This window comes from Nicotiana sylvestris, chromosome 1, assembly GCF_000393655.2.
Source record: "Nicotiana sylvestris chromosome 1, ASM39365v2, whole genome shotgun sequence".
In the NCBI taxonomy this organism is placed as follows: Eukaryota; Viridiplantae; Streptophyta; class Magnoliopsida; order Solanales; family Solanaceae; genus Nicotiana; species Nicotiana sylvestris.
In genome coordinates this window covers 63,797,586-63,869,674 of record NC_091057.1, presented here as the reverse complement: position 1 = coordinate 63,869,674, position 72,089 = coordinate 63,797,586, and the positions used below count along the sequence as shown (strand labels likewise).

Sequence of the window (72,089 nt, the reverse complement as noted above, 5' to 3'; positions counted from 1 at the left end):
CCCACTTATTCTTTTCCCCGGCCGCAAAAGAACTTTTTCTCTTTGGTTGCTTGTTATCCAGTCAGGGACTCCGTAATGAAACACTTGTGCCCGAAATAGGCTCGGAGACACCTGTTCGAGTAAGTGCCTCCTGAAGCAGCCTCGCTGCATCAGTAAGATCAACCAAAATGTCCTCCTCGGGGATAATAACTGAGCCCGTAGGTTAACCTAATTTCAAGAAAAAAAATAGAAGAAATTAGTCAAGTTCTTCACCTGAAAAATTGAAATAAGGTGAGTATGAATTACCATGATTTTTGGCCTTCCACCCGTACTTAAGGGACAATTCTTTCCACAAATGAATTTCGGGCGTCGTAACGTCCAAAATCTTCTGAACCCACCGGTTCAGGCCTTACACCGCTGGTGGGGTTGCTGAAACATACAAAGGATGAAGAGTCAATGCAGGCATAGAAGAATATTTAGCAAAGGAAAATATACTGAATAAAGGTCTTACGAGTACGATTCCAAGCGGTCGGAAAGGATAATGTCGTTGATAGAATGATATTCTTGGTGGCAATTGCAACGAACCGTTCCGTCCACCCACGGTCGCTATCGTCCATGCTCATCAACAGAGCATGGTGGCTACGTTTGCAAAGGTTTATCATGCCCCCCTCCCTCGAAAAATCTTGGGGGAGTAAAGATTCATCATACGAGCTAATAGTAGCTCTTCTCCAATTTCCTGGCACAAGCGTCGATGGTAGGCAACCGTCCTCCACACTGAAGGACTTACCTGTGCCAAGCATATTTGGTAGCGAAGGCAAAACTCCTCAATCATGGAATCAAGCTCTCCGCTCAAAGAAAATGCACCCAAATTAAAGGGATACGTGTAAAAATATGTAAAACTTTCCCTGGGAAGAGTCACTCGCTCTGATAGATCAAGAGCAATGATGTCCAACTCATGGAAGTGGCAGTCTTCCGTCATAGTAGGAATACGGGAAGGGCGAATTGAAGAAGGATACTTACTGACAACCCATAAACGAGGGTTAGCAGTAGGGAATTTCTCTTCAAAGTCTTTTGTGGTATTAAGACTTCAGGGGATGATGGAACCTACCGTTGGAGGAGCAGAATCCTTAGTCTTGTTATTTTTCTTTGAAGAGCTAATGCGTTTGGAAGAAGAAGCCATTGAATAAGAAGAAGGAGAAGGGTTTTGGTTCGAAGAGAATTAGAGAAAAGAATAAAAGTTTGAGAAATTATGAAGTACATAGGAGAAAGGCGATGCGTATAAGTAAAATTTTTGCAGCTAAATTCATGGCCATAATTACCTCGATAATCGGCAAAGGTTGTGCTGAAGCGTGGGATGACGCGTGTTCGGGGCATTAAATGTAGAGAGACGTGTGTTTAATCAACTGTCAGTAGCCTGCAAAGAGAATTATAGTAATCCACGCCAAAAAGAGTATTTCTACCAACTTTTCGGTAACACAAGATTATGTCACTAGAAAGCAGGGGGACTATCTGTATAGGGAAAAATATGTTATGACACGTGGTCACTTAAAGAAAGGAAACGTAGAACCTAAGACAGAGATGGTCACCTAACCCAACTATTTCGCTCGTCACCGGTAGAGAATGTTCATAAAGGTGTATTAAATGCTTTGCGTCTGGTAGCATTTAATAGAGAACATTCTGCAGTATTAGGAACGACAGCCCGTTACAAGGAATTTGGCATTTATTTCACCGTTATACCTTCATCAATGGCCCTCATAATTGACATTAAAGGAGGACACGATCCTAGGACCTCCTCCCCAAGATAACTATAAATAGAGAGTTCAGTTATCATTGTAAAGGACACGAATTTTCTGGCAACTTATACTGCATTCTATACAAAGCTTTATATCATTTACTTTCTTGCTTTTTGATCACATCATTGTTGTGACCGGAAGTCTTGCTCCCGAAATCGTCATTTCCGCTATGTTATCCACATTTTGAGGCTAAGTATCGCATTATTTTTTGATTGTTTTATTATTTCTGGATTAAATTAGTTCACTTGTCAAGAAACTACATACAAATTTAACTGTACCGTTTTACGGAAAAATAATAGACTAGCATAGCAAAGAAATAGTTAGTAATTTAAGCTTTATATCATTTATTATTTCTTTTTTCCATACTACAGGCCCGTGACTGCCAACCACCAATTTGTCTTCGATAACCCAATCAAGATAGCAGCCTACTCCAGATTCTCTTTTTAATATGATAGTAAAAAAATAAGTGCTTAAAATTTTCATTAATAAGTCCACAGAAAATCAAGTTTGAGGCACTTAGAATACCAAACTTTTGCAACCTATGCACTGTGGGGCAAACCTTTCTTGAACAACTAGTTAAAGAATAAACCTGAACTTAGGATGAAAGTTGGGATTCAAAGTGATACGTTTCCAAGGAGCTATAAGATGTTGAGTACAAGCAATTGATACAACTTATTTATAGAAAACTTTTACTACTTTGCAAGCTTGTAGGCCTGTTTAATATATAGACCATACTACATATAGAACTATACTGCAAAATAAAGTTCCTGGTTTCTAATATTTTTCTAATTATCCAAGCTGCATTCTTAGGTATTGGACATGCTTCTGGTCTTTGATGCTTTATATAGTAGCTATGTACCGAAAACGGGACTTTTTGGCAAGGTTAAGGTTAGATCCAAAGTGTTACAAATGAATAAAATGCTCAATTTTGAATAGTAAGACAAAATTGTTCCATTTTGCGCAATACAAGAGTAAATTTGATAATTTTATAATAGAAAGTATTAAACATGCGAAAAATTATAGCTCTTTTTAATTTTCTTTTGCCATACATCTTATCCTATACTAGAAGAATGGCATAATTCGAATATTATAAGACAAAAAATATTTTCAAATATGTAAATGATAATGTGAATTTTAAAAAGTCTGCTTAAAATTTTTTAGAAGTTGCAACTCTCAATTTCTTTTACCTTTTAAGTAGTATAGGTGAGGTATATTTTAAGCTCATGAAACTTACCGATTGATAAATTAATGAAGAAAAGTGCATATTTTTGAGTATATTTGGATATTAATTCTTGTGTGAGTCGCGGGAGACTACGTGGTTTTTTAAGTGAAATATGCTCATTATGTGTTTCTTATGTGTAGGAACGGGTTTGGATGATAAATGATCAAAGATGATAATTTGACACAAAAAGGAAGAGATGGAAAGAATTAGGAGCTCGTCTAATCTCGTGCGTGAAACAAAAACCGATGCAAAAAAGGAGAAAACTGAAGGCACAAAACAGCGAAGTGAAGCAAAGGCACAGATCGTTTCGTGAACTGGAAAATTGCAAAACCTGAGTTTGCATCCACGGGCGCGTGATGCGCTAAGGCAGACGCAGATTCCAGCTCTCCTATCCGAGATTGGATTGTATTGGACGGCCCTCCACCCTACCTTGGTCATATAAATACATCCTAAAACGTAACTTTATAGGAGGAGACACTACTTTAGGGTTACACAACATCTTTGGAGGCAAGAATACACTAGGAGCAAGAAGGAAGATTAAACCACCAGTTTTTTCTTTCTTCTTCATGTTTTCTATTGTTGGTTATGAATTTTAGTATTGTATTTTCATATACTACTATGAGTAACTAATTTATTATATAGAACCTTTGGGAGGATGAATTCTTGTTATGTATGAATATAAATTAGCCTTTGAATTTCTTTACTTGTTCAACTACGTGCTTATTTCTGTTGATTGAATGACCATCAATTGATTGTGCCTATTTATTTATTGCTTGGGAAAGAGTATATATTTAGGTAGTTGTTGAACAACATTACTCCTAACGTATATGAGGAATCAATATGGCAGGTTTAAAAGTGGATTTAGGAATAACAAAGCCTTGGCATGGTCATAGTGAGCGGTAAATTGTGCCACCTAGCATAGTTCGGAAGAATATGTCTAGTAAATTGTTATAGTTTCTCAGGAGAGAATTACGATACCTGAAGTGCTCACGATTAGTGGAGAATAATTAGGCAAAATTATAGAAGATGTAGCGGAAAGAATTCCGACAATTGGGAAAATCATAACTCTACACATCCTTAATCTTGTCTCCAACCTTTAGTATCTTTAGTTGTTAAATTTATTATTTTTGTGTTAGTTAATTAGGTAGACATAAGAAACCTAACTTAAGAATTGTTCAAGCTTGTCTTCTTGGTGATAGTGAACAGTTGTAGCTAAATCTTAGTTCTCTGTGGGATTCGACTCCGGACTCTTAGACCGAATTATATTTGCAACGACCGCTTATCCTTTTAAGGACTACTATTGGGCGTGATCAGATTTTGGCGTCGTTGTCGGGGAACTAACGGTGTAGATGTAGGTGTACATATTGCTAGGTTTCAAGTTTAAACTTTTATTTTGTTTTCTAGTATTTGATTTTTTTTATTTTTGTTTTGCTTGTTGATTTGAAAAACATGGCATCTTAGAATTATGAGAGTTTTAATGTTGGTACTTCTACTTTATCCGATATTGGATTGTCTTGGATGGTCCTACACCCTACCTAGGTCATATAAATACATCCTAAAACGTAACTTTGTAGGAGAAAACACTACTTTTGGGTTACACAATATCTTTGGAGGCAAGAATATACTAAGAGCAAGGAAGAAGATTCAACCACGAATTTTTTCTTTCTTCTTCACGTTTTCTATTGTTGGTTATGAATTTTAGCATTGTATTTTCATATACTACTATGAGTAGCTAATTTATTATTTAGGGTTGTGATGGAACCTTTTGTAGGATGAATTCTTGTTAAGTATGAATATAATTTAGCCATTGAATTTCTTTACTTGTTCAACTATGTACTTATTTTTGTTGATTGAATGGCCATCAATTGATTGTGCCTATTTATTTTATATTGCTTGGGAAAGGGTATATATTTAGGTAGTTGTTGAACAACGTCACGCCTAACGTATATGAGGAATCAATATGGTAGGTTTAAAGGTCGGTTTAGGAATAACAAAGCTTTGATATGGTCATAGTGAGCGGTAAGATTGTGCCACCTAGCGTAGTTCGGAAGAATATGTCAAATAAATTATTGTAGTTTCTCATGAGAGAATTATGACACCTGAAGTGCTCACGATTAGTGGAGAATAATTAGGAAAAATTATAGGAGACGTAGCGGGAAGGATTCCGACAATTGAGAAAATCATAACTCTAGACCTCCTTAATCTTGTCTCCAACCTTTAGTATCTTTAGTTGTTAATTTATTATTTTTGTGTTAGTTAATTATATATACATAAGAATCTTAATATTTATAACTTAAGAATTGTTCAAGCTTGTCTTCTTGGTGATAGTGAACAGTTGTAGCTAAACTTTAGTTCTCTGTAGGATTCGACTTCGGACTCTTAGACCGAATTATATTTGCAGCGATCACTTATCCTTTTTAGGACTAGAGTTGAGCGTGAACAAATTTTGGCGCCGTTGTCGGGAAACTAATGATGTAGCTGTAGGTGTACATATTGTTAGGTTTCAAATTTGAACTTTTATTTTATTTTTTAGTAATTATTTTTTAATTTTTGTTTTACTTGTTGATTTGAGAAACATGACATCTTGGAATTATGAGAGTTTTGATGTTGGTACTTCTACTTTTGATCCTACTTAAGCATATTGTGGACGAAATCACCCATGGTAAACTTATCAAAATATTTCCGAGAGCGAGTTATGTGCGCCAACTCAATCTTATGTTTGGAATGTGTGTGATATGTGTCACACCTCCTATTTTCCTACACCCCGGAAAGGGTATAAGAGAGTTTTTTTCAACTTAAAGTGACAATCGAAATGGGATTCATTTATTATTAAAAATTCAGAGTCGCCACTTGGGATAATTTATGGTGTCCCAAGTCACCAGTTCAAATCCCGAATCGAGGAAAAGATTGACTCTGTTTTACAGTCCGCGAACACAGAAATCCGGGTAAGGAATTATGTTAACCCGGGAGAAGGTGTTAGGCATTCCCGAGTTCCGTGGTTCTAGCACGGTCGCTCAACTGTTATAATTGGCCTATTATCTGATTTTAATACATGTTTTAGCTTATGGTTCAATTTTAACTTATTAACCGCTCTTATTCATTTTTAGGAAAATTGCAACGTCATTTAAAATATGTCTTGAACCACGTCACATAAATGCACCCGCGGTCCACGACACATTTTATTTAACGTTGTTGGGATTTGGATTTGGGTCACATGAAATGCACACCCGATTTTAGGAAGGTAATTTCAAATTACGCGCCTAAAGCAACTATGCATTTTTCAACTTTGTGAGGGCCATAGAAAATTCACTAAATAGCATGCCTCGAATTCTAAGGATTTAAAATTAATTAAATGAGTGCCATGAGTTTTGATGTTTTATTGTGGATGGAGTGGTATAAATTGATAAGTACAAAAGGCCTAAAGAAATGGGTTAGCTACATGTATATCACTGGAGCCTTTTGTTATAACATACTACAATTCCAAAAGGTAGAGTTGGCATTTATATGAAAATAACAAAAGACAGGTGCCAACTTTGAGTTCATCTCCATATCATCTTCAAAAGACCGACTTTCGTTTTCAAATTCTAGAAAGAAACTAACAAAATTTTATAACAAAATAATGAATCTTAAATGACCATATGAGCACAAAAAAAACCATGCTGAGAACTATTCGGATGAACCAGAATGAACAAAACAAACATGGACATACAAAAATGTATTTTAAACTTGATTATAACAAAGAACACTTAAAGTAATTAATTAATTTAACACTATGCTAAAGAGAAAGTTGTAGTATCACCACTATAACTTCTACAGTACCATTTTGAAGCAGAGGAAGTTGAATCTTCATATGGTTAATTTAAGAAAATATGCAGCCAATAACATAAACTGATGATAAGATCTTTCCACTAACGCAATCTATTTTTTTACATCTTAATGTTGACAAATTGTTCAACTTCACATACTTCTTTAAATTTCAAAATATGAATATGGTGCTACATGAGCTTGAAATCTAAATGTAAACAAAACAATACCTGCTGGTTACAAGTCATGAGCCAAGAAAAATAAAAATAAAAGAAAAATAAAAGAAAAAAATACAAAAAAAAAACGAGACAGAGTCATGAACATACTAAAATAACGTTAACATTTGCAAATCTCAATTCGCTCAATCAAAGAAACATCATTCATGCGAACAGATTAAATATGAAAGAAATTTTATCAAAAGAACTAAATCAATTTGCTTCTGCTTCAATAAAAATGCTCCGACATTTTTTAACTCAAGAGCTTGAATTACATACCTACAAGAGAGTGAATTCAAATGAATAAATCTGAAAGTTGTAGAGTCAATATAGCAGCAACAACAAAATCTCTATCAACTCTTCTTCAAACCCAAGATTCAAGGCCCGAAATATTGAAAGAAAAATTTAATAAAAATTCAACCTAAATTTCTCTCCTCCCCCTCTCTTCTTTTTTTTTTCTTCTTTCTTCTCAAATTTTCTCTTTTATTTATAGCAAAATTTTGAAATTTTTCAGATTTTTTATAAAAAAATATTTTATTATTTTTTAATTAAAAGAAATCCCACTTACAAATTGCTTTTATTTTTTTTATAAAAAGAAATCCCACCTTTCTTTACTTTTATTTTTTAAATTCCAACTTTAATTACTTTTATCTTATTTAAAATCCCACTTTTTTACTTTTTAAAAGAGAATTTCACTTATTTAACTTTTCTTAAAAAAACAATCCACTTTCTTTTGCTTTTCTTTTAAAAATGCTACTTTCTTTTACTTTAAATTTTTTTTAATTTTCAGATACCTTTATATTTATTTTTTAATTCCAACTTTCTTTTACTTTTTTTTTAAAAATTTCCACAAAACTTTACTTTTATTTTTTTAATTTTCTACTTTCTTTTACTTTTTAAAAGAGAATTCCACCTACTTTTACTTTTATTTTTTTTTATTCAATACTTCCCTTTTTCTTATTTTTTAAATCACTCTTGAAAATTAAAAAAAATTAATATTTTTTCGGATTTTTTTTATTATTTTAAAATAAAAATAAAAATAAAATAATATTAATATTAACAATTCACCTTTTAAATTTTTTATTTTTACCCTATAATAAAAAGTGTAACAAAGCTAAAAAGTGTAGGTTAAAACCCCTAAAATATTTACATAGAAGAAGTGATAAAAAATTAAATATTATCAAAAATTAGGTGCTCACAACTGCTCCTCTTTGTTTGGAAACATGAAGAGTTTTCAAACAAAGATAAGGTGAGCCATGTGACTAATTTTTGAACATATTTTTATTCAAAAGGGAAGAAATAAGGATAAGAGAAAAGAGAAAGGGTGCAACCGAGTCTTGGTTTTGGACAGCCTACAAATCCCGGGTTATAGTGGAATCAGGTTGCGTGTAGTTCAAGAAGTTTTGGTAGCTGGTACTACCGAAGAGCTGTGATTTTGTTGTTATTGTTGTTGTTTCTGCTTACTGAACTCCTTATTACACCCTGACAAAATAAAAGAAGCCAGACTAAACTATGATATACGAATTACAAGAATCCTATCTATATCTTGAACTTGCAGTTTCTGCTGCCCTGCTGACTTGTACTCTCTGAGTGAGATTCCTTTGTTGCTGACTTGAATTGCATTCTGAGATGCTTTCCCTTTGTTCTTCAAGTGGGCTCCTGATTGTTGTCTTCCTTTGAACCTTGCTGCTTCCCTTCGTTCTCCAGGTGGGCTCCTGATTACCAACACTTGCGCTGCTTTTCCTCGAAACTTGAACTGCTTCCCTTCATTTTTCAGGTGGTTTCCTGATTGCTGAACTCCTTTAAACCTTGCTGCTTCCCTTCGTTCTCCAGGTGGGCTCCTGATTGCCAATACTTGCACTGCTTTTCCTCGAAACTTGAACTACTTCCCTTCGTTCTTCAGGTGGGCTCCTGATTACCAACACTTGACTTGTTGCTTCCCTTCGTTCTTCAGGTGGGCTCCTGATTACCAATACTTGAACTGTATTCCCTTGCTCTCTAGGTGAGCGCCTGATTGCCAAAACTTGAATTGTATTCTCTTGCTCTCCAGGTGGGCGCCTGATTGCCAAAACTTGAATTGTATTCCCTTGCTCTCCAAATGGGCGCCTGATTGCCAAAAATGGAATTGTATTCTCTTGCTCTCCAGGTGGGCTCCTGACTGCTAAAACTCGAATGTATTCCCTTGTTCTCCAGGTGGGCTCCTGACTGTTGAAACTTGAAATGTATTCTCTTGTTCTCCAAGTAGGTTCCTGATTGCTGAACTAGAAATGTATTCCCTTGCTCTCCAGGTGGGCTCCTGACTGCTAAAACTCGAATGTATTCCCTTGTTCTCCAGGTGGGCTCCTGACTGCTGAAATTTCAACTGTCTTTCCTTGTTCTCCAGGTGGATGCCTGATTTCTGAAACTTGGTCCATCTTCTTCTTGAAACTGCTTTTCTTTGACTTGTTCTCCCTCGTTCCTCCAGGTGGGCGTCTGATTACCAATACTTGTGTCAATCTTACTTGAAACCTTATTTGTTTTCCCTTGTTCTCCAGGTGGGCTCCTGATTGCCGAAACTCGAACTGTTATTCCTTGTTCTCCAGGTGGACGCCTGATTGTTGATACTTCAAATGTTGTTCCTTGTTCTCCAGGTGGACGCCTGATTGCTAGTACTTGGTCACGCTCTTATCAATGATATCCGTGTTGTTCTCCCTATTCTTTAGATGGGCACCTGACTTCAACAAAAATAGACAAAACAAAAGAAAATTTTCTGCCCTAGTTTGGTAGTTGGGCGCATCTGTGAGTTTAAACTGAATCACATCACCAAATATTACTAAGAATTTAAAAGTTAGGTCTCATTATTCAGGGGGTCCTGACAACTCTTAACTAAACGACGATTTTAAATCTAAGCTATATCTTGTTATCTAAGGAGGTCTTAAACTACTCCCCATTATCCAGGAGGGTCCTGACAATTCTTAATTAAACGACAATTTTAGAGCTAAATTATATCTACTGAAGGGTATGTCTTATGCTAAATCTTGTTATCCAAACCAATTTTAAACTACGTCTCATTATCCAGGCGGGCCCTAATAACTCTTAAATCAAGTCTTATCTAAAGAGTGACAATTCTACGGCTAAATTATATTACCCTACAACAAGAACTTATGTTAAACCTTGTTATCTAATGGAGATCTTAAAGTTAGGTCACATTATCCAGGAGGGTCCTGAAAACTCCTAATTGAATCATATCTTAAACATGCAAACTTTAAAACCATCTTATTCCTTGGGATACATTTATGCTAGATTTTACTACTCATAATTGTTTTAAATTTTAAACTAGGTCCTATTTTCCAGGAGGGTCCTGACAACTTCTAACTAAATTCTATCTCCAGAATGAAAATTTTGAAACCAACTTATATTCTTTTGGGTTACATTTATGCCAGATCTTGCTACTCAGTCGTGTATTTTGAATTTTAAACTAAGTCCCATTTTTCAGGAGGGTCCTGAGAATTCTGCAATCAAACCTGCATGGTACTTGTCTTCCTTACAGGGTGTTTCCTGAAACAAATGTCATCTTTGCCCCTGTTTCAAATCAAAGAAAATCTTGTCAGTTTAAACGTGGCGGTTAGTTGTGGCATTCTTGCTGGGGGTGGTTTTCTCTTTGCTAGGCTCTGCTTCATTTCGACTACCTTGAACATGGTCGAAGGATTGTTTTGACCTTCTGACTGATCCTTAACTGTAGGATCCCCAACTGTTGTTCTCCATTTCTGACCTTTCTGTCTGAACTCGTATATCTCCCACGACATTACTGAACCATTCCACAGATTTAACTTTTGCTTACACCATATGTCCCAATTTTCATCATATCATCTCTGGCATGTTCTAGCCGCATTTTGCTTTGTGCAATTTCGAAACTGGTAGTAAGCTTTGAAATTCCTTCTTCTTTGTTGAAACAAGGCTAAGCTTGGAAAAGCTTTAGAGGAGTAAAATTAACAGCAATGAAATGCAACGATTTTGAGAATTAAGAATAAAGAAGAAAATCCAAATTTGGATGACTGTTGGAGAGAGAAAAAGAAACTTATCTGAGTGGACTAACTGGCACCAATAATCATGGTATGCATTTTGGATTAATCAACCCAGTCTATTTAACTAATCACTTTTCCAATTGTTTTACTTTGTGCTCCAAGATCTCTGCAACCCGATGTTTACTTTCCGCCAGCTTACAGACCTTGTTCGGCTTGCAGTGCCCTGAAGGGTTTTCACCGATAAACATCTCTCATTTGTTCATTCCTCAATTCCTTGTCGCCTTATGGTGCCCGTGAAGGTTTTCACCAATAAGACTCTCATTTTTACTTTCTCTCAGCTTTCGTCGCCTCATGGTGCCCACGAGGGTTTTCACCAATAAGACTCTCTCGTTTTTTGATTTCTCTTGCTTAAACCAGAGTGTTACCCCTGATATGAATCCTCTTTACTTTCTTGACTTTGCATCTCTTGAAGACTGATCGGGAGGTCTTTCTTTGGACGGCAATATGGGCTCTTTGGATATGTTTGGAAAGAAAAGGGTATCAAAAGGCTCAAAACAACTTAAATGGGTCAAAATTACAACTTTTGGGAATCTGATCTCTTACCACAATCACAACTTCTGCCCCAGTTTCTTGCTTGGTGATTTTTAATTTTTATTTTGATATGATATGACCGAGTCGTGAAGCTGCCTACGTATCCTTAATAGGAATCAGGTCAAACGTAGTTCACACCTGAATTTCCTTGTTGTTATACTTTTCACTTCTTTTCTTTTCCCTTTTTCTTTTCTTTCTTTTTCTTTCTTTTTCGTGATTGATTCCAAAAGAGGGGTATGAAAGAAATAAATAAGGCTTAGAAAGGGGAAACAAAGGGTAAAGTGTTTAGATAGCAGAACAAATTTCCTTCGTCATTTCAATCTTCGAAATAATGCCAAATACAAACAATCAACAATTATAACAAAGAAATCATACATAATATCTTTTTACTGCATCAAAATTGATAGTCATGTCTATGCATTTTCCTTCGATATCTGTTAAACATAAAGCACCATTGGACAATACTCTGGTTACAATGAATGGCCCTTGCCAATTCGGGGCGAACTTGCCTTTTGCCCCAACCTGATGTGGAAGGATGCGTTTCAGCACTTGCTGGCCCACTTCAAACTTCCAGGGACGCACCTTTTTATTGTATGCTCTTTCCATTCTCTTTTGATACAACTGGCCATGACACACAGCTGCCAATCGTTTTTCATCAATCAAGCTCAACTGCTCCCAACGGGTTTTGATCCACTCATCATTATCAATCTCAGCCTCAGCGACAATCCGAAGGGGCGGGATTTCAACTTCCGTAGGTATCACTGCTTCTGTTCCATATACCAACAAATAAGGGGTTGCACCTACTGAAGCACGGACAGTAGTGCGATAACCTAGCAACGCAAATGGTAATTTTTCATGCCATTGCCTGGAACCTTCTACCATTTTCCGAAGTATCTTCTTTATGTTTTTGTTGGCTGCCTCAACTGCTCCATTCTCCTTGGGTTGATATGGGGTGGAATTGCGGTGTGCAATCTTAAACTGTTGACATACTTCTTTCATTAAATTGTTGTTAAGATTAGCACCATTATCCGTGATGATCGCCTTTGGGATTCCAAATCGACAGATGATATTTGAATGAACAAAATCGACCACTGCTTTCTTGGTTACAGACTTGAAAGTTTTGGCCTCAACCTACTTAGTGAAATAATCATTGGCTACTAGAATGAATATATGCCCATTAGACGTTGCTGGCTCAATTGGTCCAATGATATCCATGCCCCAAGCAACGAAGGTCCATGGTGCCAACATCGTGTGCAATTCCGATGGTAGAGAATGAATCAAATCTCCGTGTATCTGGCACTGATGACATTTGCACACAAAACTGATACAATCTCGCTCCATGGTGAGCCAATAATAACCTACTCGGAGAATTTTCTTTGCCATCACATATCCGCTCATATGTGGTATGCAGACTCCTGAATGTACTTCGGACATGACAGCCGTAGCTTGTCTAGCATCTATGCATCTTAACAATCCAAGGTATGGTGTTCTTTTATACAAAACTCCTCCACTTAAGAAGAATCCACTTGCCAACCGTCGAATTGTTCTCTTTTGATCCCCTGTGGCTTGCACTGGATATATCCTCATTCTGATGTACTCCTTGATATCATGGAACCATGGTTCGCCATCAAGTTCTTCTTCAATCATGTTGCAGTAAGCATGTTGATCTCGTACTTGAATATGCATAGGATCGACATAGGCTTTGTCCGGATGGTGCAACATTGACGCTAGGGTAGCCAAAGCATCGGCGACCTCATTATAGACCCTTGGAATATGCCTAAACTCCACTGATCGAAACCGTTGACAAAGATCATGCAAACATTGTCGGTATAGTATGAGCTTCAAATCGCGTGTTTCCCATTCTCCTTGAATTTTATGTACTAGAAGATTCGAGTCTCCTAAGACCAAGACTTCCTGGACATCCATGTCTACAGCTAGCCTTAAACCCAAAATGCATGCTTCGTATTCAGCCATATTGTTGGTACAATGAAAACGAAGTTGAGCTGTAATAGGATAGTAATGCTCTGTATCAGAAATAAGCACGGCTCCTATTCCCACTCCTTTCATGTTAGCAGCCCCATCAAAGAAAAGTTTCCAACCTGGTTTTTCGGCCTGTTCTAGCTCGTCAATATTCACCACCTCTTCATCGAGAAAATAAGTCCTCAGTGGCTCATACTCTTCATCGACCGGGTTCTCGGCCAAATGATCGGCCAATGCTTGGGCTTTCATCGCAGTCCGAGTCACATAGATGATGTCAAATTCTGTGAGCAAAATATGCCACTTCGTAAGTCTTCCTGTCGGCATGGGCTTTTGAAAGATATACTTCAATGGATTCAAGCGTGAAATGAGGTAAGTAGTGTAGGATAACAAATAATGTTTCAATTTCTGTGCCACCTAAGTTAGGGCGCAACATGTCCTTTCCAGGTGAGTGTACTTAACCTCATAAGCCGTGAACTTCTTGCTAAGATAGTAGATGGCCTGTTCTTTCCTGCCTGTGATATCATGCTACCCCAGTACACAGCCAAATGAATTTTCCAGGACAATCAAGTAAAGAATCAAAGGTCTCCCCGGTTCTAGTGGTACCAGCACAGGCGAGTTAGACAAGTACCCCTTTATCTCGTCGAATGCTTCTTGACACTCATCAGTCCACTTGATCGCAGCGTCCTTCTTCAGCAACTTGAAAATAGGCTCACAAGTTGTCGTGAGCTGAGAAATAAATCTGCTTATGTAGTTCAACCTTCCTAACAGACTCATCACTTCAGTCTTGTTCCTCGAAGGTGGCAATTCTTGTATGGCTTTGATCTTTGATGGGTCCAATTTGATGCCTCGCCGGCTGACTATGAATCCCAACAGCTTTCCGGATGGAACACCAAATGCACACTTGGCAGGGTTAAGCTTGAGGTTGTACCTGCGAAGCCTCTGGAAGAATTTCCTCAAATCCCCAACGTGGTCGGCCTGACGCTTTGATTTTATGATCACATCATCTACGTATACCTCAATCTCCTTGTGTATCATATCATGAAACACGGTAGTCATGGCCCTCATGTAAGTTGCCCCAGCGTTCTTCAAACCAAATGGCATTACCCTGTAGCAATAAGTCCCTCATGGCGTGATGAAAGCCGTCTTTTCTGCATCTTCTTCATCCATTAAAATCTGATGATACCCGGCATAGAAATCCACAAAAGATCCTATCTCACGTTTGGCACAATTATCGATCAAAATGTGGATATTGGGTAGTGGGAAGTTATCCTTCGGACTTGCTTTGTTGAGATTGCGGTAATCGACGCATACTCTGATCTTGCCGTCCTTTTTCGGTACAGGCACGACATTAGCCAACCAAACAGGATATTGAGTGACCCGAATAACCTTTGCATCCAACTGCTTGGTAATTTATTCTTTAATCTTCACACTCATATCAGTTTTGAATTTCCTCAAATTTTGCTTGACGGGAGGGAATGCTGGATCAGTGGGCAATTTGTGGACCACTAAATCAGTGCTCAAACCCGGCATGTCATCATATGACCATGCAAAAACATCTTTGTACTCGATGAGTGCTTTGATTAACTCTTCCTGGATCTCTGGCTCGAGGTGGACACTTATTTTAGTCTCTCGTACATTGTCTGTGTCCCCTAAATTGACGACTTTTGTATCATTTAGGTTGGGTTTGGGTTTTTCTTCGAAGTAAATTAACTCCTTACTAATCTCTTCGAAGGCTTCATCCTCATCATCGTATTCTGATTCGTAATCACAATCTACTTCTTAAACTAATATTTCAGAATTAGATTGATTTTTAAGACTAGGCTGAGGATTCCTTATGCATGCCATGTCATTAGAACCAGTGTAAAAAGAACTGTATAGAAAAGAAAACAAAACAAAATGGAAAACCATCAGGAATGATGAAGAAAGGAAAATGTATTTCATTGAATGATAAAAGATAACAAGGTTTGCACACTCAAACAGACTGGAAAAAAAATGAAATCTGGATTACAACCCTGGAATAATCCGTACAAACTTAAAGGAAAATCAAAGCAAACTACCAAGACTCCTTCCGAGTAGGGAGAGGAGTAGCCTTCCAATTATTAAGCTTTGTTTTTGGCCGGACAAATTGCACTTCCGCGTTGCTAGAACCTTCTCCAATTTCCACTATGTTCACACTGTCGAACAACTTCTCAAATCTTTCAATTAACTCCTTGTCAGGATCAATCACAGAACTGGGAATTGTTGTTACTGGGCGACTCTTCGTACCGGACTTGACAAATGATCTGGAAAGACGTGGGACCGGCTTTGGAAGGACCCATGCCCTCTGTTTCAATTTCCTGGCTCTTTTTATGTCTGCGGCTGTGGGCTTCAATCCCAGACCAAATGTTCCCAAGTTTTCAGGAAGAGACACGGGTTGTATGCTGCCTTGCAAAGCTGATCCCAAACCCTTTTTCTGGTATAAAACCATTCTTTAGCATTTCATACGCTACCATGACTGATGCGGCGGTTATCTTTGGATTTGGGATACACTTCCCTTCTGGAACTTTCTCGACTGACATTGCGTCAGAAACTTGGTAGACCCATGGTCCCTTGTCATCTTCCATTTCAATGAATGGCACAATGGTGTTGCTGTGAGCGTAAAAATTATCTTCGCCGTGCACAACTATTTCCTGTCTGTCCCATTCAAACTTGACCATCTGATGGAGTGTTGATGGTACTACTTTAGCGGCGTGAATCCACGGTCGCCCTAATAGCAAATTGTAGGAAACAGCTATATCCAGCACTTGGAATTCCATTGTGAATTCTACTGGACCTATAGTCAGCTCCAACATTATGTCCCCGACGGAATATTTGCCCCCGCCGTCAAATCCCCGCACACAGATACTGTTCTTATGGATCCTCTCATCTTCTACTTTCAGCTTGCTTAGAGTGGAGAGAGGACAGATGTTCGCACTTGAACCATTGTCAATCAATACCCGGGTAACCACGGAATCCTCACATTTCACTGTAAGGTAAAGGGCTTTGTTATGCTCAGTACCCTCTACGGGCAATTCATCATCGGAAAAAGTGACTGTTTACTTCAAAAATCTTATTGGATATCTTTTCCAGATGGTTTACCGAGATCTTGTCGGGGACATGGGCCTCATTCAAGATTTTCATCAGCGACTGACGGTGCTCATCTGAATGGATTAGCAATGAGAGCAATGAGATCTAAGCGGGCGTTTTCCTCAACTGCTCTACAACAGAATAGTCATGCACTTTTATTTTCCTCAAAAATTCCTCTGCCTCTTCTTTAGTTACAGCTTTCTTTACCGGCGTTGGATTATATTTAGCTCTTCTTAACTCCTCGAGAGTGAAACACCTTCCTGAGCGAGTCAAACCTTGTGCTTCACAAACTTCTTCTTTGATTTCTTTCCCTTTGTAAATCACTGTCACCCGTTCATAATTCCAAGGAACAGCCTTGTTGTTGATCACTGGAAGCTGAGTTACTGGTTTTATAATAACAGGCTATGTGCGAGCACCCTTCACGACCACAACAGGTTTACTTGCAACCCCTGGTACTACCACTTTAGCTTTCTCTGGTTTCACTGCAACAGTGCTTGACGACCCTTTCTCGGCTACCACAGTTGGCTTATTGTCTACCCCTTTCAACTGGACCACTGATTTCCCACTGGTTACCTTCTCCTTTGAACTGGTTTTGCTGGAACGGATCATCATTACCGTCTGCGAGGGTTTCTTAGGCTCCTCTCCTTTGTATACCAACTCAATCATATGTGTCTCATGGTGAGCTGGCAGTGGATTATGATTGATATTTGGTGCTTCTGGGGCCTGGACCTCGATCCGATGAGTATCAATAAGCTCTTGCATAGCTGTTTTCAGTTTCCAACACTTCTCTATATCATGCCCAGGGGCCCCTGAACAGTACTCACAACTCACCGGGCGGTCAATATTTCTAGGAGGGGGATTTGGCATTTTAGGCTCAATTGAATTCAGCATGCCCAACTGCCTCAACCTGTGGAAAAGACTGGTATACGATTCCCCTAGTGGAGTGAAAGTCTTTGCTTCTGTAACCTCTCATTCTTGAAGGCTTGGCTTGGTCGGAAACCCGTTCCGGGGGAATTTCTGTAGGCTCTTAGGGGTGGATATGTGTTTTGTGGAGCTGGGTATGGATTTTGTGGAGCCAGCGCACGCCATTGTGCGTGTGCCGGGGTTTGGGTATAGGTTTGTGCCTGATGAACGGAAAAATAGGGATCTGGCAGTGGGTAGTATTGTTGTGGAGGGCTATATGGAGTGTGGGGGTAATTTTGGTGGTAGGGTCGGGGTTGGTTATAGTAGGGTGATGGGCCGCTAGATCCGAACTAGGATCCGGACTCAATTGTCGCAACATCTTCTTTCTTCTTTTTCCTAAGTACACCTCTAGTGCCATTTTGGATGGCCTGGGTAGTTGCCTTGATTGCTGAATAACTCATGATCTTGTTGGACTTAAGTCCCTCCTCGACCATGCCTCCCATTTTTACAACCTCATTATAAGACTTGCCGATTGCGGACACCAAATGACCAAAGTAGGTCGGGTCTAATGCCTGCAAAAAGTAATCAACCATCTCGCTCTCTTTCATTGGGGGACCTACCCTTGCTGCCTGCTCCTTCCATCGGAAACCATATTCTCTAAAGCTTTCACTGTGCTTCTTCTCCAGTTTAGTCAAGGACAGTCGGTCTGGAATGATCTCAAGATTATACTGGAAGTGACAAGCGAACGCTTGTGCCAGATCATCCCATGTGTACCATCTTCCGTGATCTTGGTGGGTGTACCATTCCAATGCTGATCCACTCAAACTCTAACTGAAGTAAGCCATTAACAATTCATCTTTTCCTCCGGCTCCCCTCATCTTACTGCAAAAACCTCTTAAGTGTGTTACTGGATCACCGTGCCCATTGTATAGATCAAACTTGGACATCTTGAAACCTGGCGGCAATTGCACATTTGGAAACAGACATAGGTCCTTGTAGGGTACACTTACTTGACCTCCTAATCCTCGCAAGTCCCGGAATGACTGTTCTAGGCTCTTAACTTTCCTGAACATCTCCTCATGTTCGGGATTTTTGGCTGATCTCTCAGCTTCTCTCGGGAGATCAGAATGTGGATTATAGGGGTAGGTTTCGGGAGCTTTAAAGGTGGGCTCCGGGGTTAGTACTGGTTGTCCTGAGCTTGGAACATAGGCTCACTCGAGGATCTATGGAGTCCAGCTGGTGGAGATGCCACAAAGATAGGGGTGACTGGCGGAGGGGGTATGGAATTGATTTTGGTAGTGGAGCTTGTGGCATATGAGAAGTAGTGCCATGGTAATGTTGGTAAATGGTAAAGCTTGGATCAATGGCAGGATGATCCTGAGCCTGACCCGGTGGTGGGGTGGAAGCAGAGTTAGCAGGGTAAGCTGGGGGTGATTGTCCTTTAGACCAGGACTGATATATCTCGGCCATCTGTTGCTTAAGTTTGAGCATCTCCTCTTTCATTTTACTGACGTCCAACTCCTTTACCTCAACACTTGTGTCGACATCCGGGATAGACATGATTTCTGGTATTGGTTCTTTTGATCTGGTTTGGTAATGATAATGTGCCAGTATCCTCTAGATAAACTAACTGCTTGAATTCTCTACAAAACAACAAACTTGTTAGTTTTTAGAGTTTAACACATATGCAATTACACGCTGGGATGCAATGCACCTAGGCAATTAACCATTTTCTATCATGCATTTGCTTCGGTTGTGTGCGTCATTCCGGCCTCTCATAATTGTGCCCCTTCTTTTAAGCTTCCTTTATTTTATCCTCCTTTATTTATTTTTCATTTCCCCCTTTTCTTTTTAGTGGTGGTCGAATCTTATAGAGATTGCCTACGTATCATGTCCCCGCATGAATCAGACCATGCGTAGTTTTGGAGATAAGTGCACAAGTAAACAACTCTAAAACCAAATGCTTCAATTACAAAACTCAAAACTAACAAATTCCAAAAGACTAACAAATTCTGATGCAAAGACGAAATACAGACTCCGAAAATAAGCTATCATACTCCAATAAAAGGAAATACATAACATAAAGAAAATACAAACTCAACATGACTGACAGACTTTAACCGAAACGGAAATACAGACTTCATGAGAAATCATGAATACATCAATGCTCCTGGTGCCCGTGGGACATCATTCGGTCTCGTCGCGGGCCTATATACAAGATCCCTTTGAAGTAAGTCCAAGTCACTCAATATCTACTTAACAAATGTCATCACTGTTGCGAAGAAGGTAGTGCGAGTCATATCCTCACAGATCTGGCACTTCATAACGACGTAGTCGGTGATGTTTCTAATTCTCTCTCTTATGACGCATTTTTCTTGTAACAAACGCCCAATCTTCTAGGCCCTGGCGTCCAAAGTTTGGTCGGCCACATAATTCTGCTCCTGAAGTTGTTGCAAGTCTATTTCTAATTGCGCCAAGGTCGTATAACAATGTTCCCTTTCAACCCTGAAGTCTTTTGCCTATTTGATCATTTTGTTTTCTGTGGCGATGACCCTTTTCTTTAGCCCTGCAACCTCATTGTCATACTTTTCTTTCAGCTGCTTAACCAGACGTGCTCGTTCTGCCGAGTTTTTGGCAAATTGTTTTCGAGCCCTGGTTAATTCACTTTCTGCTTTGTTCAGATCAAAATTATATTCGCCCACTTTCCGCCTCAGGTTATCTATAAGTTTTTCATCTTTGGCACTTCAGGCGGGGTTTTTTGCAGCTATTTTCATCTTTTGAATTTGGGCTCGAAGGGCCTCATTTTCTTTAGCTAGTTTCTTTTTCTCCCCCTCATCTGCGGCGGCCTGCAGATCTTTCTCAAACTGCAACTCCATAACTTGCTTCTCCAATCTGCCTATTGTGGCCCTGTACTCATGTTCTTTAGCCAACCAATCCCACTGTTCTTGCGACGCCCCAGCGAACTCCTGGAGATGGGGTCTCTTGGCCGGCCTCCCAAACTTGATTTCTCTCCTATACCAAGCAAGGTATGCCGTCGAAACTTCATCTTTGGACCGATCACGTACACATGTATTTGCCGTTAAGTATTGACACTCGCTCCAAATTTGGCGGACTGCTGCTTCGTGAAATTGTCCGTTAGGACCGATCTCGACCACTTGGCCACTAAGATCTTCATCTTTCGGAACTATTTGGCATCTCCCCAACTGCCTCAAAACTCGATACGGGGCATAGGGATGGATACTCCTGAGTCCCATCAAAAGGAAATGGGGTCCAGTGGCTGGCATATATATGATTTCATCCACAGGCAGCCATCCAAATGTCCACTCTATTTGGCTTGCAGTGACGGAACGGAGGCGCGCTATCCACTTTGTGACCCCTTCTGGAAAGCTAATTCCATCAACCCTCGTAGAAAATTCCTCTATGTATGTTTTCTCTGTCGACCCATAACTCATAAATTGAGGACGACAGCATAGGTGTTCGATCATCCACATCTGCAGCAACACGTTGCACCCCTCAAAAAAGTCTCCCCCGGCTTTGCAGGCTATGAGAGCGCGAAAGATTTCACCTACTATCATGGGTGCGAGGGTGTTGTTGGCCTGAGTAAACAAAGTGTTGACAACCCCGGCTGCTCGTATGTCAATATTCCCATCTTTTCTAGGAAACACCAAAAGTCCCAAAAAGACCACCATAAATGCAAAACATCTGTGTTCTTCCCACTTAAGGCGGTTTCCCTTGCTGCAGATTTTGTTTTCCGGCTTGTTGAACCCCCTATATGACCATATCTGTTGTATATAAACTGCAAAGTACAAAAACCAGCTGCCAAGTCTGGGTTGTGGACCTCCCTACTTATTTTCAAAGAGTCTAGGAACCTGTGCACGGCTATGGCCCTCGGAGCAATTAGGTACTAGTGTCTCAGAGGAACTTTGGGACCCCCAATATATCCGGCTATTTCTTCCAATGTTGGGGTAAGTTCAAAATCTGAGAAATGAAATACGTTGTGAGCTGGGTCCCAAAATGTGACCAATGCCTTTATGATATCCCCTCTGGGATTAATTTTCAGCAACCCAGCGAGGCCTCCCAAGTATAGATTGACTGTGTCTCGCCCTGATTTGCCCAAGTCATCTCACCACATGTGCAACTCCAAAGGGATCTTGTTCATAATTGTTACTGGTAAATTCTGGCTTGTGCTCATTCTGCACATATATTAAGGTGATTAATCATGATTTACTCTATTTTGAATCAAAACTGACCCTTTTTCAGATTTTTTTTTCTAAAACCAAAAGACCAACTTTGAAAATACGGCCTTTCAGCACTTCCGGAGGGAGATTTTAAGGTTGTGCCTGCTAACTGACCAAAAATTGGAAAAAGACCAAAGGTGGCTGTTTATGCGAAATCAACCTTCTGGCATCCCTTTCGAGAACATTCGGCTATTTTTGATAAAAACGGCATCACCTTACCTATTTATAGTAAAATAAATTATTATTTTTTTCGTTTCGGGCTATTATTGGCAAAAAGAAGTTGGACCCGATGAAGGTTGCCTACGTATCCCACACCCTGTGAGAATCAAACTGACGTAGTTCGGCAAATAAAACAAACTATTTTTGAAAACAAAATTCTATTTTCATTTTATTGGCAAAATAAACAAACTATTTTTGAAAACAAATATTTTTTCTTTTCCTTCTCCTTTTTTTCTTTTTTTTTTTAAAATAAATTTTCTCAAAAATTTGGCAGAGTTTCGACACTATTTGGACGTTGGTTTTTTTTCAAAACAGGCGATTAACTCTCTTTAACCCTCATACTGCTATTTCTCTTTCCTCAAAATATTCAAAAGTCGGTCAGCATGCAAGTCCGAAGCAAATAAATGCACAAGTAGCAAGTAAGATGCATCAGGATGGTCTTTTTCATTTTTGGTACACCTGTCCTAGACAGACCCAACCCATGTGTTGAGCCTCCAAAGTCAAATGCACATGATGCACACGAAGCTGAGTTATTCTAGGTTCAAAGCCTGGGTATTTGTTCTAGACTGTGTACTCGAGCGGACAACTCGAACCGAGGAGGGGGCTACGTACCGGGAACCAAAAGGCCATCCGGCTTAGTAACTTGTTCGAGCCTCTTTCTTATTTCAAGGTATGACACTAACAGAATAGGGAGTCTCGACCAGCGAGCACATCCTCGAAGGTGAGAAGAGAAGGGTTTCGTAGCAGTTTATATACAGTTCAGATAATATCAAAGCGGTAAAAGCAGCATTTAGCACATTAGGCCCAAACATGTAAAAATCAGATAATAAACAAAGCCAATTATAACAATTATTCCAAGCTCGAATTCTCGAACCCTGAACCAGAAATTCTGGGTTCCAGTCCCCAGCAGAGTCGCCAGGCTGTCACACCTCCTTTTTTCCTACACCCCGGAAAGGGTATAAATGAGTTTTTTCCAACTTAAAGTGACAATCGAAATGGGATTCATTTATTATTAAAAATTCAGAGTCGCCACTTGGGATAATTTATGGTGTCCCAAGTCACCAGTTCAAATCCCGAATCGAGGAAAAGATTGACTCTGTTTTACAGTCCGCGAACACAGAAATTCGGGTAAGGAATTCTGTTAACCCGGGAGAAGGTGTTAGGCATTCCCGAGTTCCGTGGTTCTAGCACGGTCGCTCAACTGTTATAATTGGCCTATTATCTGATTTTAATACATGTTTTAGCTTATGGTTCAATTTTAACTTATTAACCGCTCTTATTCATTTTTAGAAAGATTGCAACGTCATTTAAAATATGTCTTGAACCACGTCACATAAATGCACCCACGGTCCACGACACATTTTATTTAACGTTGTTGGGATTTGGATTTGGGTCACATGAAATGCACACCCGATTTTAGGAAGGTAATTTCAAATTACGCGCCTAAAGCAACTACGCATTTTTCAACTTTGCGAGGGCCATAGAAAATTCGCTAAATGGCATGCCTCGAATTCTAAGGATTTAAAATTAATTAAATGAGGGTCATGAGTTTTGATGTTTTATTGTGGATGAAGTGGTATAAATTGATAAGTACAAAAGGCCTAAAGAAATGGGTTAGCTACATGTATATCACTGGAGCCTTTTGTTATAGCATACTACAATTCAAAAAGGTGGAGTTGGCATTTATGTGAAAATAACAAAAGACAGGTGCCAGCTTTGAGTTCATCTCCATATCATCTTCAAAAGACCGACTTTCGTTTTCAAATTCTAGAAAGAAACTAACAAAATTTTATAACAAAATAATGAATCTTAAATGACCATATGAGCACACAAAAAAACCATGCTGAGAACTATTCGGATGAACCAGAAGGAACAAAACAAACATGGACATACAAAAATGCATTTTAAACTTGATTATAACAAAGAACACTTAAAGTAATTAATTTATTTAACATTATGCTAAAGAGAAAGTTGTAGTATCACCACTATAACTTCTACAGTACCATTTTGAAGCAGGGAAGTTGAATCTTCACATGGTTAATTTAAGAAAATATGCAGCCAATAACATAAACTGATGATAAGATCTTTCCACTAACGCAATCTATTTTTTTTACATCTTAATGTTGACAAATTGTTCAACTTCACATACTTCTTTAAATTTCAAAATATGAACATGGTGCTACTTGAGCTTGAAATCTAAATGTAAACAAAACAATATCTGCTGGTTACAAGTCATGAGCCAAGAAAAATAAAATAAAAAATAAAAAAAAACAAGAAAAAAAAATGAGACAGAGTCATGAACATACTAAAATAACGTTAACATTTGCAAATCTCAATTCACTCAATCAAAGAAACATCATTCATGCAAACAGATTAAATACGAAAGAAACTTTATCAAAAGAACCAAATCAATTTGCTTCTGCTTCAATAAAAATGCTCCGACATTTTTTAAATCAAGAGCTTGAATTACATACCTACAAGAGAGTGAATTCAAATGAATAAAATCTGAAAGTTGTAGTGTCAATACAGCAGCAACAACAAAATCTCTATCAACTCTTCTTCAAACCCAAGATTCAAGGCCCGAAATATTGAAAGAAAAATTTAATGAAAATTTTCAACCTAAATTTCTCTCCTCCCCCTCTCTTTTTTTTCTTCTTTCTTCTCAAATTTTCTCTTCTATTTATAGAAAAAAATTCGAGATTTTTCAGATTTTTTTAAAAAAAATATTTTATTATTTTTTAATTAAAAGAAATCCCACTTACAAAATGCTTTTATTTTTTTTTTATAAAAAGAAATCCCACCTTTATTTACTTTTATTTTATAAATTCCAACTTTAATTACTTTTATCTTATTTAAAATCCCACTTTTTTTACTTTTTAAAAGAGAATTTTACTTATTTAACTTTTCTTAAAAAACAATCCACTTTCTTTTGCTTTTCTTTTAAAAATGCTACTTTCTTTTACTTTAAATTTTTTAAAATTTTTAGATACCTTTATATTTGTTTTTTAATTCCAACTTTCTTTTACTTTTTATTTTTTTTAAATTTCCACAAAACTTTACTTTTATTTTTTTAATTTTCTACTTTCTTTTACTTTTTAAAAGAGAATTCCACCTACTTTTACTTTTATTTTTTTTTATTTAATACTTCCCTTTTTCTTATTTTTTAAATCACTTCTGAAAATTAAAAAAAATAATATTTTTTCGGAATCTTTTTATTATTTTAAAATAAAAATAAAAATAAAATAATATTAATAGTAATAATTCACCTTTTAAATTTTGTATTTTTACCCTATAATAAAAAGTGTAACAAAGCTAAAAATTATAGGTTAAAACCCCTAAAATATTTACATAGAAGAAGTGATAAAAAATTAAATATTATCAAAAATTAGGTGCTCACAATATGTGTGGTGGTCAAGATGGTCACTTTCATGGTTGTGCTTATATTTATTATCTTCCCCTAACCCCTTACTATGATGATTCTACTTTTTATTGTGAGTTTAACAAGAACAAAGAACCAGGGGATGATAATCTGAATGAGATAAGGATATGCTAAGTTGCCCTGTGAAAAAAAATAATGAGACACAATATTAGATACAAAGGCAAGATGCAACTATTCGCAACTTGAAGGCTCAAGTGAGTCAACTAGTTGAAACTTTTAATGTTCAACATGTTAATATTATGGATAGTAGCCAGGAGTTGTGTATATTAGAGACAGAAATTGAGGTGCCAATGGAGGGGTCCAAAGTAGACCACCAACACTCTAACCAGCTAAAATTTCAAGATGTTGATGTCGTAGATGAGATACTGGAATCAACCAAGGACACTGAGGATACATATTTAGTTGATTCTAGTGTCAATGGTGTTGAGATGTTGATAATCCCAAGGTTCATGTAGTTGAGCACATTGGTCCACACTCCAAGCATTTTTTCACATTGTGTTTGGCTGATGATATAGAATTAGAGCCACCCGAGCCAATTGAGGAGTCAATGAATGAGAAACAAGTTGCCTATGTTCTAAAAAATTTCTTGCAGAAAGCTGGGATTACATACCTCATGCAAAGGCTAAGAAGAGCAGAATGCTACATTATTTTCTTGGGGTAGTTAGATTTGTTCCACCACCCTTGGAGCATAACCGAAAACTTGAAGCAAAATTTGGGCTTCAATTCATAAGCTCGAGGTGGAGACAAAAAGTGATTAGCGTCGTGTCGCGACATTAAATTAAGCGCTTATTGGGAGGCAACCCAACTTTACTATTTTTTTTATTTATTTTAATTCTTTTTTTTTTGGAATGTCAACTTTTTATTTTCTAGGAGCATGAGAAGTAAATCCATTGGAAGAAAGCAAAGTAAGTGAGATGGTGAGAACTAAGTGTGGGGTGCCTGCAAAAATATCAAGTGTGGGAGAAGTCTGAGTACCCTATGAGCTGATATGCTTCGGCCTATGGCCTACCAGGGAGTTTCGTTTACCCTCTTGTATTTATGGGTGTGCATTGGAGACATTGCACAATTTTAAATGTGGGGTAAAGAGACTGTTTGGGTGGATTCTTATGCTAGTTTAATTGTGTTATTTTTATATGTGTTGAAAAAAAATTTAAATAAAATAATTAGGTAGAAATAATCCCTTTTTTTTCTTATGACTACGGTTCTTTTCCAAGGGATGACTCTTTGAACCGGGTAGTTGTTCCTTTTAAGTAGAATTTTTAAAAAGTTTTAAACTTTTTTCCAACAGTGGACTTCCTAAACAGTTTTCTTGAGGATATAAAGTCTAAAGAAAAATACAAAAAAAATTATTTTTTCCTTTCCTTTGGTTGTTTTGAATTGATAATGAAATGGGAAGAACTTGAGTATATATTCTTTTTGACATGTTTTATATTGGGGCTTAAAGCTGGAGCATTTGTGTTGAGTACTTTCTTCTTGATTCTTGTAACTATATGCCTTGAGAGTATATGTGACTTATTTTGACACTTGGACTCATCTTTTAATCCTATTATGTAAATCCTATGTGATTGAATTATATTATGACTGTGCTTAGTTGCCTTAACTTGATAGTCGAGTCTGGGCCATCCTGAGTAGTCATGTGTATTGTGTGAGATGAAATATTTGGTTGTACTCTGTGTCGTCCCTTGCTAGTCTAGAACTTGCCCTGTGTATGAGTTGAAACGAAATAAGTAAGCTTTGCGAGTCTAAAAAATGATATAGGCATTTCTTTGATTGACCTCTGAGCTACTTGCCTCCTAGTGATAAAATTATCCTTTGCTAGCACATTTGAGCCTGTAAACTTTTTCTTTGGTACCCACATTACAAGACGAATCCCTTTTGTTCTTAATTAAATTTTGTTGAATCTTTACCTCCGAAAGCACTTAAGTTGCTAGAAGAGAAGGAAAAGATATTTGGTAGGTTTTGAGTGGAACCATAGAAAAGCCAAAAGGTGCATGTGTGTATTGAGAGAGCCACTAGCTGGAAATACCAATTTATGGAGGGTGTTCAAAAGTTTTTTTTTAAAAAGAAGAAAGAAAAAAATAAAAAATAAAAAAAATCCTCTAATTCACTTTGATATGTGTTAGTGCTTATGTAGATGTGCTTAAAGTGAATGGGCTACATCATGTACGGTTTCGTAGTGATATGTTGAGTGATCATGAAGAGGATTTGCTTAAAATGTATTGTATTAAAAGTGCTTAGGGGGTTAGTCACTATTATCCATATCTATCCAATCCATTCCTTAGCCTACATTACAACACATGAAGACCTAATTGATCCTAGACTTTGCGAGTTTAATTAGTAGAGACCTACATTACGGGCAAGCCTATGGTACGAGCTTTGAGGGTACATGAGTTTCTTTGCGAGAGTGAGTGAATTTTTTCATTCTGTGATAGCCTGTTTGGCCAAGCTTTTTTTGGGCCAAAAGTGCTTTTTTGGCAGAAAGCACTTTTGGCCAAAAATTGAGGTGTTTGGCTTAGCTTTTGAAAGAAAAAAAAGTGTTTTTGAGGAGAAGAAGCAGAAAAAAATAGTTTCTCTCCAAAAGTACTTTTCTAAGAAGCACTTTTGAGAAAAATACACTTAGAAGCAGTTTTCAAAAGCTTCGCCAAACACTAATTACTGCTCAAAAGTTCTTTTCAAATTAATTAGCAAAACACAAACTGCTTCTCATTAAAAATACTTTTTAAAAAAGTACTTTTGAGAAAAGCACTTCTCAAAATAAGCTGATTTTAGAAGCTTGGCCAAACAGGCGCTGAGTCCTTAAATGATACTTGAATTCATATTTGAGTGTGCAGACTGATTACTCTCTCTTTGTTTTGTTGGTGAAGGCACATGCTTTATAACGGATTGGTAAGGAACTCGTATCTTTAGTTTGCACAAGAAGCGAGTCACAAAGAGGAATGTACTGGAGTCATCGTTTAAGACTAGGATGTTAGAAAGAGTCACACAAATATTTTAAATAGTCTTGGCATCATTTTAAACCTTGAGTAAAAGTATAAATAGTGCTTCTGCTAGGTTCTAAGCATTGATATAAACCATTCTCATTGGTAGGATGCTTGAGTATGTTTTGAAAAGTGCACTTGCCGACATGCTTAATTTTAAATTGATCGAGGACGAACAAGAGTTTAAGTGTGTGGTGGTGATAAATGATGAAAAATGCATATTTTTTAGTATATTTGGATATTAATTCTTGTGTGAATCGTGGGAGATTACGTGGTTTTTCAAGTGAAATATGTTCATTATGTGTTTCTTATGTGTAGGAACGAGTTTGGATGAGAAATGATAAAAAAGATGACAATTTGACACAAAAAGGAAGAGATGGAAAGAATTGGGAGCTCGTCCAATCTCGTGTGTGAAACATAAACGGACGCGAAAAAGGAGAAAACTGAAGGCACAAAACAGCAAAGTGAAGCGAAAACACGGACCGCTTCGCGAACTGAAAAATTGCAAAAGTTGAGTCCGCGTTCATGGGCGCGCAATGCGCGAAGGGAGACACGGGTTCCATCTTTTCTATTTGAGATTGGATTGTATTTGAGGGCCCTCCACCCTACCTAGGTCATATAAATACATCTTAAAACATAACTTTATAGGAGGAGACACTACTTTAGGATTACACAACATCTTTGGAGGCAAGAATACGTCACTAGGAGCAAGGAGGAAGATTCAACCACAAGTTTTTTCTTTCTTCTTCCTGTTTTCTATTGTTGGTTATAAATTTTAGTATTGTATTTTCGCATACTACTATGAGTAGCTAATTTATTATTTAGGGTTTTAATGTAACCTTTTGGAGGATAAATTCTCATTAAGTATGAATATAATTTAACCTTTGAATTTTTTTAATTGTTCAACTACGTGCTTATTTCTGTTGATTGAATGATTATCAATTGATTGTGCCTATTTATTATGTATTGCAGTGGAAAGGGTATATATTTAGGTAGTTATTGAACAACATCACTCCTAACGTATATGAGGAATCAATACAGCAAGTTTAAAGGTGGGTTTAGAAATAAAAAAGTCTTGACGTGGTCATAGTGAGTGGTAAGATTGTTCCAGCTAGCGTAGTTCGGAAGAATATGTCTAGTAAACTATTGTAGTTTCTCGGAAGAGAATTACGACACCTGAAGTACTCACGATCAGTGGAGAATAATTAGGCGAAATTATAGGAGACGTAGCGGGAAAAATTCCGACAATTGGGGAAATCATAACTCTAGACCTCCTTAATCTTGTCTCCAACCTTTAGTAACTTTAGTTGTTAATTTACTATTTTTTGCTAGTTAATTAGTTAGACATAAGAATCTTAATTTTATTAACTTAAGAATTGTTCAAACCTGTCTTCTTGGTGATAGTGAACAGTTGTAGCTAAACCTTAGTTTTCTATGGGATTCAACTCCGAATTCTTAGACCGGATTATATTTGCAGCGACCGCTTATCCTTTTTAGGACTATAGTTGGGCGTGATCACCGATCATTTTGTAATATGTAAAGAGTGATTACATTAATTTAAGTGGAATATTTGAAATTATTAGAAGTCGAACTTTTAATTTTTCCTTTTCCAATTTTTAAAAATTTCTTTATCAGTTACTACAAAAATATATAAAGTCGGTGAAGCATAGGTTAATTGTTAAAGAAACTTTAAATGCTTACAGTATACAATACACAATTTTTTGCATCTCTTATGCTCACCATGAATTCTATATACGAATTTCTTCTATTACTAAAGTTGTTCTTATTTTTGCTTGATTTATTAAGACTTGTTCATCCTATATTAAGACGAAATTGAAATAGGACAGATAGAGATTTCTGATGGTTTTAATTTTTTTCAACATGCTCATGTTTGATTATTTTCACCTTTGTCATATCCAGATTCTAGAAGTTAGCTACACATAGTTGATAAAAAGATCAAATTTGAAATTCTTTAAATTAATATAGGTGACTATAAGTCTATAACCATTATATTAACCTTGAAAATGTGGATATGCATCCGAAATAACCCCTTTTGACAATTATTTGATAAATGAGCTAAACGAATATTAGTGCTCGTTTTAGGTCTGATGTTTAGAGTTGTGTTTGGACATAAAATTTAGTTTGGGTTGTTTTTGAAGTTTGTGAGTGATTTGAGTGAAAATTTTGAAAAACAGCTTTTTAGAGTTTTTCAAATTTTCTAAATGCATCTTCAAGTGAAAATTGAAAGTTTTATGAACAAACGTTGATTTCGAAAAAAAAAAAGTGAAATTTTTTTGGAAAAAAAGGGGGAAAAATTTCATGTCCAAACGGAAGTATCTCTCAAGGTACAAGTGAGACAATAAAGTAATTATCAACAAATATATATATGGTTATTATCTCATTTCCAGAGATAACTTTCCCCAACCAAACAACACCTCAAATAATTTGAGCTATTTTAATCAAGTGAAACATGAATATTATTTTTTAGCTAACACAAATATATGATTTTAACAAAAAAAATGTACTACAACAACATAAATAGTGTGTCAACTTCTCTTGCTACCGTATCACCAAATAATTGTAAATACATCAATGCAATAATACTTTATGGGTAATTATTTCATCATCTAAATATTAATTGTCGTATTCCATATGGTGCTCTTAAGCAACTAAAAGTTGTAACTCAATATTGCATACCACTTACAATATTAAAAACTAAAGATGATAAGTGAGGTCGGCACGACCCACTAAAAGGAAGACCAAGATTTGCTCTACCCCTCTAACTATTTTTCGTTTGGTTCAATTGACAATTTTAAATCTATAGGATTTTATAATATAATAATAATAATAATGACAACAATAAGGTGCAAGGAAGCCATTCCAAATAATGAAATAGTTAGAGCACCATACTTACAATCTTTCTGATACAAATTCATGCATTTTTAAATTTTAAATTATGGAACATAGCAGAACCTTTATGCAGGTCGGGAGCATGAAAATAATATTAAAAAAATTAAAGTCCAAAGTAGACTTGACTCTCGTTCTTTAGTAGTACGTCATTGTTGATTTTGAGATGGAGAAAATAATTCAATCAAGTTGTGTGGGACAAGAAGAGTCAACAGGGACCCCTCACCCTCATATTATTTCTTAATCAAAATAATTAATAATTAATAATTAGTAATAATATTTAGTTATTTTTTTTTTCAATAAAACCAAGACTGAAAATTTAACTCTTTTATTTTGGGTAAAAAAAGAAGGTAGAAGAGTTGATTGATTCCAACAACCGTCTGAATATAGAGCGGATTGTTTTCCAGCAATCTCTCATCCATAATTCTTTTCTTTTGACCTTTTTACACGCTTTCTCTCTCTACAGCCTACACTTTTCTAGGATTTCGTTTTTGTAACTACTATTTCTATATTTCTATTTCTATTTCTATTTCTTTCATCTTCCTTCCTTCTTCTTCTTCTTACTTTATTCTCCACATTTTCCCCTTACCTTTCTGCTTTTCCTCTCTCCGTACGCGCTCTCTCTCTCTCTATAAATATATACTACATTTGTCTCTATATATACATATATACTTACATTTTGATTGTTACAGTTTTAAGCTGAATTTCATGGCCAACGATTCGTTAAACTCGCCGCCCATGATCGCCTCGCCGGCCGTCGTTGATGATAGCTTTGAGGATGCCTGCAGTATCTGCCTTGAGCCATTTAACTCCGATGATCCTCCTGCTGTATGCTTCGCTCCTGTTTTTTATGTATTTTTTTTTTGTTGTTGCTAAAAATAGATTATATATATTGCGTAGAAGTTAGTCCCCCCCCCCCCCCCTTCTGTTTTTAGCATTTTCCTTGAGCTGTTTACTCCGATGATCCTTCCTGCTGTATGCCATCTCCATTCATCGCCTCCTGTTTTTGATACATTTTTTTTTTTGGTTTTTGGCTAAAACTAGATACTTAGAAGTTAGGGAATTTTCTGCCTGTAGCATTTTCATCTTCTCCTTTTTTTAAATGCATTTTCTGTTTTATCTAAAAATACAAATGCTATATATTGCGCAAAGTTGAGGCTTTTCTGTTTATTAAGGAGATGTTAGATGATTCCAATGTCCGGTGGTTTGAATGGCAGAGTACTATCAGTGTGTAATTTCACGCCTTGGAAGTTCCGACAACTTTTTAGCAAAGAAAAATAAAGAAAAAAAATAGGAAAAAGTTTGGATTTTGTGGTTTAATTATTGATTGGTGCGACACAGGGATAAGAAGCTATCCACCTTATTAGGAGGATGATGGAACAATACAGGGATAAAAGGAGTCCCGGTTGACTACATTAGGGTGATTAAAGACATGTATGATGGAGCTAAGACTCGGGTTAGGACAGTAGGAGGCGACTCCGACCATTTTCCGGTTGTTACGGGGTTACACCAAGGGTCTGCGTTCAACCCCTTCCTATTTGCCCTAGTGATGGATGCCATAACACATCATATTCAAGGGGAGGTGACATGGTGCATGTTATTTGCTGATGACAGTCCTAATTGACGAGACACGACACGACGTCAACGAGAGGCTAGAGGTTTGGAGACATGCCCTTGAGTCTAAAGGTTTCAGGCTGAGCAGGACAAAGACGGAATACCTCGAGTGCAAATTTGGGGCCGAGCCGACGGAAGCAGGAGTGGAAGTGAGGCTCGACTCTCAAGTCATCCCTAAGAGGGGTAGTTTCAAGTACCTTGGGTCAGTTATTCAGGGGACCGGGGAGATCGACGAGTATGTCACACATCGTATAGGGGTGGGGTGGATGAAGTGGAGGTTAGCAATGGGAGTCTTGTGTGACAAGAAAGTGCCACCGTTACTAAAAGGTAAGTTTTATAGAGGAGTGGTTAGGCCTGCTATGTTGTATGGGATCGAGTGTTGGCCGGTTAAAAATTCACACATCCAGAAGATGAAAGTAGCAGAGATGAGGATGCTGAGGTGGATGTGCGGGCATACAAGGATGGACAAGATTAGGAATGAAGATATTCGAGAGAAGGTGGGCGTGGCCCCCATGGAGGACAAGATGCGGGAAGCAAAACTCAGATGGTTCGGGCACATTCAGAGGAGGAGCACTGATGCACCAGTGAGGAGGTGTGAGCGACTGGCTGTGGTGGGCACGAGAAGAGTTAGAGGGAGACCTAAGAAGTATTGGGGGAGGTGATCAGGCAGGACATGACACGACTTAGGATTTCCGAGGACATGACCCTTGACAGGGAATTGTGGAGGTCGAGCATTAAGGTTGTAGGTTAGGGGGAAGTTTGTGAATATTACTACAGCGCACTAGAGGGAGACTAGCCATTTAGGAGTTAGACTTAGGATGCTACTGATCAGCTACTGATGCAGGGCTATATCTGTTGGATATTAGTATATCTTACATCCTTTTCGTATTTCCTATATTTCTTATATTGTTGTTATTTTGTTATTTTATGTTATGTATTTTATGTTATTTACTATGAGTCTATTGATAGTACTAATATACTGTCTCTTGTTGCTCTCTTGAGCCGAGGGTCTCCTGGAAACAGCCTCTCTGCCCCTCGGGGTAGGGGTAAGGTCTGCGTACATATTACCCTCCCCAGACCTCACTTGTGGGATTATACTAGGTTGTTGTTGTTGTTGTTGTTGTTGTTGCGACATATTGTTACTCATGTATGTCTTTATTGATCATGGTTTGATCAGTCGGTTGTCTTTGTTACATTGAAAATCTAATATGTGGTATTTTTCCCTTCTAAATGGAAATAATTTCGATAACTTTCTTTATGTGCACCAATTTCTATCTTATTCTTCTAATAAAAACTGAACCTTTTTCTAATGTCTGGACTATTTTATTAGCCCCCTGTTATATTAGGATTTGCACAATGATAATATAATCTACTGGACATTAGAAATGTAAATAAGTATGCATGAATTCATGGTATGCTTTAGATCTTAGTTATGGTTTAGAATATACATGAATTCGTGGTATGGTTTAGATCTTGGTTATGGTTTAGAAGTGCTTGTTCTTATAGTAAGCTTTGGAGTATAGTGGCCTAGTATTATTATTATTATTCCCTTCCCCGGACCCCATGCATAACGGGAGCTTAGTGCACCGGGCTGTCCCCTTTTTTTAAATATTTTTTTCCTCAGCATCTCAACAAAAGGAGTATGGTGTGCGTAGTTTCTCTGCTGGTCTTACTGAGACATCCATCTAACATTTGTTTTTCATTCAGTATGGTCCAATGTTTGGTCAGAACAACAACAACGATAATACCCAATGTGATCCCACAACTGGGGTCTTGGAAGGGTGGGATGTATGCATACCTTACCTCTACCTCGTGTGAGGTAGAGGGGTTGTTTCTGATAGACCCTCATTTTCTTTCTGTTCCTTTTTAAGTATGTCATAAAAAAGAAGAGAAAAGATCAGATGTATGCAAAGTTTGGTCAGATCCAATGGAAAATAATACTATTAATTGATTTGTTAGGATTTTTCTTATGACGGGGAACTTCGTCTGGGTCCAACCCTTAGGACCAACTGCAGCCTTTGAAACTTGGGGATAATAGGCCCCTCCCTTAGCCCTTCTCCAATCAAATACCAAGCTTAGATTGCATGGCGCAAGGCTCGAACCTACGACTTAAGTCTCAAATCCCTCAATCTTTTGCAACTTGAACGAATTCCTAGGGGCTTTAGGGTTTTTCTAATTTTCCCAACTATATGTACTTTGTGAACTAGTTTGAATAGTTTTTTCCAAAAACTTATTTGACAGTTTTCTTCAGTATGTATCAAAGTGATGTTGCAAAGTTTTTGTTGTCTCATGGTGATGTCTTCTTTTGATTCTTGTGGCAATTCCTTTTTATACTTGATTATATGCATTTATCCAAGTTTCTTAATTTCTTGTTTTCTTTCAGGTAACAGATTGTAAGCATGAGTATCATTTGCAGTGTATTCTTGAATGGTACATACGAAATTTGTTATTATGTGCTCATTTTAACCACCATTGTCTTGATCGATGTGCTCAATGAACATGTTGTATATTCTGTTCAGGTCTCAGAGAAGCAAGGAGTGCCCAATTTGTTGGAGGGTTCTTGCGCTGAAGGACCCTGCAAGGTATTCGAAAAATTCTATGGCTAAGAACACAACTGTATAAGAATCAACCATTGACTTTCTCATGGAATTGGTGTATTGTTTATGTAGTTTCCTCATTCTAGTATCCAAATTAAACTTTTGGCTGTGGCCAAGAGCTGCTAGCTGCAGCCAGAATTACATATCTTATTTTATTTTTTCTGCAAGGAACTTCAACAACAACAACAACAGCCCAGTATAATCCCACAAGTGGGGTCTGGGGAGGGTAGTATGTACGCAGACCTTACCCCTACCCCGAGGGGCAGAGAGGCTGTTTCCAGGAGACCCTCAGCTCAAGAAAGCACCAAGTGACGATATATTAGTACCATTGATAGACTCATAATAAAATAACATAAAATACATAACATAACATAAAGGAACCTAAAATAGCAAAATAACAGCAATATAAGAGAATATAGTAAATACGAGCGAGATGCAAGGAACTTCATATTTTTTAATTCAGAATTCATATTGTTTAAGAGCCAGCAGTATGATTGATACCTCATTGCTGTGTATTTATTTCCCTCTTTTGTGATGATCTCCATTAAATAAATTTTGCCTCCAGCCAAGAGCTACTAGCTGCAGTGGAGATTGAAAGGAACATGAGGTCAAGGATTAATGTGCGTCATACCAACGAAGACGTTGAAACCAACCATGTGGGTGACATTTCTAAACTTGGAATTGGCTTCTGCATTTCTTTCCACTAAATTTGGCTTCATTTATACTGAGTTAGAGCCTTAGTGTTTCCAGGATGCCCCTCAGCAGAATGATTCTGATTTTGAGGAGCGAATCATGCGACATTTTGCTGCTGCGACAAGTAGAGTCCGTCTTGTCAACAGAAGGAGAAGACAGGCATCATCAGGAATTGGTCCTACACAGGTTGTCCCTTCTGTGCCAGTAGGAGTTAGGTCAAACCAGATACAGAATAGTGAATCCACTGTACAGCCCCGAGCTTCTGGGTTTACTGGGGATGGATCTGCTGCTTCTGCAACTTCATCTAGTATTGGGCCTGCATCATCAACAGTTCCTGCCCATGGAAATGGTCCTTTTAAGCTTAGGTATGATTGAGAACTATAAAGCCCGATAAATAAATCGAAAGCTTAATGAAACTAAGTCACCTAAAAATTAAAATCCATGATATGCGTTCTCTCTTAATCCTCAATGTGGTTACTGAGTGCAATGTAATTGTGGCAGCACTACTCCATTTTTACCTTTATTTGATTCAAATTATGCCTTACTATTTGGTTACTTGTTGGAATTCCTTCAGCCAACCGCCAACTTATGGCCCCCAGGGGTCAAGCTCATCCGAGTTTCTTGCATTTTCTGAATCTATAAAATCGAAATGGTCTGCTGCTTCAGCGAGGTAAGGAACTCTAATTTGTGTTTCCCTTGAAAGCTATTTTTATTTTGCCCCTGAAGCTATTGTTTATGTTTCAACAGGTATAAGGAATCAATCTCAAAAGGTACTCGTGGTTTTAAGGAAAAGTTATTATCACGCAACACCTCTGTCAAAGATTTTGGCAAAGAAGTTCAGCGTGAGATGAGTGCTGGAATAGCTAGCGTTACAAGAATGATTGAACGACTTGATCTTACTTCAAAACGTCCAGGAGCTTCTGAACCATTATCTGCATGTACCATGGGTACCTCAAACTTTCCTAGTAGAGGAGTGTGTGAGCAAGGAAATGTGACATTTCAATCGCATGATAGTTGCATAAAGAATTCTACAATTGAAGTAACTCCTACCGCTCCCTCATTGATCTCCAACACCAACACTGGCCAAATGGAAATTTTCTTAGACAGGTTTGTAGTTGGTTCAACTATATCTTGAACAATTATGAAGCTTTACTTGTTTCCATGTTCATCATCCCTGATGTTGCCAATTTGCTCTTCCATTTGTTATCCATAGTTTCTGCTGGATTTTGATTTCCTTTAAACAGAAAACCAAACTTGGAAACCTAATCTGCTTGTATTTTTTCTGATTGAATATAAAATTACTTGCGTGCAACTACAGAATTGTTGACTCAGAATCTGAAACAACATTGCCTAAACAAAATACATCACAAATTACACTGGGTTTGTTGTTGTATATAGGCCACCTTATTTATTTCCTTTTCTCTCTCGAAAATTAGAAAAATCAAGTTTACAGGCAGGCAAGTGGAAATATACTTTTTACGCCTTACAAAACGTTTCCCTTTATGCCGCCAGGTCATATTTATATGAAAAGGAAGAAGGAATTAAATAAAAGATTTGCGTCAGCACAGTAGGAATGTGGTTGGATTTGGGCAGGGGTGGATCTGCGTATAACTTATGGGGAGAAATTCAAAAATAGCCAGATTTACAACTGGTCGTTCAAAAATAGCCCAGTTTTAAAAGTAATCAAAATTTAGCCGCTTTTCATGTAAAGATAAATCTGAGCGAAAACACTGTTCAAAACCCGGAAAATATGCCAGTATATTATACTGGAGTTCAAGCATAACTCCAGCATATTATACTGGAGTTCCAAGATAAGTATGCTGGAACTCCAGCATAATATGATGGAGTTCCAGCATAAGTACACTGGAACTCCAGCATAATATACTGGAGTTCTAGCAAGTATAATTGTCCAGTATAATATACTGGAGTTTGGAGCACCGGCGCTCCAATCTCCAGTATATTATACCGGAGTCGGCAAAGTATACCGGTCCAGCATAATATGCTGGAGTTCATACACAGGTGCACCAAACTCCTATATATTATGCTGGACCGGTCTCTGTTGCAGCAAAATAGTGGCTATTTTTCATTGACTTCGTAAACGCTGGCTATTTTTGAATGACCAGTCCGAAAACTGGCTATACCGTGCTATTTTTACTAACTTATGGGTTCATCCAAACCCAGTAGCTTTGGCTCTGTTTAAAAATCCACTAAATAAGTACAAATAATAGATTTCAGCATCTTGCGTGAGATTTGGGGAAGGGCCGCACCCCAAGGTGGTTCGAATCCAGTAAATCAACTGGGTGGTGGTAGAATCTCGAACTCGAACCCATTAATATTCAAATCCTAGATCTGCCTCTGGGTTTGCGAAATGATTAAAAGCGAGGTAGGAATATGAATCTGAGGATGTTAAGGATGTTCAGTATCTGAGACAGTAGTCCATAGATAGGATTTTAGGTGCTCGTGCTTCCTATGCTTGTTCCTTTATATTTCCATGTTTCACTTGTTCTCCTGCCAGAACTACTGCTACATTTTAATTTAGTTTTTCATAGTGTGATGTGTTAGAAAGAGTTCTCCCATGACATTTCTTATTCCATCTGTCCCTATGTGCTCAATGGATTTTGTCGGATTGTACCACCTCATTCAAGAACTTGAACTGTTAGAAAAAACATATTTATTTTACTAAAAATGTGTCTTCGCATTCACCTGAGTGCTGATTCTTATTTTGAGATCAAGTTTGTGAAAATACTTTTTGATGAAGGATTGCAATCAGACTTGAACCTAAGGGCACATTTTACTTTGATACCACATTGAATTGCATTAATACCTTATCTGAAAATTTAAGCTATTACAGAAACCTTTATTTATTTAATTGTCTTCGACAAGTCTCATTAAAATTACAAACAAATCAAATCGATCATTTGGAAGTTACAGTTCAGCTTCTTATCCTTATCTCATCAAACTAGTAAGTATTGTGAAGCTACTATAACATGAGGTTAGGATTGGAGGATTACCAAAAAAAATTATTTAAACAATCCATCTTGATGGTTCTCTTTGCTTTTGAAATGAGCTCTTTCCATTGATTAATTGTTTCTTTCCCTTCTTTTTCTTCAGAACGGAAACTGATGCTGCAACCCTATCGAAGTCAAGAATAAATGGTGCCTGATTATGGTCCTCTTTGTCTCTGCTATCTACTTATTAGCATAATCTAAAATCTGCAAGTGACGTACGTTCTAAAGGTCAGTTATCACAGTAGGTGATTGACTTGCGTCCTGCAGTTACTGTGTGAAACCTGGAGGTTGATATGCTGCTGAAGAAATTACAGTTTGTGCTTAAGCCTTAAGGTCTCATGACCTGTTCTCTTTACTGTAAACCTGTAGGACAGGAAGACTGATAAGCTTGTGTAATTTATAACCATGTCCATTACCTTAATGGATATTCAAGAGTGGATGTCTTATGGACTATTATCCTTCATTCTTCTTTATGGTGGCTGTATTTTCTTCTAAATTCTGCTTTTCGCTGTTGTAGCTGATATAAAGAAAAAGAAAAGAGTAAACATTAAGGAAAGGTATCGGATTCCGCCTTTCACTACTTAACCCACGTTTTCTTTTCTTCTTTTAAATCATACAGAGAAAGGAACATGCTTTATCAGTAAAAGTAAGTTCAAATAGCCGAATGTTGAGTCATAAAAAAACTTGCAAAACGAAGCTTGTCAGCAGGCCTCTGTAATGAGGATTCTAAGGCTCCACAACTTCTTGTCATTTACAAGTTGAGTTTTCTTGTGACAGACTAAAGAGACCTCCATTTCTGATGAAGCAGATTGCTAGATGTCTTTGCTACTCATATCCATGTGCTAACTGACGTCTAAACGCGTCATAACAGGCAAACAACAAATGAAACTTCTCTAACATCGGACATGTAACTCATTTCTCTGCTCTTATTATTGCCAGTTTTCTGTTGGGAAACTGAAAATCAGTTGAATGCAGTACTTGGTTTCTGCGGTCTTTCTATCACAGAATTCATGTGAACGGGATACAAGTAGTGAGACAACAACAACCCAGTATAATCCCACTTAGTGGGGTCTGGGAGGGTAGTGTGTACGCAGACCTTACCCCTACCCTAGGGTAGAGAGACTGTTTCCAAATAGACCCCCGGCATCCTTCCCTCCAAGAACTTCCCACCATGCTCTTGGGAATACTCGAACTCACAACCTCTCGGTTGGAAGTGGGGGTTGCTTACCATCAGAGCAACCCCTCAGATATACAAGTAGTGAGAAGGTTATTAAAACTCGAAACACATTCATTGTAACCTTCACTATTACACTAATTCTTTTATGATATAATTGGCATAAGCCAAAAGTAATCTTCGGAATGCAAAGAATAGGAGAAGATACTGACTAACATTAAATGGGACCTCCTTTGGTTGTAAAACAAATCTAGTATAGTTATCGTTCTAGCAGCATTAGTAACAGCTCCGTTGTAGTCTAGTTGGTCAGGATACACGGCACGGGCCCAATACAAGCCCACAGTTCAGCTATTTTGCCCTAATTTGACTTTTTCTTTTTCTCTTTTTTAGAACTCTCAAATAATTTATATAGTGTCTGGGAAGAGAATTTTCGTCGCTTATAATGTATTCTCGATTGAATACTGATCGTCATTATTTGAAAGTTTCGTAACACTTCATATAATATACTATTAAATATTCGAAAAAGTTGTAATCGGTATAAGAGTTTCATGGCTTAATGCTCAATCTTGCATTTCTTTTGATGGCTAAATCCCCTCTTCTGCGTAACCGCCAAATATTCGCACCTAATACAGCAACCACCTAATTACTTGTGCCCATGTCTCAATTCACCTATTTACTAGAGTGCGATAAAACTCAATCCAAAATTCTTGCCATCTTTGAACAGTGAAAGTTTTATATTCAGAAAATGAGCTAATCCATCAGATTTAAGTCGGGAATCAATAAAATTAATCTTCAAATAGAAGTACAATTTTGCCATAGAGAGTCAAAGAACAGGTAAATAAATACTAAGATATACTCCCCTAGAGGACGGATCCAAAGTCTTTAAGACTCTTCTTTGTAATTGTGGCATCTTATCCCGACTAAATTACACGTAATAATCTGGGACAAATTGTGAACCCCAGAAAGCAAAGCAAAAGAATAGTTTATTATCATGGATTAATAATGTATCAGACCTGAAATTAACTTGTTAGGTTAATAGTACATTTTATTAACCGAAATTACAACGTGCAAAACTTATTGGCAATGGAGAAACAAGGTGTTTAGAACTACAAACATGCGCATAAGCAAGTCTCTAGATCTGTCCCAAGATAACGTCTCCGCCAGAAACCTTGAAATCAGAAGGAGCTTCTTCAACATTCAGAACCTTCACATTCCCATCATCCACATACGCTGACCACCTGTGTGCGCACAAACAACTATGTTCATTAATACAAACATATCCAGGATTTAGGATCTATAGCTCCCAAGTACAATTTTTACACAATATATATATATATATATATATATATATATATATGCTGGGCGTAATTTAAACTTGTTAAACTTTTGCACATTTCACACACACACACAGAGACTCACATGTTAATGTATATATACAACAACAACAATTCTGATAGACCCTTAGCCGGAGAAAGGATGAAAAGGAGTTAATGCAAATATGTATGTCAATATCTTTTTATTTTGTACACGTACACATCGTCTTAACATAAAGCAATGGATGAAACCATACCCACTTCTCCATGTCACTTCAGGGCTTAATTTAAACTAGTTAAACTTACTGCACATTTCACTGGGATTATCAATTTTTACATTGACAAATGTTGGATGTAGAAATTTTAGTTAATTAGCCATGACGAAGTAGTGAATGACAAGTGACGATCTTAAGACATTGACTCCTAACCTGTGAGATCGAGGTCCAAGCAAAGCAGCAGAGAGATCAATTGTTAAGTCCAAACTCTTGTGGAAGCTTCCATCAAAATCACCATAAAACTCAATCTGCATCAGACGAATAGTATTCAGTCAACCACACTCATCCTCATTGTTAGAGCTAGTATAAGAAGTTAAGAACTATCAAAGGTATTATCAACATCAAGGAACAGCTAAGAGACCACCTTCTGACATCTATAGTGCTATCAAATTACCATAAATTTCAAGTAGTTCAATAAATGCAACATCAACTCATAATCAGAACGGCATTTGAGTATTAAAAGTCAATAAACAAAGTGACATGTCTAAGTAACACGATCACGAGAATCTTAATCATTCATCTCTCTGACTATCTGCCATATCTCTGTCACTAATTATCACTATCCAAGCTCAGTCAATCAGAGTTAACAATAAAGTCCATAACAATTGACAATATTGGGCTTTGTCTTTTTGATCCTTCATACAGTTTATGAATTATGTCATGCTCGATCTGCCCACCTAATAGATTTCCAGCTCCATGGAGCAAATTTAAGCTTCAGTTGGGATATATTAGAATATGGTCAGAGACAAACTTTGAGTTGTTGAATTATATTAGCATATCGTCAGAGTCAATATCATTGAACATGTAGAGGAATGCTAGTCTTATTTCCTTCCTTTAGCTGAGGCTGCACTGCTCCTGTCAATCAGATATGCTTAATTTTTTTTATGAGTCAACTGTCCTCCAACATTTATGTTGCTTAAAAGTAAGATTTGCTCCACATCCCTCTTTGACCAACCCCCCGCTCTACACCCCCTCATAACTGAGAATCCTGAAGACCAATTGACACACAGTTTGAAACTCGTTGAATATTGGGTCCGTCCTCTACCCTTCTCTACTTAAATACCACACTATTATTAGTCTACAGTAGGGGTCGAACTCATAACATGCGCCTATCCGATACATCACTCTCTTCTCTCTTACCACTAAACCAAAGCCCTTGGGAAAAAACGTCTTGCGATTCCAATTCTTACTAAAAGGGACAGATTAAACTTCTTCAGCTCCCTACACAAGTAACATGATCGATAAAGTTGATTTACCAAAAATTGTTTACTTATGCTGACAACTGAGTGGAAGTAAGTCCTTCAAGTCTTCCAAGGACGGCAAAAAGTTCAAGTAGTAACTAGTGAAGGTTACATTTGCTTAAAGGATATGACAGGATGACAAGGCATGGCGGAGTAACTTACAGCTTCTTTGGCTTGTAGCTTTTCTGCCCAACCATTCATAACATACGGATCATTCACAGCAACACAAATCACAGAGTCGATTCCTTTGGCCTTGAACTTATCAATGTTATTCTTGTAGCTAGGTACATGTTGCATTGAACAAACTCCAGTGTATGCACCCTGGAAATTGTAACATCTTTAGGAAGATATAAAACTAAAAAAAACAGATATTAAACAAATGGCTCGATACAAATGCTTATGCAAGAAGACCTCTTATGAGGCAATGTCCCTACCGCAATCATCAAAGAAAACATGAAGCCTTCCTTCCTTTCATCATTTCTTAGAGTCATTTTATTCAACCTTCGATCCATTTCATAGTGTCATTTTATTCAATCTTCTATTGCAGACTAGGCAAACCCTTTTGTACTATAATTCAGATCAACAACAATAACAACAACCCAGTAACTCCCACTAGTGGGGTCTGGGGAGGGTAGTGTGTACGCAAACCTTACCCCTATCCCTTGTAGAGAGGCTGTTTCCGAAAGACAGTCGGCTCATGAAGACGAAAAGAGATAATTCAGATCACATAATTGTATTAAATTTGTGCCACGTTTTATCATTCCTCCAGAAGCAAATATGTGCACCAACCAGGTGGCAATGTTAATCTAGTAGCATGCAACAATTGGGATTAACAAGATTAAACTATTTTGAATATGACTTGCATAAGTAAAAGCAGTTTTCATTTGTAGTCAGAGGAAGATAAAACACTAAACAAATGAAGCTGTTCTCTGCAGTTTAGCCATCAAATACCATCTCGATTTAGGACTTTGTATTGAAAGTACAAAAGAACAATTTATTATCTGTACTGAAAGTACAAAGAAAAGAAAAATTACCAATTTGATTACTCATTAAGATTAAATGGAGCTACATTGTCCGTGAGGATTTATATACTCCACCCAATTTGTTAGGGATTGCGACCTTTTTACCTATTAAATCCCAATGGAAAGACAACAACAACAACAACATAACCAGTATTATCCCACACCGTGGGGTCTAGGGAGGATAGTGTGTACACAGACCTTATCCCTATCTTGTGAGCAGAGGCGGACCTATAGTGGAGGTGCAGGGTCACCGGAACCCGTTAGGCTCGACAAAAATCATGCATATATAGATTTTATGTGTCCTGTATATCCATATAGGACCCCTTTAATAATTTATTTGGCCCCCCTGAAAAATAAAATCTGGAAGGCAGCAGTGATTGAGCTGCTAGTTTAAGCACCTTCCCCGAGACCTGGTTCAAGCAAAATTAGCATTTTTTTCTTTCTTCTTTTGTTTTCTTTTACATTTTTGGATTCGATGATAGTTTCTGTCCTTTAACCTTCCAGGTTTCGAAACCTTGGTCTATTACGCAAAATTGAAGGCTTCATTACGACCTAGTAAACCAGTTTTGTCAAAATGTTTTATAACAAAGTACTGATAACAATTTTTTTTTCATATTACTTACCTATATATATATATATATATGAAAAATTAACGAAGCAGTGTCAGGCAACACCGCTTCTAACATTGCTTCCTGTAGCACCAATTTTGCAAAGTAATCTTTCACTCTTTGCTTAGTGCTTTTTCTTTCTTTAAAAATTTTTGGTTGTTTATATATTGCGGATAAGTTGTCATACTTATTAATTTCTTAAAGAACTGCACAAAGAATTTTATCATTAATTATTGGCATATTTAAGGTTAGTGGTGCCCGTCGCGCTCAAATCGTGGGTCCGCCTTTGCTTGTGAGGATAAATCCCAATGGAAAGGAAGGACATTTTTTCTTTATGCATAAATTCTTACATTAGACAAACAAAATTCTCATAATTCGAAAACCCCACGTTCGCGGAAACAAATTTTTTTATGTAAGAACTACTCCTAAGCCAAGAAATGAGAATTACTAATTACCATAGTACTAATTCAAAGTCAATTGCAATATATAAGGAAAAGTGAACTTACAGGAAGGCCAAAGATTACAACTTTTTTACCCTGAACACCAAAAATATACAACATAGTCAGAACTCAAGAACCCTAAAAAAAAGTTGAAGAAATAAGAAAAGGGTAATATAAATTAAACAAAAAAAATGAAATTTTTAAAAGGGAGTTTGATTATATTTGTCATTACCTTGAAAATATCTTTGAGAGGGGTAGTAGAGAATTTAGAGGAGACACCTTCATCCCAAGATCGAGCCTTTTGTAGTGAAACATTTGGTGCAGCTACTGTAAGATCAGTACCTACAGAAACAGAAGCATAGGATCTCAGGCTTTGAACCATTGACTTTATCATTGTTGTTCTCTTCAACATTGCTGAGGCCATAGCTGGGAATTCTTCTAGTTTTGGTGAATACTGGTTTTTGCTTTGATGCTCATTTCTTGTGTTTACTTGTGATTATTATATGAGTTTTATGGACAGGGAAAAGTTGGGCCTCATTAGAAGTAATAATACAAATTAGTAAAAATTGCATTACACGCCCTGTTTGGTCGCCCCCATTTAACCTATACTTATTTTTTTTTAAACTTTTAATTTGTACCCACTTTTTAAATAACTTCAGTCCCCTTTCTCCCTCTCCTTCTCCTCCTTCGTTTTCTTTCACTTTCTTATTGCAAACAACCTCAAACGTTCACAAACTGTCTGGTAGTTACGTGAATTGACCAAAGGCAAAGGACCTGATCATTTGACTTTATTATTTCATTTCGAAACATACTTTTCAACTGCTTTTGACGCTTTGTAATAATTTAATAAGTGGATAATTTTGTTAAAAAAAAATAATATAGCGATAATACGAATAATAATTTCATATATAACAGATCTGACTTGTATGCAACATCAATTTTAATAAGGCAAGCAAGCATCATCGTTCAATTTGCAAAGGGTTGCTTCCTATGTGTTGCTGCGTTTTATCAAGTTTGATAAAGAAGAAATATTTAAGGATACCCATATTGGAACTCTCAAAAACTTCAGCTCTAGCAAAGAAGGAATATTTAAGGATACCCATATTGGAACTCTCAAAAACTTCAGCTCTAGAGCTGAAGTTTCCCAGTTACAACACAAAAACTTCAGCTCTAGAGCTGAAGTTTTTGTTTGTAACTGACGAGTTTTTGTTTTTGTAACCGGGGCTGAAGTTTTTGTTTTTGTAACTGGGGAGCTGAAGTTTTTGTTTTATAACTAGGGAACGTTTTTGTTTGTAACTGTAAAGCTGAAGTTTTTGTTTGTAACTGGCGAACTTCAGCCTTCTTAGATTTGAACTTCAGCCTGTAGAACAAGATTCAGTGGCTAGAACTTAGTTTATGTGATAGTAACAGGAAAAGTTGCAAATTTTTTTCCAGAAAATACAATATGTTTTGTTGGATAGTAACATGGAAGATATTATACTTTATTCAATTAAATACTTTATCCATTGCTTGGAGTGTTTGGTTGGGTCTATATCTGAAATTTTCTGGAGCAAACCATACCGAATATTGCTTCTAAGTAACTGTTATTGTATAAATGACCGCCAAAACTGCTAAATAAATAGCAGAGCCAAATTATCAAATATTTGTTGTATGAAGATTAATTCTCGACATTGCAGATTCTGAATAAAAAGATTTACTTTTTTATAAACAGTCCCAGAAACTTCAGCTCTAGAGCTGAAGTTTCCCGGTTACAACACAAAAACTTTAGCTTTAGAGCTGAAGTTTCCGGTTACAACACAAAAACTTCAGCTCTAGAGCTGAAGTTTCCCAGTTACAACACAAAAACTTCAGCTCTAGAGCTGAACTTCAGGCCCGACTACTAGAATGCTAAAGTTTTGCATGATTGCCTTTGCTACTTCAGCCCCGTGTGCTGAAGTTATGCGAAAAAACGGGTACGTTTGCAATTTTTTTCGCAAAGCAGGCACAAGTTAAAATGTGACACAAAAAGCGGGTATAAATACAAATGCCCCTACAAATCAATCAAAGGTAGCCCAATTTTGATGTCCACTTCATTTGATCCAAAGGTTCTTCCAAAGAAAGAGGTAGAAATGACAACAGATAGACACTCTAAAGGGCTGTATTTAATAATTAGCTAGATCTTAATTTTTCAGTTTATTTTTCAGGATAAATATATCCCGAGTTGTCCTGAATTTAAGATTTTTAGTTTAAAATTTCAGGACAAAAATAAGTATTGGCGAATCCCTAAATAGCATCCCTGAGAATGGCTATCTCTGTAGTGAACTAATATAAAGAGCAAATTATGCTATATACCTATTCTACCCAAAAATAATTATCCTCATTTACCTATTCTAAAAATAATTACAATATATACCTATACAACCAAAAGTAATTCCCCGTTAATCCTTCTTCCTATTTTGTTCTTGTTAAAGCTAATTTTTCTCCTCCTTTTTGCTTTCTTCTCTTATCATTTTCTCCGCTCTTTCTCTTTCTTTCCTTTTGCCAATATCCCTACAATTTTTCATTAGATATATGATCTATCTACCTCTCTCTCCTATCTTTATCATTTGTCCCAACAAAAAAAAAAAAAAAAAAGATCTATCAGAAAAGGACAAAAAATTTTAAGATTTCAGTTTGCTATAAATTTGTGAGGTTATGTATGCAATAACAAATTTTAATTGCTGACACTCTTTGTGTTGCAAGTTTTGGGGTTAATTATTATTTTTTGAAGATTTAATTGTGACAAACATTAATCTGCTATATGAGAACCTTGAAGCTTGAAACTTATAAATTGGGTTTGTTGAGTTTGTGGTTATTTTGATCCGATTCTGACAGGGTATGTTCGAAGTGTTAGTTGGAGGAAGTGACTATATTCTGAGTCAATTTGGAGATTTTAGAGTAGATTTTTAAATTTTGGGTTGAAATTGAGTTGAACTAGCAAAGAAAAAAGATTTGTACTGTATACCAAAATGGTATATTATATACTCTATTGGTATACAATAATTAATTCAAGAGTATATAATTAAATACAATAGTGTATTACTAATTTTTTTGAAGGAATGAACCAATCCTCTATATACCAAAATAACATATTATATACCATTTTGGTTAATTCAATAGTGGATAATTTATTGCGTTGAACTGACGAAGAATAATTTGTATTGTATACCAAAATGATATACTATATACCATTTTAGTATATAGTTCATTCCAATGATATACTATCATAGTATACTATATAATGTAACGGTATACTCTTACAATTGGGTCCTTTTAGAAATTTTTATTAACGACCGATATTATTTCAGTTTAAAAATGAATTAATATTTTTTAAACCCTTTGCGTACAATTATATACCCTGTTGGTACAGCTATATACTATACTAGTATCATATGTTACTTGGAATATTTTTTGGTTGTATTAGCTACATTTAATTGGTGCAATGTTTGATTTTTCTTTAGTTATAGGAAATTGTTCGAAGGATCCCATACAACTATATACCTTATTAGCATACGGAATGAGCAAGTTGCCTTGCGAATATTTAGCTTGCAATGCGAGCATATAATTTTCTCATACTTTTATTGCATCATTTAATGTTTTGGTACAGTAGTATAGCCGCAGATAGTTGTAGCAATATTCTAGAGCAATCATATACTCTGCTGGTATACATGTATACCATATTGGTATCATATGGCACTAGAAGTCTTTTTTGTTACTTATATTTTTATTGCCTTTTCCAATATTTTATTATCATTTCTATTCTAACTAGTATATATGGAGATTTGGTGGCTATAAATTATGTTTTCTTGCTCCATAACTGGTAGTATTATTGCTAATGGTAGAGTGTGTATTGATATTTGTAGGGAAGGAGATCAAGGTTTGCATGACAATCACATGAAATTAGAAAAGGAATAATAAATAAAGAAAACAAATAAAAATAAAAAAATAAAGAAGGAGTCAAATTTGAGTGTGAAATAAATTATGGTAAGTATAACAATAATACGATTTGGGCAAAAAAAAATGAATAAAAGAGAAAAAAGAAAAAAATAAGAAGAAAATGAGAAAAAAGAAAAGGAGAAAAAAAAAGAAAAAAAAGGAAAAAAGAAAAGAAGCATATAAATAAAAAAGAATTGGAGAAAAAGAGAAAATTCCTCACAAAAACTACTATGGGTAGGAAATATAATTAGTTTGATGGGTAGAAAAATAAATGGGTAGATAAGGATAAATAGTTTTATTTTTGTGGGTAACTGTGTCATTTCCCCTAATATAAATGGCGGAGTCGGTGTTGTGCCCCAATTTATACACCAAAAGACTGACCAAATTGCACCACTTGGCAATGAGTTTAAGTTATATCTGATGATGTAATCTCTCATCCTATTTTTCCACCAAAAGTAGTATTGGTCATTAAAGAGTGGAGGCCTATAAGTGGATTGCCTTTCCCAGTTTCCAGGTAGTGCGCTCATCTTGATCTATTCCTAAGGTGTTAGTCTCTTCAAGGATAACCTGCTCTAATACCAATTGATGTTTTATACTTCAATACCACACAAGGGGGAGGGGGGTTGAGTGTCCAATGTTTCACTTAAACTGATTATAGAAGGACTTGGTTCTTCTATGTGTTCCTTATACTACTGTTGCGGAACAATAAATAGAAAAAGTAAAGAACACAAGTATTTTTATGTGAAAAACACCCGGCTCAAAAGGTGAAAAAATCACGACCTACTACTCAGTAGGATTTTTTCCAACACTTCACTAAATCACTGAGCCAAAACAAAACTTAAGGATTACCTCTAATCCCGTTGTAGCAACCAACCTCTAACTGTTGCGACAACTCCAAGTTAACTCTAACTTGAATACTCAAAGTACCTATTACAATTGCTTCTAGATAAAGCTGAAAGGTACAATATGAAAACTCCTACTACAATTGAACTAGAATAAAAGACAAACACGAGGAACTAATTCTTCTATCTGGTTCATGTAGCTTTAGGTTTGCACACTTGAATCACACACGAACTGCTTGCAAAATTGCCTTGCTATTTTGCTCTCAATTCCCGTTTAACTTCTCCGTTTGTGCAACACCTATAAAGTGAGAACATCCTGCAATTTATAGAGTTAGTAGATGAAGAAATAACTAGAGTTCTAATGCTACTCTTCCTTGGTGGAAGAGTTCTAGTTGATTTCAACTTCTAACTCCTTCCTTATCTTGGATAGTGTTCTCTTTGATTAAGGTGTCCTTCTCCATATCACATATGCAACATTTTCGATCAGGAGATATCAAATATACCAAGTTAAGCTTATCTCCTTCATGTGCATCCCCCATGCTCGAATCTGCCCGTTTCTATACACACATGGGATGGACTTGGAGGGATGGTCCTGATTCATGCCTGAGTTCCTTTGTCAGTCTTCAAAACTAACCTTTACTTGGGCCAATAGGACCGCTGCAAGAAGGGATTCAAACATTTTGAGGGTTGTAATTTGCTACTATAAGTATGGCTGTTGGAATATCTTCAAAGGGGACGGTACCATCAAGAATTTCCGCGACAACCATGGAATGACCACATAGCTTTTCACCACCCAAAAAGAACGACTTTCATCCCGGAGAGGCTTGCACAACCAGGAAATGTCGTTGGAATGGGTACACTTCTTTTGCAATTTGACCGACAACAAGGTCCATTGGATGTTTGAATGGTTCCCTACTAGCGAGTTCATCATCAGGTCAAGAGATGTTCCTCATCTAATGCTAATTGGATTAAAGGGTATTTATCCTTATGCCCCTATCAGAGTCATGAGGCAAGCTAGGAGGAAACAAGTTATACACCGAGTTTCCAAGATGGTTCACTAAAAAGTATATATCAAAGGTGATGCTATTCCATTCAAGTACGAGTCACAACACATGTAGCGTCTAAAGGTCATGGTGGAAAAGGATACCATTGAGCCAGATCGATACCATGCTGGCCGTGCGCACTTTTATCCATCATGGTTGGTCGATGACATAACAGGAGAAATCAAGCCAGGATTTGATTTGGGAATTAGGGTCATAGACGACACTGCCGAGGCCCAAGTCAAATATAGGAGGTTACGTAAAAGGAGTTTTGAATCTGAGGCCAGACATTTGGAACAACACAAAGCGGACATGGAAGCAAACAATGAATGGAGAGAAATCTCTACTAAATCAACAAAGAGGTTAAAGTATTTAGAGCAGGGATTGATGGAGCTGGAAGGGAAGATAAGAAATAGAGTTACAGGCTGTCAAAACATGGATGGAAACAAAGGAGGTCTCCTAGCAAGGGCGTATCTGCTGCTGGACATGCGCGACCTGGGGAACTTGATCGATGGAGCAAAGAAGGACAAGCATGGAGAAGGTCCTTCTGGGACCAAATAGATTAGAAATTATGTTTTACTTGCTTTCCAGACTCGTTTAGGCTTCGGTTGTAATAAGGCACATGCCATTAGTGACTCTTTATCATTATTGTCATTTTAATAAAGATTCAGTTTATTTTTTCATACTAATGAACTGATGCAGTTATTGGCATCAATTTTCTCCAAATATATATATCTCTTAGGCCTACCTCGGGCACAATGAGGTCCCTAAATTAGGACGTGAATTTATAATTCCGCGATATGTGTTTAAAAACTGCAAACAGCCTTTTAATACTCCTCACTGACTTGTTTATCTTTTGTTTTTTCTTTTTCTTTATTTGCTTATTCCCATCCCCTAAGGTTTGTTCGTTCATACTAGCATCATTAGCATATCATACCAGATCAAGAGGTCCTCTACTTCTTCCTCCTCCAAACGATCCTAAAAGCAAAGGGAAGGCCAAAATGGATGATACAAGCAATATTAGGAAAGGCAATGCCACACATGAAGATAATGTCAAAACTTCAGATGGTTGAAGCACTCCAGCACCAAATGACTTGGTTTTACGGTTGGAACAAAAGATATTGGAGTTACAAGGGGAACTCGAGTAGGTCTGTAACTTGGAAAACCTCTCCCTCGCCTTGAACATCCCCGACATCAACCAACAAAACGCCAAAAACCCAATACCTCCCCAAAATACACCAAACCAGCATCCATAAAATCCTCACGCACCTTACCAATATGCCACACCGCCTCAAAATTCCAATCTTCCACCAGTATTGACTCCTCTACAACATCATCATCAGCCAACTCAGTATCCACAAATCACAACCTATTATACTCCTCATAATGCACCACAACCTAACCCCAATCCTCAAAAATCAACCAATGATCACCACTATACCCAAATCCTTAGAGTCCATCAAAGCAACCCCATATATGTGGAAACCTTTCCCCATACTCCTCCACAAACCTTATACATACCCGAGTCCACGGAGAAGGACCTGTTCATCAAGAATATGGCAGAGGAATTTAAGAAGCTCACAAGTCGAGTCCAAGGTATCGAATGGGGTAAAGGCATTGAGGGATTGAATTATGAGGATCTGTGCATTCAGCCGGACGTAGAACTGCCAGAGGGTTACAAACCTCCCAAGTTCGAGATGTTTGACGGAATAGATGACCCAAAGGTGCATATAAGGACATACTGTGACAAGCTCGTAGGAGTTGGAAAGGATGAAAGGATTCGCATGAAATTTTTCATGAGGAGCCTCAGTGGAGACACCCTATCTTGGTATATCAGTCAAAATCCAAAGAAGTGTGTTAGTTGGGTAAGCATGGCATCAGATTTCATGGATCGGTTCAGGTTTAATACAGAGAATGCACCAGATGTCTTCTATATCCAGAATCTCAAGAAAAAACTAACAGAGACTTTCCACGAGTATGCTACTCGGTGGAGATCGGAAGCCGCAAAAGTAAGGTCGGCACTAGAGGAAGACCAAATGAACAAATTCTTTGTTTGGGCCCAGGATTCACAGTACTATGAGAGGTTAATGGTTATTGAGAATCACAAATTCTCCGACATCATCAAATTGGGGGAAAGGATTGAAGAAGGAATCAAGAGCGGAATGGTATCTAATTTTGAGGCATTGCAGGCTACGAACAAAGCTTTGTAGTCTGGGGTATATCCAAAAAGAAAAAAGTAGGAGCCGTGATGGTAGCCCAAGGACCAAAATCTCCTCTCACATACCAAACCCCACCACCCACGTATCAGCCTTCACCTCCCAGATACCAACAACCCGCCACCACTTACCATACCTATAACACACAACCTGCATATTACCACTCACCACCACCAGCCCGCCAAAACTACCAGAAACCCAAACCAAATTTTAACCGTAGACCATCCAGACAATACACGCCTATTGTTGAATCTATTAATCAGCTCTATAAAAGACTAAAGGCTGTCGGTTATGTCACCCTCATTCCCGCTGTTACAATGGAAAACTCTTCCCAGTGGGTTAATCCGAACAATACATGTGCCTATCACTCGGGCATGAAGGGACACACCATCGATAAATGTCACACTTTGAAGGATAAGATCCAGACACTAATTGACACCAAGGTTATACAAGCAAAAGAGGCTGCACCTAATGTCCGTAATAATCCTCTCCCGAATCACATGGGCGAGGGGGTAAATGTGTAGAAACTGATGAAGAATGGGATCCAGAAGGATCAATTGGACTTATTTGTGAAGGGGGTGAACCATAATACCTCCAATCACTCTCACACCTATTATAGTGCAAATTCAGTCACCAATTGAGGTTGAAATGGCCACGCCAACTCCATTTGAAGTTAAAACAACAACGCACACAGCCGCACCGGCTTCATTTTAGGTAGAAGTGACCACACTCTTCACTGTGACGGTAGCACCCACACCGTCCTTTAATTCCAATGCTATACCATGGGACTATGCTACAAAGGCAAGAATAAAAGGAAAAGGGAAAATAGAAGAAACAGGTGTCGCACAAGGCATGACCAGGACCAGTAAGGTTTACACACCTGAGCATTTGGGAGGAAAAAGTAAAGAAGCCGCCCAAAGCAGCCTGTCATTGAAACAGGCCCGAATGATCTTTGGAGGAAGGTGCAAACAAGAGAATATTCTGTGGTGGATCATCTAAACAATACCCCAGCTTAGATATCCATTTTATCACTACTACAGAATTCTGAGTCGCATAGGAATGCATTAATGAAAGTGTTGAATGAATCTTACGTACCCAACAACATCACCAGTGGAGAGATGGCCAACATGGTAGGACAAGTACTAGAAAACCACAAGATCACCTTTCACGAAGATGAGTTGCCACTAGAAGGGTTGATTCATAACAGGGAACTTCACATCACAGTACAATTTGAAAACAAATTCATCGCCAGGGTCCTGATAGATGGGGGTTCTTAACCACTTTGAAAAGGTTAGGTAAGGATTTCCATGAGATATGAGCAGGGATCATGAATGTGAAAGCATTTGATGGGTCTCAAAGGGCCATAATTGGAGAAAGCAGCCTTTTTTTGCAGATGGGCCCGACTTGGGTTGACGTTGAATTTCAAGTATTGGACATATCCGCCACATACAATCTATTATTAGGACGACCTTGGATACATGCTGCTGGAGCCGTAGCTTCTACGCTACACCAGGCCGTGAAGTTCGAATGGAACCATCAGGAAATGATCATTCATGGAGATAGAAATTATCCTATTTACACCAATCAAACCGTTCCAATTGTAAAGAATAGAAGGAAGTGGGGTGGGGAGACGTACCATCGCATTGAGCTCATCAATACAATCGAGAAAGACAAGTGGTGTAGTAATAAGATTGAAAGCATACTGTTATGCATAGGGTATGAACCCGGTAAAGGTCTCGGCAAGAATCTTTAGGGTATCACTAAGCCAATACAACCAAAATGTCACGTAACAACTTTTGGACTTGGATACCAGTATACCTGGCAGGAGTATGATGATTGGTCCCCGCCATGGCGTGGTCCCTATTACCCTCTTGAACAGCCAATACTGCATCTGCATAAGACATTTCAACAGACTGATGTGATATGAGGGTCTGAAGAAGATGAGGCTTTAGTTGGCCTAAGGAATCTATTTCTAGACGATGAATACATGGACTGCAATGCAATAGTTGAGGAGGAAGAGCAGGAAGACCTTACAATCCAGACCGCGGGAAAGGGAGTTGTTCTCAATAATTGGACCGCTGCACCATCTCGGGCCCGTCGAGTTCTTGGGTAGCCTGACAATTAGCATGATCTATTTAAAAAAAAAAGCAATTTTAAGCATTTAAGACATTTTCAGTATTTTGTTTAGATGCATTTTGTTTTGAAATAATTGCTCGAGTTATCGGGCCGTACTTGTTCTCAAGTTATTTAATACATTGCTATTTTAGTATTTATTGTTATCTTTTACATTTTTCTCTCTACAACAGTATTATTACTTATCCTGATGAACCAACAACTATAACATGTAATGAGACAATGCAACATAAGGATAGTGACTCAGAAGAGATAGACGGAGAGGATGTGATACCTGAGGAAATTTTCAGAGAAGTTGAGAATTTTGAGAATAAGCCTAAGTCCAACCTGGACGAAACTGAGATAGTCAACTTGGGAGATTCCGAAACAACCAAAGAAACCCGCATAATATCCACTTGTCACCATCAGAAAAAGAAGAATACACCCATTTCCTGAAGGAGTATGAGGACATTTTCGTATGGTCTTAAGATGATATTACTGGTTTGAGCACGTCTATAGTGGATCATAAACTACCTACCAATCTGATATGTCCGCCTGTGAAATAAGAACTCAAAAAGTTCAAACCTGATATGAGTATGAAAATAAAAGAGGAAGTCACCAAGAAGATCAAAGCTAAGGTTGTCAGAGTGGTTGAATACCCTACTTGGTTGGCCAACATCGTGCCAGTTCCGAAGAAGGATGGGAAGGTCAAAGTATGTGTCGACTATCGAGATTTAAACAAAGCAAGCCCCAAAGATGATTTCCTATTACCCAATATACACATACTAATTGAAAACTATGCCAAACACGAACTCCAATCCTTTGGATTGCTTCGCGGATACCATCAGATTTGGATGGATGAGGAAGATGCTAAGAAAACAACCTTTATCACTCCGTGGGGGATGTATTGATATAAAATGATGTTGTTTGGCCTGAAAAATGCTGGAGAAACTTATATGAGAGCCATGATGACCATTTTCCATGACATGATTCACAAACAAATAGAGGTGTGCGTGGATGACGTCATCATCAAATCCAGAAGAAGCGCAGATCATATAGCAGATTTAAGGAAATTCTTTAATCGGCTTCGAAGGTACAATCTGAAACTGAATCCAGCAAAGTGTGCCTTCGGAGTCCCTGCTGGAAAACTGCTAGGTTTCATCGTCAGTCGTCGGAGGATTGAATTGGACCCTTTAAAGATCAAAGCCATACAATATTTGCCACCTCCGAAGAGAAAGAAAGATGTGATGTGCTTCTTGGGGTGTCTCAATTACATCAGCCGATTCATAGCACAGTCGACCGTGATCTGTGAGCCAATTTTCAAAATGTTGGAGAAAGATGCTACAACAAAATAGACTGAATAATGTCAGAAATCCTTTGGCAGAATCAAGGAATACCAATCCACACCACCAGTCTTGGTCCCGCCGGAACCTGGTAGACCTTTGCTACTCTATTTGTCCATACTAGATGGAGCTTTCAGTTGTGTTTTGGGACAACATGACGAGATGGGAAAAAAAAGAACATGCCATATATTACTTGAGTAAGAAGTTCACGCCCTACGAAGCACGGTATTCTCGGCTGGAACGCACTTCCTGTGCTCTAACGTGGATAGCTTAGAAATTGAGGCACTACTTCTGTGCATACACTACATATCTCATATCAAGGATGGATCCCCTGAAATACATCTTTCAGAAACCAATGCCTACAGGGAAACTAGCAAAATGGTAGATATTGTCGAGTGAGTTTGATATCGTCTATGTGACTTAGAAGGCGGTCAAAGGAAATGCTTTAGCAGATCACCTCGCAGAAAATCTTGTGAGAGGGGAGTACGAACCATTGAAAAGGTATTTTCCCGATGAATAAGTGTCATTTGCAGGAGAAGATATTACGAAGCCTACGACGGTTGGAGAATGTTCTTTGATGGAGATGCAAATTTCAAAGGAGTGGGTATTGGAGCAGTTTTGGTATCAGAGACAGGTCAACATTATCTGGTATCCGCAAAGCTCAAGTTTCTGTGCACCAACAATATGGCAGAATATGAGGCTTGCATCATGGGGCTCAATTTGGCCATCGACATGAATATATATGAGTTATTGGTAATTGGTGATTCAGATCTTCTAGTACATCAGGTTCTAGGAGAATGGGCTACCAAGAATACCAAAATATTGACATATCTGTATCACGTACAAGAGTTGATGAAAAGATTCATAAAGATAGAAAACAAACATGCTCCGAGAATCCAGAATGAGTTCGCAGATGCACTAGCCACTTTGTCCTCCATGATACAATATCCGGACAAGAATTTCATCGATCCTATTCCAGTAAGAATCCATAATCAACCAGCTTATTGCGCTCATGTTGAAGAAGAAACAGATGGGAATCCATGGTACCATGATATCAAGGAATACTTGGCAAAAGGAGAATACCCGGAGCATGCAAACCATACTCAGAAATGCACGCTCCAGAGATTGTCCAATCATTTCTTCCAAAGTGGAGGAATTCTATATAGAAGGACTCTAGACCTAGGGTTATTACGGTGTGTTGACGCCAAAAAAGCTTCTAGACTGCTCGAGGAGATACACTTTGGAACTTGCGGACCGCACATAAATGGTTTCGTTCTACCCAATAAGATATTAAGAGCGGGATACTTTTGGATGACTATGGAAACAGACTGCATCAAGTATGTCCAAAAGTGTGACCATTGTTAGGTATATGCAGATATGATACGGGTACCACCAAATGAACTCAATGCAACAAGTGCACCTTGGCCTTTCACCGCCTGGGGAATGGATGTCATCGGTCCAATCGAGCTCATCGCTTCAAACGGGCACAGGTTCATTTTAGTGGCCATAGAATACTTCACAAAATGGGTTGAGGCTGCATTTTACAAGGCTGTAACCAAGGAAGGCATCGCAAATTTTGTCACAAATCATATTATTTGCCGATTCGGTATACCAGAGTCCATCATCACCGACAATTCCACCAATCTCAACAACAATTTAATGAATGCTATGTGTGAAACCTTCAAGATCAAGAATATGAACTCCATATCCTACAGACCTCAAATGAATGGAGCCGTGGAGGCTGCCAATAAGAATGTCAAGAAAATTCTAAGGAAAATGGTAGACAACCACCAGCAATGGCACGAGAAATTACCATTCGACTTATTGGGATATCGTACTACAGTCCACGCATCAACCGGAGCAACTCCCTACATGCTAGTTTATGGTACTGAAGCTGTCATTCCCGCAAAAGTCGAAATTCCTTCTTTGGGAATTATACATGAAACAGAACTCAGTGATGCAGAATGGATAAGGAGTCACTATGAACAATTGGCTCTTATCGATAGGAAAAGAATGAATGTAGTATGTCATGGTCAACTTTATCATAACAGAATGTCCAGAGCTTTCAACAAAAGGGTCAAACCTAGACAGTTCACACCGGGGCAGCTGGTGTTGAAACGAATCTTCCTACATCAAGAAGAATCCAAAGGAAAGTTTTCACCCAATTGGAAAGGGCCCTACATGGTTACAAGGTACTAACAGGAGGAGCACTCATACTTGCAGAAATGGATGGAGAAGTCTGGCCAAAGCCTATCAATTCGGACGCAGTCAAAAGATACTATATTTAAATTTTTTCATTTGATGTAACTGAACTATGCTTGACCTGATTCCCATTTAAGAGGAGATACGTAGGCAGCCCTATAGGTGCGGTCACATCTCAATAAAATTTTCATTTTTCCCACAACGAGAAACTGGGGCAGAATTTTGAGGACCACCCTCAAAATTTCGGAGCAAGTCTAGCCGAAGTCATCATATGTAAGACAGGCAGAGAATCGGTTAAGTAACTGGGGTAGGATTCTCAAAATTCTGGAGCAAATCCAACAAACTTCGTCACATGCATAATGACTAAAGAATCACTTACTAAAATGGGGCAGAATTTTGAGGAGGACCCTCAAAATTCTAATGCAAAGAAGTCGCAATGTCTCTAAAGTATCGCAGTCATTGGTTCATTTAATTTACTCGATATCATAACCTACTATGTTTTAAAATAGATATGTTTATCAAATGCATGCATACTTTTCGAAAACTTTATTTCTATGACAGCCAGATGTTACCCAGGGTAACTCAAACAGGATGTCCAGAGCAAATCAAAGCAAAACAAGCAGGAAAAGGCATGAATCAACCTTCCCAGCAAAACTCACGATTTTTTTTTGATGTAGACACAATGAACATGACAGAAGCATTCGCAAGTATACACGTACCAAAATCACTATCTTCATAATGGAAAGGCTACCAAACGCAAATATGTTTCCAGATAAGAAAATACTCTACCACTACTTATTATCTGTTCACTGCATGAGGCTAAGCCTTGCCTCCTCAATTACATAAGGCTAAGCATTGCGTTCTCTTGCATCAAGACTAAGCATTGTCTCCTCATTTTGCATGAGGCTAAACCCTGCCTCCCTAATTGTATAAGGCAAAGCACTGACTTCCATTGTATGAGACTAAGCATTGTCTCCTCTTCTTGCATGAGGCTAAGCGCTGCCTCCCTAATTGCATAAGGCTAAGCACCCCTTCCATTGCATGAGACTAAGTGTTGTATCCTCTTCTTGCATTAGGCTAAGCGTTGCCTCCCTAATTGCATAAGGCTAAGCACCGCCTTCCATTGCATGAGATTAAGCATTGTCTCCTCTTCTTGCATAAGGCTAAGCCTTGCCTCCTCAATTGCATAAGGCTAAGCACTGTCTTCCATTACATGTGACTAAGCATTGTCTCCTCTTCTTGCTTGAGGCTAAGCCCTGCCTCCTCAGTTGCATAAGGCTAAGCTTTGCCTTTCCTTGCATGAGACTAAGCATCATCTCCCATCTTGCATGAGGCTAAGCATTGCCTCCCCAATTGCATAAGGCTAAGCTCTGCATTTCCTTGTATGAGACTAAGCATTGTCTCATCTTCTTGCATGAGGATAAGCCTGCCTCCCTAATTGCATAAGGCTAAGATCTGCCTTTCCTTGCATGAGACTAAGCATTGTCTCCTCTTTTTGCATGAGGCTAAGCCCTGCCTCCTAAAGTGCATAAGGCTAAACCCTGCCTTTCCTTGCATGAGACTAAGAATCGTCTCCCATTTTGCATGAGGCTAAGCATTGCCTCCCCAATTGCATATGGCTAAGCTCTGCCTTTCCTTGCACGAGACTAAGCATTGTCTCTCCTTGCATAACCACAAATGTTGCGCTATTCAAAGCCTTGCATTATTCTTTTCTCTTGGGGGCTAAGCTCTGTCCCCCGACCTTACATAGGACTAAGCTTTACCTTGTTTCATCTCAAGCATCATGTCTTTTCATCTCATGGGCTGAAGCATAGCTAAATTTTCCGATGGCATCATAGTCCGAAGGCATAATCCTTATAGCCGAAAGACACCATGTCATGGCCTGAGTATCTCTCAATATTGCACATCATTATTTAGAGGCATCATGGTTCAGAGTCACCATCCGATGACAATCTTCATGGTCCAAAGGGAATTTGCATCATATTTAATTTCCTATATATATATATATATATATATATATATATATTTGTGTGCATCGTATTTTAAGTTTTTGCAGGTAATCCAGGAAATAACCGTTCTTCAAATAGGAGCAACCTTCGCTCCGATTTCTGCTCACATCATTCACACCTTGCCGTTATTTCAAACGTAATCGACTCCCACCAATTACTCGTTTTTACTATACAACCATTCAGATATCTGCCTGTGATACATCCATAACATCTCAAATTCAAATTCGTGACTTCGCATAAATTCATCCGATACTATCCTACTCAAAAGAACCCTTTCAGAAACACACGATAATTCCTATAACAATTCCATCAGTTTCATTCACCGTTGGGTCCAGAACTACACATGGCCTGATTCCTGTAAAATCAGGAATATGTAGGCAGCTCAGAGACCAGGGTAACCTATATTTTTCAAAACACCTCATTCGGTCAAAATCGATCATCATTTCTTTACCCGACAACTCTTTCATCCTTCCCGGGTAAAGAGGGGCAGCTGTTGTTATCCAATTTTTACCTCATATATATATATATATATACTCAAAATAGTGCACATGTATCATCATTTGATTTACAAGCATGCACAAGTATTTTTCATAGTTTTTCATAATTTTTAAAAGCTTTAAATCAATTTATTTCTGCATTTTTATTATATAAATATCCAATAATTATCTTTCATATTATTTTTATGATGATTTAATCAGCTACATTTATCATTTATACCAACATAATGTTTAAATATTTTTCGGTGCATTTTTATAATTACATTTGCATTATTAAGGCTAAATTGCATATTTTGCAATAATAGCCCATATGTACTTATGATTATATTATTTATGCAAAAAAAAAATAACCTTTTTATATTTTTATAGTGTTACATAATTGTTTTAAATCATTCTTATGCACAAATAATATTTTTGTTATTTATTTATTTATTATTTTTATAAATTATTAATCTCGTCGCCTCTGTTTCCCCCCTCTGATGAACCCTAATTCCGCTGCCTCACTAAAATTCCCCCAAATCTCATTCCTAATGGGATTCTTTCCTTATTCACCTACCATCTCGAGATATTTTCCTTATTTGGTGCTATTTTATGGAATAACTTAGGTACTTGCCTAAACATGGAAAGTACCCCACTTTAATTCTGTCCTAATTAATGCTCACCTCTTGGATTTGGACGACTTTGAGTCCAAGCGCGTTATTTTGTACAAATTCTCTCATATCTCACTGATTCGTACTTAACTCTAAAGGTTAGGATTTAAGATTTTCTTTTGATTTGAACTTAAGCTGGTTCAAACCTTGACTTTTGGTATTATTCTATCTCTATTCACTCTATTACTTGTGAATCTGCCTATTTTTGTCGATTTCTTTACTTACCCAAATTAGGGTTTCGGATCTTCTTCAATTGAACCAAATCTGGTTCAATTCTATGTTTCTTTTTGAATAATCTCCTATCTATGTATATTTTTATGCTAATATGTGATTCTTGCCTTTATTGTCTGTCGATTTTGTGGTTTACCCAAATTTAGGGTTTCAGACCCTTTTACTTGAACTAAATCCGGTTCAATTCTATATTTCTTTTTGAATAATTCCCTGTCTATGTTCATTATATGCATTATGTGATTCTTTGCCTTATTTTCTACTGATTTTGTGTATCTTCACCCAAAATTTAGGGTTTTAATTTTACTGATTTAAGTACTTGTCTTTTGGTATTTAAATTAGCTATGCTTATGTTCTAATTTCGGCACTATTTTAACCCCTCCCCACTCCCCCTTGAAAGCCTGGAAGTTCTGAGTTCAAAAATCTTTTCACTACTACACAAAAGTTGTGTGCTTCTACTCTCTCTTGAATGATTTTGCTATGTGTTTTGATTCCTGGCCGACTAAAAACCAAGGCCAGAAATTCCCAAATTCTTGCTTCTGTCTGGTAATATTCACTGCATTGTTGGATTCCTTTATTCCCTATTTCATCTCAACTGGTGAGTTATTAAACCCTTTGCCGTTTCATTCTGATTATCTATTTAATGGTTATTTCAATTAGCCTTTGCCATCCTAAATGTTGTTATGTTGTGGTTTGAGATATACTTAAACTTATTTTGAGTTGATTAGTTAGATTCTGCTTAAATTCTATGTCATTGATAACCATCTCTCGAAGCTAAGTTTGTTATGAACTTGCTTGTAAACATGCTCTCATACCTTTTTTGTCGTTTGGTTAACTAGGTATATGTGTCTTCCTTAATAGGATAACAAGTTTATTTCTGAGTGCATTATAATCTGGTCTGTTTGACTTTGTTCTCATTATATTATGACCCCTCTAGTAACGACCCTAATTAGTTTTTAACATGCTCTGATCTATTGCTAATTAGTGTGATTCTTTCTTATGATACCAATGTTTGCACTTAATCTAATCTAAATCTTCTGTTATCACTACGAATCTGCTTATGAACTTGCCTTTTTAACATGTGATTAATTCCTAAAACTTGACCAAATTTGCCTAAGTTCAAGCATGTCTACTACTTGTTTGTGTATATGTGTTCTGTCCTTTCAGTGAAATTCTTTGACTATCTCCTATTCCTTTATTATCTGGCCCTTCTGAATTCTTATTCCTAGCCGACTGAAAGCCAAACACTATTTAGTTCTGTCCTTTGAACTCCCTAGTGTGAGCACTGATCAGGGTTCATGTGAGACCCTTGTGAAACTCTGACACATTAGGACTTGGTCCCTAGTCTTCCCCCTAAACTGTTTCTGATCAATCTCCCTAGTGTGGGCACTACCCTAGGTTCTTGAAGCCTTTGGGAACTCTGACACATTAGGGACTTAGGTTCTGTATGCTCAATCTTGATATATGGGTGAATCACTCAACAACTGGTTATGTTGTATGAACATGGGTTTTGGAGCTATTGTGAGTTGAAGGCCTGGCCTGTCCAGGTGTATTTGGGCCTGTTGTAGGCTCCCTATAGTTTACTCACTTTATAATTCATTACATTAATTTATGGTCTGTAATAATTATTTTATAATAACAATTCTGGGGTGTTAATGAAATCGGGAAGGGTTTCTTATTTTTGCAATAAAAGTTGGGTAGAAATCCTGCCTATAAGTCTAACAGTATACTATTATATGTTGATGTGTTAGAAATCATGCATATAGGTATCTTATTATGTTTAATCATCCTATACGGGCAGTCATGCCTATAGACTTAATGCTTGGTTCTGTTACGTTTTGCTTTGCTAGAAATGACTTTCTTGTTGCACCCCGATTTGTTTGGATTTGCTGGATATGTCCATGAAGCTGACAGATCTTTGCTCATTATCATTGAAGTATTTAAACTCAAGAGTATTTAGCATTAATTTGTGATTGCTATGGATATTACACATAATGTTGATTATGTTTAAGGCATTTGTGAACCTTAACCTTTTTTTAAGTATAATCCAAATTGAATGCTTTCCATGAATTAATGACTTGCCTGCCGAATACATGCAACAAACAACTACTGTGGTACTAATAGAAATGCAACGGTAACGTATTAACATCCAATACAAATGTAAATAAAATCCACGATGCACAAAAATCTTCATTAGCCTCTAGCTTGAGTGAATTTAAGAGAGTTGTATCAGTTTGTAGCAAATGTCTCATGTGGAATAGTCGGAAATATTGTTCTTAATTAATCTATCTTGATTATGTACACGTTTGCGTGACATAATTATGATTCTAAAAACCAATTCGAAGTATGCGTTCGTGCAACTTCGATCATATTCTTCTTAATAATAAAATTGTTTTAATAAACCACTAATAAAATTTAGTTCATATAGTCCGAGGTGTGTCATCCACCATTTAATCATACATGGGCCTCGTATTAAGTTCATAATTTAGATATAACAAATAACAAATGATCGTAGTTTGCTTTAGGCACGTTTGATATACCATTGCAATTGTGGACACGTCCGCGTGACATGATTGTGATTTCTAAAAACAAAATCGGAGTATACGTTCGCGTAACTTTGGCTAAACTTTCTTAATAATAATAGGCATTATTAATTGTGGACACGTTCGCGTGACATGATTTTTGACGTGCCAAACAAATGGGTACACGTACGCGTGACTCAGTTCAAGATAATTTTCTTAATTAAAAAGCGGTAAAGGGGTAAATGCACATAGGATCTAAAATCAGTAATTTTAATAAGCCAGGTATGATCAAAGCGACCGTGCTGGAACCACGGAACTCGGGAATTCCTAACACCTTCTCCCGAGTTAACAGAATTCCTTACCCGGATTTATGTGTTCGCGGACCGATAATAGAGTCAAACTTCCTCGATTCGGAATTTTAAAACCGGTGACTTGGGACACCCTAAATTATCCCAAGTGGCGACTCTGATTTTTAATAAATAAACGATCATGTTTCGATTGTCCTTTAATTAGAAAAACTCCCTTATATTTTTGCCCTTTACGGGGTGTGGGTAAAAAGAAGGTGTGACAAAGGATATAAAGTGTTTGGATAGCAGAAAGAGGGCCTCCCAGCCTCGAGAATGCCAAATATAGTATCTTTCGCGATCACAGTTGTAAGCACGTGATTTTTGCTTTACGGACATTCGCTCCAAAAGAAAATAAAAATAGTGACAAATGGCTTCGTTGTACAATTGTTCGAGTTTTCATGTGTTGTTAGTCACTTGTGGATCTGTCCATTCTTTTTTTGCATTTAATCATTAACAAACAAAATACAAAATATATGTATTAGGATGGTTAAACCATAATTCGGTCAGTAAAAGAAAATTCAAAAAATATATATGTGCACCGTTCGCCCTAGGCTCTTAGCTAACCTACGTAAATATTTTTGTGATAATTGTGTTAAAATGTTGCATTGTTGTTTAATTCCGTTACCTTATTATTTGTTATTTTTATTTTGTTTAAAAGAAAAGAAAAAATAATAAGAAAGAAAACAAAAGCAAAAGAGTAGGGAAAATCGGTTTGGGCCAAGAAATGAAACAAAATAGGCCCAAGACCAGGACACAGATCCAGTCCAAACACAGGCTGCCCGGACACGTCCCAAACGACGTCGTATCAGCGCCTCAATCTGAGCCGTTGATTCATGGCAATCAAACGGTCCAATACAGCCCCTGCTAAGTCGAAACGACGTCGTTTCAGGCAAGTTAATCTGGGCCGTTCATTCCCATTGATCCAACGGATCCAGGCCTTCCTCTAAACCCGTCAACATGACCCGATCCAATCCCCTACCCGGTCATAACCCACTATCATCTCCCGAACGACGTCGTCCCTCCTCAATGGTTAGATCCTGGCCCTTGATCTCAATTGATCCAATGGCCAGGATCTAAACCCTCAATACATATATAAACCTAACCCCCTTACCCCACGCCCCAAGCCACACCCCCCCCTCGGCCACTATTCACCATCTTCCCCAGGCTCCCTTTCCTCTCAAACCCTAGCAGCCTAGGTTTCCCACCATAAGCCTGGCAACCACAGTTCCGATGACCACCAAAATAACACCCCCGATGCACCCGACCATCCTGAACACGAATCCACTAACCACAAGCCTCGAATCACTTCCGTTCGTCTCGAATCTTCGTTTGAAGATTTGAGTCGAACCTGGACCTATGCCAAACCACCCCATCTTCATGCTAGACACTCTCCTGACCTTCCTCGTGACCAAACCAAGCTTGGTTTGGTCCGAATCCACCCACAACTCCCAAAAATCCAGATCTGGAAATCCAGACTTCTGAAGCACATGCACCTGGGGAACCCGGCCAGTTTTGACATAGGTTTGAGGTCTAATAGACCTTAACCAAGGTGTTCTCATGTGAGAACACCCTGATTAAGGTTTGTTCGGCCTCAAAGGTTCGAAGTCGAGTTTGATTTGGGTCTGTTTGGTTTAAACATTTTGGTAAGTTTTCCGTTCTTTTGTTTTATTTCCAAATAAGTTGTCAGCATATCTCTTTGTGTTTGTTTGTTATTTTGTTACTTCTTCCAGATTTCTTTCATCTCTGTTAAAGACCCTTTATTTGGTCGATTGTCTTCTGTTTGTTCTGAATACACTCTGTGATAAACATGATCGTCAGTTAGATTAATCGTCAAAGGAACTAATTCATATAGGCCCAGTAATTTAATAAAAGTTGTCTGATACCCTTTAGGTCCCCGAACGTGTTGTTTATATGAGCGACTGATTATTACCTGCTATAATTAGTATAGTCGACTCGATAAATGTCGTCGATTAGTTTTCTATAACTAATGGATCGAAGGAGCTAGGAGTTTCACATAACTAATTAAACTCGGACACTGGCTGGATGACCTAGTAATGTTTGAAATGGTCTGTTGGCATTATAAAAATGACTAAAAGGGTTCAGTCTAGGCAGTCCTGAGTTCGAGTTTTCATCAGTGCAAAAATGCCCTAATGCTGCAATAGGCAGGGGCAGTAATAATCAAGGTTAACGGGGGTATTCTGGGGTGTTTAAAAAGAACAGAAGTAATTAGTTTAAGTGAGCTGACAAAAAGGGTACTAACTTAGGATTAAACTAATACCAATGGGGGAACAAGACACAAGGGTATGGGGGCTCAAAATGAATAAACAAATGAGCCCATAATTCTGGATTAAACAAAACCAGGCGTGGGGAATAAAGGGAGCTGACACCAAGCATGCTGAGCATGGGCTTAAAAGAGTATGGGCATTCTGCCAATTGGCAGGCAGGGCAGCTCAGCTGTAATGGTGCATTTGGCCTATAAATAGGCCATTTGATAACTAAAACAGGGGCGGAAGTTTAAGGGTCTTAGGCTGGACATTTTTGAGTCTGGAGAGAAAGAAAAAAAAAACAAAAAGAAAATTTCAGAATATTGTAACAAAACACTGTCTGAAAACTGCTTAGGAGTTCAAGTTAGCCAAGCTGTCTTTGCTAATTGTTGTTGGTTATTTGCCGAGCTGTTTGTGATTGTTGAACTGCTGGTGCTGTTATATTGAATACTCTGGTTTTCTGTTGGTTCATCATTCTGTTTCTGGGACTGCTTGTTTGTTGCTCGACCACTTGTGAGCTTCATCATTGTGGCTGGTTGTTGTTGCTGTGTTGTTGGTGTTATCTGCTGTTGCTGTATTCACTGCATATTGCTTAGCTGATCATTCCTTTCTTCTTTGTCCTCCTTACCAGGTACACAATCGATACCACTAATGTAACTGAGAGTTTGAACATAAATGCAAAAGAGAGGACCTGCAGATTGTTTATATACACGTGGACTGTTGTGTTAAATGTCATGTAGTATATAGTAGTTACATTTTTGTTTGGATAATAGAAGTAGCCTACATGCTTAGTGTATCAATGCAGGTTAATGCATGCTAGTCATGTATGTGTGCTGTTAGGTGAAAAAAACATTCCCAGTGTAATAAGTTGTACCTTTAGACTTAGTCTGAGGGTGTAATATATTCTCTAATGTAAGCCAAATAGGAAAACTATCCACTTTAGTTAAAATTCTTTCTCCTTTTGCCAGATTGTCCCATATAAATTGATAAACTCATTTCACAGAACAAAGAATCAGTCCTAGGCCTCAATCTCATGAAGGCCGAGCCCAAATCGAAACAAATCAGTTAGGCCCATATCGAAAAAGGGGGCCTAAGTCTGGCCATCTCGCATGAGCTAGGTTTGGGCCCATAATTTTCGGCTAGTTATCCATAATCGCAGTCACATTTTATTATTCTGTAAAAGCATTTTAAATCCTGTTATAAGTAAACTCGCAATCATGTAATTAATTAGGACTGTCTACCGTTTTCAATTGATAGAGACGAACACGACAAGAAACGTAGTTGCTATAGGATATCCTTTTAAAATAAGAACGAGATGAGCCTCGATGAAAATAAACAAAACACGCAGATGCGGGGCCCTTGTTAAATGTAAATCATTGAAGCATTTAGTTTCCCGGACGGGTTGTTTAGCAAATCTCACAACCTTCCTAAAATGACAACACGTTAGTCTCTTTAGGATACGCTTTAATAAACTTTACCTTCTTAAACTCGGGTGCACATTTATGTGACCCAAATCCAAATCTCGACGGATTCGAAATGCCTCTCTAATCACGGGTACATTGACTGTGACGTGGTTCGAGATGCATGTCCATGACGTTGCAAATTCATTAGAAATAAAGAACGAGGTGAGCCTCGCCAAATAAAAATACAAATTGCGGGGCCCTCAATAAATATTGCTTTAAAAATTGTTTAGGCTTCGGGATGGACCGTTTAGTAAAATTCCACGGTCCTACCCAAAATAAATACGCTAGTCGCTTTAGGCGCGCCTTTAATAATTTAATTTCCTTAAACTCGGGTGCACATTGATGTGACCCAAATCCAAATCTCAACGGAGTCAAAGTGTGTCGACGACCACGGGTACATTGATTGTAACGCGGTTCGAGATACATTTTCACAACGTTGCAATTCTTGATAAAAACAGTAAATGATAAAAGCGGTTAAAAGTTAAATTTTGCACATAAGTTCACACTTGTATAAAATCAGATAATCAAGCCGAATATAACAGTTGAGCGACCGTGCTAGAACCACGGAACTCGGGAATGCCTAACACCTTCTCCCGGGTTAACAGAATTCCTTATCCGGATTTCTGGTACGCAGACCATAATATAGAGTCATTCTTTTCCTCGATTCGGGATTAAAATTGGTGACTTGGGACACCCTAAATCTCCCAAGTGGCGACTCTGAATAATTAAACCAATCCCGTTTCGATTGTCCTTTAATTGGAAAAAACTCCCCTGCGCCCCCGCGGGCGCGTAAAAAGGAGGTGTGACAGCTCTGGCGACTCTGCTGGGGATCTGTAACCCAGAACCACTGGTTCAGGGTTAAGAATTCGAGCTTAAAATAATTGTTATTATTTGGCTTTATTTATTATCTGGTTTTTTACGTGTTTGAGCCTAATGTGCTAAATGCTGCTTTTACTGCTTTGATATTATTTGGACTGTATATATAAACTGTGCCGAAACCCTTCTCTTCTTACCTCCGGGGAGAAGCTCGCTGGTCGAGACTCCCTATTCTGTTAGTGTCAATACCCGAAATAAGAAAGAGGACGGATAAGTTACGAAGCCGGACGGCCTTTTGGTTCCCGGTAAGTTGCCCCTCCTCGGCCCGAGTTGTCTGCTCGGGTACACTGTCTAGAACACTGACCCAGGTTTTGAACATAGAATAACGTGACTTCATGCCGGATCCCTAGTAGGAGCGCTTATTTGCATCATGTTGCATATGACTTAGGGGACTCAACACAGGGGTTGGGTCCGTCTAGGACTAGCAACCTGGTATGAAAGGACCATCCTAATGCATCCCATTTGTTTTCCGTGCATCTATTTGTCTCAAGCCCGCATGCTGACCAGTGTTTGAATAATGGAAATCGAAAAAAAAGGGGAAGGAATAGCGGTTAAGGAGTTAATTGTTTATTTTTGAAAAAAAAAAGCCAATGCCAAAATACAGTCAAAACTCTGCTGAAATTTTGAGAAAATGAAAGGAAAATGTCTTATTAGTTTTATTTTAATTAATTGCAAAGGAAAAATAGAAAAGAAGAAAAAAGGGGTCGTCGTTCTACTTTTATATACTTTTAAATATATATATATATGGTTTGTCCTGTCGCAAAAATGAAGATGGAAAAGAGTCTTATTTTTGATATATATATATATCTCTACATATATATATACAAATATAAAAATACGCCTTTATTTGTGGCAAAATTACTGGTTTTGCCAAAAGTCATGAAAGTAATAAATGTGCAGGGTTTTTCATAAAGTTTTATAAAAGTAGACGTCTAAATAAAGTTTTATTATTTTTTTTTATTATTTTTTATTATTCACTTAGGCATAATCACCCCAATAAATGTGCAGGATGAGCACGGTACAAAACGAACCCTTTTCAATAATGACCAGGATCCCGTTTGAGTTGCGGTTATGGTGGAACGACTTAGGCAAAGAAGGGCAAGACAAAGTAAGGAAATATCTGAAAGGTCTCCCGGACCTACTAAACATTCAGCCTCGGGGTGATATCATCAGATCATTGGTCACTTGTTGGGATTCCGCACACAACGTGTTCCATTTTTCGGACTTCGAGCTCACCCCGACGTTGGAAGAAATAGCAGGGTACATCGGGATTGATGAAGCCCCTTTTAGATTCAAATACTTAATTGCACCTAGAGCTGTCACGGTACACAGGTTTCTGGATTTCCTAAAAATACCTCGGACATTCCACCATCCAGATCTTGCCAAAGGATTCTGCAGTCTCCACCTCATATATGCTAGATACGGTCACATGGGCGGGTTCAATAAGCCGGATTTCAAGCTATGCAGTAGAGGCAACCGACAAAAGTGGGACGAACACAGGCTAGTGGCTTTTATGACAGCCTTTCTGGGACTTATAGTGTTCCCTAGGAAAGATGGAAACATTGATCTAAGGATAGCCGGGGTTGTCAATACTTTGCTTACCCAAGATAAAAGTACTCTGGCGCCTATGATTATGGCTGACATTTTCCGGGCTCTCACTGCTTGTCGAGCCAGGGGCGACTTTTTCGAAGGATGTAACCTACTGTTGCAAATGTGGATGACCGATCATTTATGCCATCGCTCCTCACTTTTGGGTTATGGTTCGCCAGAAAAAACTTGTATTGGAGAATTCTACACGAGAATCAAAGGGCTCAATTTACCTAAGGGAGTCACATCATGGACCGCATTTCTCCGAACTCTCACTGCCAGCCAAATCCAGTGGACGCTCGGATGGTCACCTATCGAGGAAATCATATACATGCCGGCAACCCGGCCTCACTTTCTGTTGATGGGACTGAAAAGTATCCAACCCTATGCACCATATCGGGTTTTGAGGCAACTTGGGAGGTACCAAGTGGTACCGAAAGATGAAGATTTGAGTACCCAAGTGATTGAAATCAGTCCGAACGGTCATTTCCCTGAAGAAGAAGTCCGCCAAATATGGAGTGAATGCCAACATCTGACAGCAAACACTTGTGTGATTAATACGGCACAAGGGGAAG

At 37.8% G+C, this 72,089-nt stretch overlaps 3 protein-coding genes across 3 annotated transcripts; 2 read left to right on the top strand and 1 right to left on the bottom strand.

The window, feature by feature from the left end:
- Positions 1 to 31,906: 31,906 nt before the first annotated feature.
- Positions 31,907 to 39,752, top strand: LOC104217751 (E3 ubiquitin-protein ligase RHF1A). Its single transcript, XM_009768064.2, has 9 exons — positions 31,907 to 31,987; positions 32,070 to 32,205; positions 35,375 to 35,421; positions 35,511 to 35,573; positions 36,154 to 36,244; positions 36,339 to 36,646; positions 36,856 to 36,951; positions 37,029 to 37,388; positions 39,393 to 39,752. Exons 2-9 carry the CDS (start codon positions 32,086 to 32,088, stop codon positions 39,442 to 39,444), a joined length of 1,137 nt encoding a protein of 378 aa, XP_009766366.1. The 5' UTR covers positions 31,907 to 31,987; positions 32,070 to 32,085; the 3' UTR covers positions 39,445 to 39,752.
- A 1,676-nt stretch (positions 39,753 to 41,428) lies between these two features.
- LOC104217752 (peroxiredoxin-2F, mitochondrial) lies at positions 41,429 to 45,875 on the bottom strand. The gene is made up of 5 exons (XM_009768065.2): positions 45,595 to 45,875; positions 45,429 to 45,458; positions 43,455 to 43,613; positions 42,205 to 42,299; positions 41,429 to 41,701 (listed from the first exon to the last, which is right to left on the bottom strand). Exons 1-5 carry the CDS (start codon positions 45,784 to 45,786, stop codon positions 41,596 to 41,598), a joined length of 582 nt encoding a protein of 193 aa, XP_009766367.1. The 5' UTR covers positions 45,787 to 45,875; the 3' UTR covers positions 41,429 to 41,595.
- Positions 45,876 to 52,754: 6,879 nt separating this feature from the next.
- LOC138870660 (uncharacterized) lies at positions 52,755 to 53,408 on the top strand. Its single transcript, XM_070148490.1, has one exon. The coding sequence runs from the start codon at positions 52,755 to 52,757 to the stop codon at positions 53,406 to 53,408; it is 654 nt and encodes a 217-aa protein (XP_070004591.1).
- The last annotated feature ends 18,681 nt before the right edge of the window (positions 53,409 to 72,089 follow it).

What these genes read in the sequence shown, in the direction of transcription:
- LOC104217751 (XM_009768064.2), top strand. Translation starts at nt 32,086, where the DNA reads ATGGCCAACGATTCGTTAAACTCGCCGCCCATGATCGCCTCGCCGGCC. An exon ending in TTGCAGTGTATTCTTGAATG is followed by an intron (nt 35,422 to 35,510) that starts GTACATACGAAA and finishes TATTCTGTTCAG; the next exon opens with GTCTCAGAGAAGCAAGGAGT. An exon ending in TGGTCTGCTGCTTCAGCGAG is followed by an intron (nt 36,952 to 37,028) that starts GTAAGGAACTCT and finishes ATGTTTCAACAG; the next exon opens with GTATAAGGAATCAATCTCAA.
- LOC104217752 (XM_009768065.2), bottom strand. Translation starts at nt 45,786, where the DNA reads ATGGCCTCAGCAATGTTGAAGAGAACAACAATGATAAAGTCAATGGTT. An exon ending in TTGTAATCTTTGGCCTTCCT is followed by an intron (nt 43,614 to 45,428) that starts GTAAGTTCACTT and finishes TACAATTTCCAG; the next exon opens with GGTGCATACACTGGAGTTTG. An exon ending in CTTGGACCTCGATCTCACAG is followed by an intron (nt 41,702 to 42,204) that starts GTTAGGAGTCAA and finishes GTGCGCACACAG; the next exon opens with GTGGTCAGCGTATGTGGATG.
- LOC138870660 (XM_070148490.1), top strand. Translation starts at nt 52,755, where the DNA reads ATGGCAGAGGAATTTAAGAAGCTCACAAGTCGAGTCCAAGGTATCGAA.